Source organism: Sarcophilus harrisii, chromosome 6 (assembly GCF_902635505.1).
Source record: "Sarcophilus harrisii chromosome 6, mSarHar1.11, whole genome shotgun sequence".
Lineage (NCBI taxonomy): Eukaryota > Metazoa > Chordata > Mammalia > Dasyuromorphia > Dasyuridae > Sarcophilus > Sarcophilus harrisii.
The window spans coordinates 248,083,142-248,148,967 of record NC_045431.1 but is presented as its reverse complement, the minus strand read 5'-3'; the positions used below and the strand labels follow the sequence as shown (position 1 = coordinate 248,148,967).

Sequence of the window (65,826 nt, the reverse complement as noted above, 5' to 3'; positions counted from 1 at the left end):
TATGAAATTGGATGAAAAATAGAAATTGTATGGAGCAGGTCAGAGGCATAGATCTGACTTATTGCCTATGTAATTTTAGACAAATCCCTTAACTTTCCTAAATTTCAGTTTCCTCTTTTATAAAATGGGAATTTTATGATCTAAGTCATAGGAATATTGTGAGGAAAGTGTTTCATAAAATATGAAATACCATTATCATATTGATTATTACAAATATTGTTCTTATACTTTCATGAATCCTCAGCCTGATTTCATTGATTGAATCCCAAACTTCAACTTTATTCTTAAATCACTCTAAGTATTATATTTCTTCCTGAAGAAATATATATGCCTAATATAGAATATATTGGTAGATTATAAGAATGTGCTTTGAAGGCATATACCAAATTGTCTGATGCCCATCCTTTGGACAAGATGGAGAATTATATCACAGACAAAAGTAAAGTCAGGTTGTCTCAAAACGGGTTGAATTGTCAAATACAAGAAATGAGCTCAAGGCTAAATATAAACTTATATCTAGTCCTTTGATTCTTGCATTTGAAAATATTTTAATTCACATAATGTGTTTAGTTCTGTACATCTCAAATGAGTAGTATACTATCTTATTCATAAGAAATCCTTAAAAGTTTTTATTATATTAAATAGAATTGATGACAACTTATAGAACTATACAACATACTTATAAATTTATCTTGAAATTTGAATGTTTAATTATGAATTTAATTATTAACAAACAAATATTCAAACAAAGAAAAGAAACTCTAAAAGGAATGGTATATAAAAGAGAAAAGGAATTCTGAGTTTCTGGTGTATAGCTAGCTTTTCAAAATTTTATATCAAATTTAACAAAGTATTTAATATTAAATTTAACAAAATTTTTGCATTTATTCTGCTTCTTTGTTTTCTCTTGTGTACTTTTATAGTCATTAATTTTTCTATATCTCTCCCTTCCCAGTGATTCAACCACTGTTCAGCCTAATAGATATTTCTTTGTAACAGATAAGTATCGTCAAACAAAAGATATTGACACCTTAGTCCATATTTGAAAATGTCTCATTTACATCCTACGTAAAGAGTTAAAAGGCATATTTTGCCATCAGTTTTTCTGAAGCAATAATTGCTTTACTTCATTCATTAGAATTCTATAAATTTTCATAGTTTTCTTTCTCTAGTTCTTGTCTCTTTCCTCATTCTTTCTTCTATTACTCTGAACTGGTTTTTAACATAATTTTAGCTCATTATTTAATTCATCTAGGAATTTTTTTTTCCCCTTGTGTTCAGTCTGCTTATTTCTCTGATGCTTTGATTCATTCTAGATAATTTAAAATTCAATGTGCTCTGTGTTTAAGACTTGAGCTTCTCTATAGTCACAGTATCTCTTTAATTGGTTCTTTTTTGTTTGTTTGCTATGAGCAAATCTTCTAGTCTTCACTTTGGATTTTGTTAATAATGGGCTCTATTTTTGGGGGCAGGGGTAAATTGAGCTTTTTCTCCTTTTATGTCCTCATGTATTTGCAATTTAATATAGGTCCTATAAAGTTCTAAATGCTTCCAAAGTGATGTGATGTAGGGACACATTTAGTCATTTACTTCCTGGTCTGAGCTCTGTAAATTGCAACTACTGACTTCTGTATAGGACAAGAAATCAAAGAAAGATGGTTCACTTTGTGCTTTATCTCTTATTGGAGAATACACTTTGATTATCCAGGGAGACCATTTTCTCATGGGTATTTTGTCATTCTTAGCTTGTTGCTAGCAAAATGAGGTAAAGAATAAACTATGGACAAGGAGATAAAACAAATGGGATTATAAATCTGCTTCTACTATATCCGACCTATAGGATCTTAAAGAAGTCATCAAACATCTTTAAATCTCATTTTATTCATCTTTGAAGTAGGAATAATTATCTCTGATCCAATTATATTGAAAGAGCTGTAGTGAAGATTAAAGGTGATATTGCTCATGAAAGCCCAAGATAGGGTCAGAAAAGGATTACTGGATTTGGAGTTAGAGATTATGGGCTGGAGTCTTAGCTCACTGGGAAATCTTAAGCAACTTTTTACCATCTATGTGTTTTGTGTTTCATATCAGTAAAATGGAAAGAAGCATACATGCATGCTCAAGCTCTCGGGATTATTGTGATGATAGCTCTTTGTATTGTGAAGATGATGTTTTTTGTACATTACAGAATTCTATTATTATTCTTATGAATACTTCCACTATCATCTTTTAGTTTATATTCTGCTCCCAATTTAATTATGTCCCCAACTTCCAGCTTGATCCATCAGACTCACTCTTCTTAGTAGCTCTTGTTCCCAAGGACCTTCATTGCCCTTCAATTCTAATTAAACATACCTTAGGAGGATGCTATAGCAATCATTTATCAATTATTTAGCTAAGCATTTGACCATCTTTTTCTTGTTGTTCTTATAGATAAAATGCAGAGATGTAGTCTAGATAACAGGAGATAGTCAATTATATACAAAAGTGTGTGAATATCTAGATTCAAAAAAGAATCATTAATGGCTCAATTAGCCCAGAAAGTGATCTTTCCTGATCCTCTTTTGATTATTCTCTCTCCTATATTGCAAAATCATTTCATATTTGGTTGATGTGTTTTGTACTTATTTGCATGTATGTATGTTTACATGTATGTGTGTAATTTCATTCCAAAGAATGTTCTATTGGATAAAGTTGCTTTTATATCCCTAGAACCTATTATAGTGCCTTGCTTATTGTATCTGTTTAATTGACTCTTGTTGATTTCAATTGAATTATCAATGACTTGGCAAAGGCCAAGTGGCATCCTCATCAAATCAAATATAACGCAAAATTGTAATGAATAAATTACCTATTGGATGAGCAATTCAAGATTCTAAAATATTTCAGCCATCAAGAATGTTGGCGTCAATTTAATAAGATGAAATTTTAAAAAGAAACACAAAGATCAGCAAAGTTAGAAGATTGGAAGAAGTATCATTTCCTGTGATGACTAACAAGGTTTAAGAGACATACTTTTGGGGTAATTATGCATTTTATTCATAAATCCAGCAGATTGTTGAAAAAAGGATAATGATTTGCCTATATCTTTTAGACCAAAGACTCCTAATAATGGTAGGTTCATAATACTCTTTGAAAAGTAAGACTTTCTGAGAGATGGCAATTCTGAGAGATTTTAACAAAATGGGAAGTATGGGCTATCCTTAAAATTAAGGTCTTAGGATACATAGTTTACATCATTATTTTTGGTCAAAGTAACATCAATTTACATATTAACTCTATATAATAGGGAGAATCAATCTTTCTCTAGAACTATCTGAGCAAACACAATGAGAAGGAATATATTCATTAGTCTAAACTTAGAATTTCTTTTATCTGATTAAATCTTTGTCTGGTCTTTGTCTGGGTACAAGTTCCTGCATGTGTTGGTTTCTGCATGAGGACATAGAAAAGGGGGAAAATCTTGGTCCTATATAATAATCAGTTGTTAGACATAAGAAAGAAATATTTATTTCTCACATTCATAACTTCCATAACTATTTCAAAAAGGACCTAGAAAGAATGCTAAGACATGATTAGGAAATTCAAGGAAAAATCAAAGTGAGTCATTTGTGCAGCCCAAGTATATGTAAATAAGCAAGTTGAGGTTTCTGGGCATGAGGGTCAGATTGTAGCTAAGCAGATAACAATATAACTCAGCCTGTAACTGAGTAAGAAGGATAAGAGCTCAAACCAAAAATGAACATGCAGTTCTGTCTCTGAACCTAGAGAGCCTGAAAACCAATTAACAGGGAGATGGGACTAGCAGCTGTCTGCTGCCTCTCTAAATAGGATCAAATTTAAAATCATGTTGTTGTTATTGTCTAGTCATTTCTGTTATGTCTGACTCTTTGTTTCTTCAGTTAAAGTTTTCTTTGCATAGGTACTGGAATTGCTTGCCATTTCCTTTTCCAGTTGTATTAACCAGACACAAATGGTGATCTGCACTTTGGTAAGTTCAGACCGGAGGAATGATGATCAGTCTTCATCCTACATAAAACCTCTTTAAGTACACTGAAAGAGTATAGGACCTTGACTAAAGTACCTTTTAGATCCCTGAAGCAGAAAGAATTAAATATCCTAGAAAAGCATCAGGAAGAATCCAGAAAAGAGAATTTAAGGCTCAACATGTCTATGCATTCCTGCCAATAGTATGGAAATTCTGACCTTACCATAAAGTTTTTATGAGTTATATGGTTCTGAGTAGTGACCATTGATATTTTGTAATTGAGACAGATTTGTCTCGTCTCAGCCTGAGAGATTCTATTATCATGACTTGATCATACTTAGATCAGAAATTTAGAAGAATACATACAGTCTGTGAGCTAATGAAGAAAGAAGAAGATGCTGAAAATCCATGAATTAAGCATCAGTGGCAGATGTAGATTCGGTATCCTTAAAACTGGGCTGAAGAGATAAGGTAAGCAGAGGGATGAGAGATCAGAGAAAGAAAGGAAAGGTGAACTGTATAAGAGATGAGTTTGCAGGAAGGGTAGCAAGGTAACACAGTGGACACAGTTTGGGATCTGGAATCAGGAAGACCTCAGGTAAAATTCTCACCTCGGACAATTGTTCCCTGTGTGTATTTCTGGGTAAGTCACTCAATCTCTGTCTGTCTCCTCTGCAAAAATGGAGGTAATGAATACTACCTGGTCCTGGGAGACCAATTTGGACAAAATATTTATACTAAAATTGCTTCTTGTATTCACATTTTATACAAAATAAAACAAAAATTCATCTAGTCCAATACTTTTATAGGTCTGAGGGAAGTTCTAAGACAGGTAACATGTCCCCAAATTCCCTATCCTACAGTGTTCAATAACAGGCATTATTATGTACTTCTTCATATTTTTCTGTTTAGAAATCTAACTTTTCTTTATTTTGAATTTATTTTGTAACAAAACTCATCAGTCATGAATAATTGCATACTTCATCTATCCTGAAAAATTTCATAAACATACATATCTAATTAGTTATTATTTATTATCATATATTTTTCATTATTAATTTCATATTATGATTTCATCTCTGCATTATGACTTTAAAGCCTTTGATCTCTCTCAGGCCATTTCCCATGCATTAGACATTTACCATTTTCTTTCCAACTTGACTTTTTATTGAATAAATTCAAATCTATACTTTGTCTACAGTCTTCCTTTCTAGTATCCTTATCATATATATATTTTTTTACTACAAAACTACCCTCAGTCTTGGAATACTCCCACCGTTCTTTATTTTCTGTCCTGTGCATGTGCTACTGATACAAAATGGAAAAAAAATTGTACAATCATTCTAACAAATTTAAGTTACATAACCTCATCTGGGCCCTCACAGGTACCAGGTAACATGGTACCATTCTGATATCCTATTGAAATCCCTTTCTTCCATAGAAACCCTTGTAAGTTTCCAGGACTACCTTATGATTTATAGGCCTTCTTTTAGGTATTCCTACATTGGGTGTTATTAAAGAAGTCACTTTCCACTGAATCTGAACTATCCAAGTAATTCACTGGTTTTGCTGTCCAAGTATGAGGCTGTGTAGGAATTAAATCATTGATCCTTTTTCTCAGAATATATTGATGATTGATGGTGATGATGCTAATGGCAATAACAATCAACTACAATTTATATAGTGTTTTAAATTTTGCAGAATACTTTACATCTGTTATGGCCTTGATTTCTCACAACTCAGGGAGGGAAATGCTTGTGAAGGTTTTACAGATGCAGAAACTGAGGGTGATAGAATAAATAGATGATTCACTCAATGACCCAATTAATAATTAGCTGAGTAAGAATATGAACTGATTTCTTCCTGACTCGAATACCTGTGCTCTCTCCACTAAATTGCTTAGTTAAGAACCTCTATCCAAAGAGTACCTGAACTTACTTTCCTAGGAAGGCAGTGAGCATGAATTAAGTTGATCCTTTTCTTTCTCCAAAGACCATGCTACATCAAAAAATACTTTCTCTCTTTAGGACATTTAGTGGTCACATAAGAGCCCCAGAATATGGGCCATGGGTTTCTGCTGCAGATTCCCATAAGTGATTTGACTTCTGATATCTCAGTCACCAGGGAATTTGTTTGATTGGTGTCTAATTTGTGCTTAGATGAGGAAGAGAAAGGCAAAAAATGATCAGAAACTTGAACTCTTTTTTGAAGTTCCTAATAAGTTCATTTGGCTCACCATGTCGCTCTATTTAAAGGTGTCATTTTTGTTCTTGGAGTAACAAGTGCATTATACACATTGACATAGAATTCAAGGCTGTGTGGCTTGCTCTGGTGTAGTGAGAGAAAGATGGAGCAAGGGAGGGAGAGAAAGAGAGATGAGAGACACACAGAGAGACACAGAGACAGAGATAGGCAGAGAAAGATACAGAGGCAGAGACACAGAAACAGAAATAGAGGCAGAAACAGGCACATAGAAAGAGATGAGAGAGGGACAGAAGGAAACAAGATCGAGACAGAACCAGACAGACATATAGACAGAACAAGAGAGAGAGAAAGAGAGAGACAGAGAGAGATAGAGCGAGAGAGAAAGAGAGAGCAAGAGTAAGAACTAGAACAAGTGTGAGCACATAGCTCCACTTCAACACTATCAGGAAGGGTTTTTCCTCTTATGAGAATCTATATCCTGGGACTGTCTTCAATTTACATAATGATAGTCTCAGTCTAGGGCACTCCGGTTGTCACAGGATAGTGGAGATAGTGGATATGTTTGAGTATTTTTTAATTTAATAGTGTTTTTCTTCTAATTGCATGTAAAGATCGTTTGTTTTTGTTTTTTTTTTTAACATTCCCTTTTGAAAGATTTGGAGTTCTAATATTTTCCCCTTCTTTCCTTTATTCCCCTTTTCTCCAAGACAGGAATAGGTTACACACTCTCTCTCTCTCTCTCTCTCTCTCTCTCTCTCTCTCTCTCTCTCACACACACACACACACACACACAATCATATTAAACATGTTTCCATAGTTGTCATGTTGTGAAAGAAAAATCAAAATAAAAGGGGGAAAACCACAGGAAATGAAAAACAAAACAAAACAAAGAGACAAAAATGGTATGCTCTGACACACATTTAGTTTCTATAATTCTTTCTCCAGAAGTGGATGACATTTTTCATTCCAGTATGATGTAATTGTCTTAGATCACTGTGTTGCTGAGTAAGAGCTGTCCGTCATAGGTGATCATCACATAATATTGTATTACCATGTGCAATGATCTCCTGGTTCTGTTTACCTCCTTCAGCATCAGTTCTTTCCAGTCTTTTCTGAAATCAATCTGCTCATCATATCAAGCTTCTGCCTGGTCAGGGGCCTATAGCTGAGAAATCAGGAGCTCAGACCAGTGGGAATCAAGAACTTCAATCTCCCTGAACTTTGAGATCCTGAAAGCTAAGTAACAGAAAGAAGGATACAATAGCTACCTGTTGGACCTCCACATAGGCAAAATCTTAAAGTCATATCTTTGTTGTTGTTAAGTCATTTCTTTCATGTCTGACTCTGTGCTCCCATTTGAGGTTTTCTTAGCAGAGATACTGGAGTAAGTTGCTATTTCCTTTTCCAGTTCTATTAACTAGACACTAATTTAGTGATCGGACTTCATCCTACTTAAGACCTTAGTAAATCATTGAGGCAACTCTTAAATCACTGCAAAGAAAGAGCAGGAAGACTTCAGAAAACAAGAATTAAGGCTCAAAATGGCCAGCCATTCCTGCCAATAATGTGAAAACTGTGGCCTCAATTCAAAGGTTTTGTGCGTCATAGGGTTTTAAGTACTGATGATCTAGATAATGTAATTGAAATAGACATGAAACAGTCTGAGACTGAGTATATCATCATGATTTTGTGCCAGGAGCTGTACTTGCATCATTTCCAGAAATTAAAAAAATATATACACAGCCTGTGAGCTGGCGAATAAAGAAGAAGATACTAGAAATCCATGAACCAAGAAGCAGTGGTAGCTGTAGAGATGATGTCTTCAAAACCGAACTAAAAAGATAAGGGAGGCAAAGGGACAATGAGAGATCAGAGAACTATAGCAAAGAGGAGAAAGTTAGCAGGCAGGTTGCAACATTGCATAGTGGACGAAGTTCTGGATCTGGAATCAGGAAGACCTTAGCTAAAATTCCCATCTCAGACAATCACAGTTCAATTCAGACAATCCCTCTGCCTGCTTCACCTGCAAAATGGGGATTATGAATATTACCTATTATTAGCAGACTGCCAGATCCTGGAAGACCACTTTGAACCATGTATTTGAACCAAAACTGCTTCTTGTAATCATATCTCCTAGGTCTGAGGAAAGTTTCAAGATAGAATATATTTCCCCAAATTCCCTATTTTGTCTGTCCAAAAGGAAGCATTATGACATTCTCTCATATTTTTTCTTTTAAAAAAAAACTAACATTTTCTTTTTCTTGTATTTATTATATATAAAACTCAACAAGCAGTTATGAATATCATAGTCCATCCTAAATTTTTTCATATACTCACAAAATATGTTTGTACATATTCATATGAATTTATTTTATCATTTCTTATTATTGTCATTACTTATTAATTGCATATTATGATATTACATCTGCATTATGACCTGTAAGATCCTATTCTTTCATTTCATTCTCTCAGGTCATTTCCCCAGTCTTGGAACACTCCCACCATTCTTTACTTTTCTTCCATCCATGTGCTGGTGAACTAAAATGGGGGAAATCATACAACCACTCTGACGAGTCAAATAAGTTACACAACTTCATTTGTATCTTCACAGCTGGTTAAGCAATCCCATTTCACCTTCCATGTCACTCTACCATTCCATTCTAGACAAAGGCTCTTTGAAGGCTTTTTATCTTCCTTTAAACATCCCTTGGCTGCCCTCTCACTCTCTCACCTAAGAACCTTGCCTTATATTTTACAAAAAAAGATTGAGGTCATTCCTGTGAGTTTTCTTTTCTCCCAATCTCCTCAGTTCTTGTCACTGAGATGTCTCTGTAGTATTCTTCACCTTCACTACCATCCCATGACTAAGTGGTCTTACTCTTTCTCATAGGTCACCCCTTTACTTTTGCAAATTATCCTATTCCATCCCATTTCTTTTAACAATTTCCTTCCTTTTTAATCCTCACTCTTTCTTTTATTTGTAATATCCTCCTCTCAAGTGGCTCATTCCCACTACCTACAAATAGGCATGTATCTCCCCGATTCTAAAAAATACCACACTTAATTGTTGCATCCCTAGTATCAGCCTAGATCTCTTCTTTCCTTTTTAGCTTAATTTCTTTAAAACACCATTTATGGGGAAACTAAAGTGGAGCAGTGGATAGAATATCAGTCCTGAAGTCAAGAGAACTTGAGTTCAAATCTGGCCTCAAACAATACTTCCTAGCTGTGTGATCCTGGGCAAGTCACTTAACCCCTATTGCCTCAGCAAATAAAGACCATGGACAACAGGTGCCTTTACTTTCTCTCTCTTCTCATTCTCTTCTTAATTTCTTCTACTTTTGACTTCTGGCATTATTTCAGTGAAACTTCCCTCTCCAAAGTTAGCAGTAAAAAATGGGGGAAGGAGAAAGGAAAGAGCAGGAAAAAAGGGAAAAGGAAACAGAAAGGAGACAAGGAAAAGGGAAGAGGGGAGGAGGGGGAGCAACCAGTTTACTTTTATTGATCAAAGGAAGGGATAGAATCTGTAAGGACAGTTTGGCTTCATACTAAACTAGTCAATTACTGGAAGACAAAATGAGTCTTTGTAATTCAGTGAATAAGAAAATGTTATTTTATGTCATTATATCCCCAATTGCCTAGTACATAATGCACTCTAAATTAAAGTTTATTTGTAGATTTAGAGCTCCTAGATTGTAACAAAGCAAATCTATCACCTACTTCACCATTATCATAAAATCATTAATTTTGAGCTGAAAAAGGCTGAAATGTTCATCTAGTCCAAAACTTTCACTATGCAGATAAGGAAATTAAAGCCCATTAAGGTGATCTGACTTGTCTAAGTGAACATCAGAAGTAGGATTTAGACTGGGTGTTTTTATGTCTGCACTGTAATGTACTCATGGATAATATCTATCATGGTCCCTAAAAATCAATGGTAGAGACTTTGGTCTCATAGTTAATATTAGTGTCATTATATGAATCCATGTTTCTCCTCACTCTAAGTGTAATCTCTTTTCCTCTTATATCACACTGTATCTAGAAAAGGTAGAACTGAGCTTAAAGATATTTAAGATAATATCATGACTTGGAGGCTAAAGTCTAGAGAATGGTATTTCAGATTTTGTTTTCTCTTAAGCAAAATGCTAAGCCTTATGAAGTCTTTTCCCCCATAAAACTTTCCTGAAAGCCAAATGAATCTCTTTATTCCTCATGGTATAGACTAGAGGGTTCAACATGGGAATGACCATGGTGTAGAATATTGAAGTCATTTTGTCTGTGTCCATAGAATGGTTAGAATTGGGTTGTAAGTACATAAAGATGACTGTCCCATAAAATATGGATACCACAGAGAGGTGAGAAGCACAAGTAGAGAAGGCTTTCTGGCGGCCCTCAGTAGATTGGATCTTCAGGATGGCAACAAAGATAAATGAATAAGAAATGCAGATAAATAAAAGCCCAAAGGTAGCAGTGAATCCTCCTAAGACAAAGAGTATCACTTCATTGATGTATACATCAGAGCAGGAGAGAGCCAGGAGAGGAGGGATGTCACAGAAGAAGTGATGGACAACATTGGATCCACAGAAGGAGAGGCTAAAGGTCTGTCCAGTGACAATAGCGGAATTAAAAAATCCACTAATGTGTGCAATAATGGTCAGATATGTACATACACTCGATGTCATGATGGTGGTATAATGTAGGGGCCTACACACAGCTGTGTGTCGATCATAGGCCATAACAGCCAGGAGATAAATTTCAGTGGTGACAAAACTTGAAAAGAAGAACATTTGTGCAGCACATCCATTGTAGGAAATGACCTTTCCCCCTGTGAGAAAACCAGCCATAACCTTGGGTGTGACAGCTGAGGAATAACCAAAATCTACTAGAGAGAGATTACTGAGAAAAAAGTACATTGGAGTATGCAAGCAGGAGTCCCAGGAGATAATGACTACTATCCCCAAGTTCCCCACAAGAATGATCAGATAGATAATAGTAAATATTATCAGAAGGGGAACTTGAAGCTCTGGAGTATCTGTTATTCCTTTGAGAATGAACTCACTCACCTCTGTTCTGTTCTTCATGGATATTATTTGGGAAATGAATCATTTACCTATAATAAAAAAATTAAGTAAATATTTATATGTGTGTATATATATGTTTATGTATGCATGTAGGTAAAGTCGGGAGACATTTAGTGTTGTGTATGTACACACACACACACACACACATACACACACACACAGATATGTATATATACCCATGCTTAACTGTAACAGCCTGCTTCGGGAAGTTGGGGGTGATGAAAGTTGGAAAAAGAATTATGTAAAAATTGCATAGCAGTGAACAAAAGAATAATCTGCAAGGAAGCTACAAAAAGATGGACAGTAACGGTACAAAAAAATGGACAGTATATTGTTCGTAGAACTGCAAAATGATACAACCATTTTGAAGAGTAATAGAATTATGCCCAAGAAGTTTTCAAAATACCTTTACCCTTTGCATATAATTAGCAATTATTATTATATATATATACTTTACAGAATTGGAAATTTATTGTTACATATTTTGAATCCTCCCTGATGTTCTTCTTGGCACATGAAAATGTTTTGTATTGTTATTTTGTATTTTTTTTATTTTGTTTTTTCTTATCTTGCATTTAGTTTTAAATAATGAATATTTTCAAATGATTCCTAAGCACAATGCATTCTCTGAAGTATTAACTCTGGTGTTGTGTATTGAACATATTGGGGCACATATAAGACATTGTGAATGGGGAGCAAATTGCAAGGTCCATTTGATTAGATTAAAAAGTGTGTAAGGGGAATAATAAGAAATAAAAATGAAGAAAATAAGAAAGTCAACCAAGTGAAGAAAGAGATAAAAAATCATATGGAAAAAATTTAAAAAAAGGAACTCACAAGTTAAATAAGAGAGAATGAGGGAAAATTAGTAAGATAAAAGCAATCCAAGAGATTTATGAAAAGTTATCTAATTAGAAAAAAGAGACAAAAGCTTAAGGAAGAAAATAACTAGGGTTGGGCAAGTGAAATTGAATGATGTTATAAGACACCATAATAAAATTAGGAAAAGTAGAAGAGTTGTATTTCATTAGAAAAAATAATTGATTAGAAGAACAAATTGAAGACGAGAGGCAATTTAAGAACTGTCAAATTACTTGCAAGTTATGATAAAAACTTAATCTGGATACAATATTACAGGAAATTATTAAGGAAAATTTCCTTGAAGTTCTAGAACAAGAAAGTAAAGTAGAAATTGAAAGAATCCACTAATTATCAGCTGAAAGATGTCGGAGGAAGAAAACTTATAGGAATGTCAGAGCCACATTTCAAAATTCCCAAGTTAAAAAGAAAATATTTCAATTAAGAAGAAAAAAAAGCAATTTAAATACTATAGAAAAACAATCAGGATTTCATAAGATCTAGCAGCTTTCATACTAAAAGACTGGAGGTTCTGGAATATTATATTTTGAAGAGCAAAGGAGAAGAATAACTTGTCCACCAAAGATGCATATAATCTAGAATGAAAAAAGAACGTAAACTGATAGACTTTCAGGTATTTGTAACAAAAGACCAAAACTTAGTGGAAAATTCAATATAAATATTTCAGAATAAAGGAAATTATTAAATACTACTTATAATAAGTTTAAACTGCTTCTGGTATGAGAATGTTATCAGTATGCTTAAAACTTATCATTATTAAAGTAGTTTGAAAGAAAGGTTGTGGCTAAGATATGTATGATATGGTGATTTTAAAAAACAACTTGGGTAGGAAAAGTCAAAAAGAACCAATTATCTCATAAAAACAAAATTTTAGAGAAAGAACTAATATCGCAGAATGAGATGGAAGCTGAGGGCTGGTAATATTGGAACCTTTCCTTTCATTTGGTTTGAAGAAGAAACAAGATGTGCATCTGAAGAAGTTTAAAAGTTTCCTCAATTTCTAGAGAAATGAGAAAAGTGGGGATAAAGTGGAAGAAGGACTTTTAAAAGGGTGCATAGGATAAAACTAGAAGTGTGGGGGAGAAATTAAGGGAGGGGCTTTTAGAGGAGTGTGTACAATAAGAAATAAGAGGGTAAAGAGAAGAGAGAAGGTAATAGAGATGGGGTAAAAAGAGATTGAAAAGGAATATAGTAAGTAGAAATAAGAGAAGAAAATTCACAAATAGTAATTAGAATTCTGTCAAATCTGTATGAATACAAGTCATTTCCCAATTGAGAAATGGTTAAAGGATAGAAAGAGGCAATATTCAATGAAAGAATCAAAACAATTTATAAGCAATTAAAAATGTTCTAAATCATTATTAATGAGAGAAATGCAAATGAAAATAATCTTCAGATAACATTTTACACCAATAAGATTAACTAAAAAGATTGAAAAGGAAAGTGAAAATTTTTGGAGAAGATGTGGGAAAATTGGGATGCTAATTTATTGTTTTTAGAATTGCAAAATGATACAACCATTTTGAAGAGCAATGGAATTATGTCCAAGTAGTTTTCAAAATACCTGTACTCTTTGCATATAATTAGCAAGCATAGTATTTAGTAATAGTCATAACAGCAAGAGCTATGGATGAACATTATTTTGTGTATTTTAAATACCCAAATTAACTATAAAGAACACACAAAGAAATATACTGTCTTCATTCAGAGGATGAACTGATCAATAGAAATATATGTATAGAATAATTTTATCCTTTCCTCTGGTCTTATCCTCAACCCTTTCTGAGGTGGTAAGCAATCTGATATAGGTTATTCCTGTACAATCATGTAAAACCTTCTCATATTTGTCATTTTGTAAAAGAGCGTTAGAATAAAAGGAAAATGAAAGCAAGTGAAAAATATCATGCTTTAGTCTGTATTCAGTAAATATCAGTTCTTTCTTTGGAGATGGAGAGTATGTTTCATCATTGATCCTTTGATTGTCTTAGATCATTGTATTGCTGAGAAGGGCTAAGTCATTCTTTGTTTCTCATTGAATATTATTGCTATTATTTTGTGCAATGTTCTTCTAGTTCTGTTCACTTCATTATGCCTCAGTTCATGTAATTTTTTTCAGGTTTTTCTAGAAATTTCAGAAAAACCAGATTTCTAGAAATCTGAAATTTTCTGAAATTCTACTTCTCATTTCTTAAAGTACAATAATAATATTCTATTATGATCGTATATGGCATCTTTTTTAGTCATTCCCCAATTGATTGGGGTATCCCTTTGATTTCCAATTTTTAGTCACCACAGAAAGAGCAGATATAAATATTTTTATGTAATTAGGTTCCTTTCCCTTTTGGGGAATGTAGAGGTAGTAGCAGTGGTAATCACTGGATCAGAGGGTATACACAATTCTATAGCTTTGGGGACTTTAGAACTCATGTTTCTGTGGCTATTTTATGGATTCTTGTCCATATAATATATCACATTCATTTTGTTCAGAGTGAAATAAAGTCTTTTTTATCTTGTATATTTCCTTTGTTTTCATAGGAGAAGAGGAAATAAACATTTAGGAAAATCTAAACATAAGCTGTCATAAGTTTAATTTGAAGAGGTTCCTGGATTAAATCTAGCTCGGAGCAATGAGCAAAAGACAAAAAAAATGACATTTTGTGTCAGCATTGATCATAATCTCTCTAAAATTGCAGGCTTCTTGGGGAAAAGGATGGGGAGTTTGGAGTATTTTTATTATATTACTTTCTTCTTTCAAAATTTGAACTTTTAATTTCATTAGCATAGGGAATTTGTAGTGAGGAAATCTCTACCAAATGACATCAGATGCTGCCTTAAAATTTAGTCTCACGAGAGTTGCTTAGAGGCGATATAATAGCTATAAAATGGCTTGACCAAGGACATCAGGCATTACCTAAATTGAGGTTTACAATCCCTGAAGTTTCCTAGTCACTATACCACATGCCTCTGAATTGTATATATTTTTTTCTTATAGGAATATATATATTTTGATTTCTGAAACCTCTTAAGATATCTTGGGGTTTACAGACTGGATTTCATTTTTAAGGACCATGCCTCAAACCCAGATCACTCTAGCTCTTATTGATTGATTGGTCATTAGATCCCAGGTCAAGCCCCATTGTCCCAGAGTGAGTGTAAGTAATAATTGTTTTTGCTTTGGCAAGGAACCTGAAGGGTCTTTCTATTACAGATTGATTTTTTTCACTAGGCAAAAACAGCCATTTCTTGCATCATTTCTTAAATACTTAATCACAGCCTTAATTACTGAGTAGGCATTATCTCAGACAAAATAAGACCTGTTAAAGAACTCAGCTTAAAAACTGTCTCTCATTGCATCCAGGACCATCTCCAGAAATCCTGGTCTATAACTTGCTCTGGATCCAGATAATTCTGGAGGACAGGATAAGGATGGTGACTTTGCATTGCCTTCTCTCACATAAATCCAATCTGACTCCCGACTCTGTCATGGCTTCACCTCCCTGATGTCATTAGTTCTTTCACAGCAATGATAATTTTTCTTATTTCCTTATCTAGCTACATTTTCTATTCTTAAAGTTAGACATCAATTCCTTAAGAACACATTTGACTTCTATCCTTAGGATATGTCAATGAATGAAATATAGAAGGCGTTTAATAAGTTAAATTACATTGAATTGTTGAAAATTCAAATAACACAAATCTTTGGATCTCACTTTGCCTAAGAGGATAATAACTTTAATATTAAATAAGACAAAGGGTGTTTATACAGTCTAAAATTTTAAGGGTTATAAAAGTAGGAGTTATTATTTCCCATATAGACTTTGACACCCATATATGATAATGATGAGAGAGTCCTCTATAGAATATATAAACAGAGTTTTTAAGGCAATTAGGCTTAAAGGACAGAGCTAAGGACTTAAAAGTTTGAAAAAGATTTGGAATAGAATTCTACTTCAGATACTTATAATCTATGTGAGCCTAAATAATTCATTAAATTTTCCCATTCTCAGTTTTTCTTTATGGAAAATGTAGATAATGACAGTTGTAGCACTTACCTTTCAGGGTCATTATGAGTTTCAAATGAAATCATTGCTTTAAAGCATTTTGAAAACCATAAAACAAAATATAAATAAAAGATGTTACTATTGAGCTTCAAACCATACCTTTTCTTAATTTTAAATCTGTTTCAAATTTCAACATCATAATTTGTACACAGTGTGCCCTTATTATTATTCATTGATTTGTTGTTAAATGTTCATTATCATCAGTCTCTTCTCGGATTGCCTCTTTACTTAAAGCAGGACAACAAATGGGAAAAACAGGGGCAGAGTTTATAAGAATGATTGTCCTTTATAAGGACAATAATCTTGATTTTATGGTTGATACTTAGAGTATGAAATAATTGGCTATGATTTCACAGGTAAAAATTTTTTAGAAACAAGATCTGAAACTAAGGTTCCAGAGCCCAGATCTAAAACCCTAAAACATAATGCCCTACAGTCCCAACAGATGAGGATTGTATTTTTCAGAATCTGAATGGCTCATGGAGAAAGGTTGATGGGCCTTTGTAGGGGAAAGATGGCCAGGCACCTTTACAGGGGTCAGGTCGTTGAAATTTTCGACTGAGAAAGAAAATGAATATGATGAAGAAAGTCTCCTCTGATGCTAAGTGTTCAAAGGTCTTTAGTTCTGGAGAGCTCATCCTTGGCCATTGCTGCTTCATGGAAGGCAGTAGATTTAATGATCTTTCCTTGTGTTGAATGACAAAATGAACAACGGAAACCAAATGAATGAGTGACTCAGACTCCTTTCCTAGGTTGGTCTCACAGCATTGTGCTCTAAAAGAGATATATGTTGTATAACTATGACTCAAGATGTGGATTAGGGAGGGATTTTCTACAGATTTGGGAGTCTGTGCCCCCTTGGAGAAAATTGGCTCTATAACCAACTAATAAACAAACCATTAAATTCTTCCCTGACCAGGGGGAGCAAACTGATTGTCCATGGAGATTATTTCCCTATAACTGTCTTTGGTTTTCTTTGTTCATTGTTAGGGATGTAGAGCAGAAAGAGTCTTTGTTATTGGGCATCACGGCCTTGAGCTCCTAGCAATGGGACCTTGAGCAAGGCACTTAACTACTATTTGTTTGAACTTGCTCATCTTCAAATAAGGCTAACAGTCCTTCCCTGTGTAGCTCATAGAATTGTGAGGTTCAGATATCATACTGAATTATGATGTACTGCAGGACAAAAAGTATTAAGAGTTAAGAGTTCAGAGAGCCAATTAGAATCCTAGAGCTGCCTCTTATTTATTAACTTTGTCACATTGTTTTCTCGACCTCAGTTGTCCAATCTGTAAAATTGTAACTGTAAATCTTTACCCTTGCAAAGTCTCCTTAGGGACTATGTTCTGAAGGATATATGCATATAAAGTTCTAGTAGAATAATGCATCAAAGAAATACTATAGATTTAGTTTAATGAGTTCTAAGCTAAGTAGTTTACAGTCTTTCTCATGGTATTCTGGGGACAAGATACAGAGAGGCAGGTTAGACATGAGCGCACTTAGAATAAATCAGAACTGGATGAATGGCTATAACTAGAGAATAGTCAATGGCTCGATTTAACTCAAAAACTACACTCTATTAGAGAACCTCAAGAATTGGTCTTGGCCTATATATATATATATATATATATATATATATATAATATATGTGTGTGTGTGTGTTTATACACACACACACATACGCAAACAGTTTAAAGATATTTTCATACTAATGTTGTGAAAGAAAAATCAAAATAAAAGAGGGAAAATCACAAGAAATAAAAAAAAAGAGATGAACACATTATGCTCTGATACATGTCTCTATAATTCTTTCTCAAGTGGATGGCATTTTCCATTCCAGTATGATGTCATTGTCTTGGATCACTGTATTGCTAGTAAGAGCTAAGTCTATCATAGTTGACCATCACACAATATTATATTACCATGTGCAATGCTCTCCTGGTTCTGTTTACCTCACTCAGCATCAGTTCACATATGTCTTTCCAGTCTTTTCTGAAATCAGTTTGCTCATCATTTCAGTCTTAGGCCTGGTCAGGGACCCATAGCAGAGAAATCAGGATAGGGAGCTGAGACCAATGGGAACTATGAACTTCAATCTCTCTGAACTTTGAGAGCCTGAAAACTAAAGTAACAGAAAGAAGGGGCCAATAGCTATATGTTGGACCTTCAAATAGGGGAATTATTAAAGTCACATTGTTGTTATTAACTGTGTGACTCTGGGCAAGTCACTTAACCCCAATTGCCTCAGCAAATAAAGGCCATGGACAACAGGTACCTTTACTCTCTCTCTTCTCGCATTCTCTTCTTAATTTCTTCTACTCTGACTTCTGGCATCATTTCAGTGAAATTTCCCTCTTCAAAAGTTAGCAGTTAAAATGGGGGAGAGAGAAAGGAAAAAACAGTTAAAAAAAAGAAAAGGAGAGAGGGGGAAGAAGGAAAAGGGAAGAGGGATGGAGAGGAGAGGAGAAAGGGGAGCAGCCAGTTTACTTTTATTGACCAAAGGAAGGGGTAGAAACCAAGAAGAATTTGGCTCCATAAAGCTCAACTATTCAATTATTGGAAGATAAAATGAGTCTTTGTAATTCAGTGAGTAAGAAAATTTCATTTTATGTCATTATATCCCCAATTACCTAGTAAACACAGACTCTAAATTAATGTTTATTTGTAGATTTAGAGCTCCTAAAATGTAATAAAGCAAATCTATCACCTACTTCACCATAATCATAAAATCACCAATTTTGAACTGAAAAAGACTGCAATGTTCATCTAGTCCAATAATTTCACTATGCAAATAAGTGAATTAAAGCCCATTAAGATAATTTGACTTGTCTAACTGAACTTCAGAATAGGATTTGGACTGGATGTTTTCACTTCTGCACTGCAATATACTCATGGATATCTATTACAGGTCTCTACAAATCAGTGGTAGAGACGTTGGTCTCATAGCTGGTAAGTGTCAGTGTTGTCAATTGAATCCATGTTTCTCCTCATTCTAAGTATAAACCCTTTTCCTCTTATATCACACTGTATCTAGAAAAGGAAGAACTGAGCTTAAGAATATTTAAGATAATATCATGACTTGGGGACTAAAGTCTAAAGAATGATATTTCAGATTTTGTTTTCTCTTAAGCAAAATGCTAAGCCTTATGAAGTCTTTTCCCCCATAAAACTTTCCTGAAAGCCACATGAATCTCTTTATTCCTCATGGTATAGACTAGAGGATTCAACATGGGAATGACCATGGTGTAGAATATCGAAGTCACTTTGTCTGTGTCCATAGAATGGTTAGAGTTGGGTTGTAAGTACATAAAGATGACTGTCCCATAAAATATGGATACCACAGAGAGGTGACAAGTAGAGAAGGCTTTCTGGCAGCCCTTGATAGATTGGATCTTCAGGATGGCAACAAAGATGCATAGTTGGGACATACAGATAAAAAAGTCCAAAAGAGTACCAGCAAATCCTCCTAAGAGAATGAGTATCACTTCATTGATATATACATCAGAGCAGGAGAGAGCCAAGAAAGGAGGAATGTCACAGAAGAAGTGATGGACCACATTGGAAATACAGAAGGACAGACTAAAGGTCTGTCCAGTTACAATAGCAGAGTTAAAAAAAATCCACAGACATGTGCAATAATGGTCAGACAAGTACATATATTCGATGTCATGGTGGTGGCATAATGTGTGTTGATAATTGGCCATAACAGCCAGGAGATAATTTTCTATAGTGACAAAGCTTGAAAAGAAGAACATTTGTGCAACACATCCATTGTAGGAGATGACCTTTCCCCCTGTGAGAAAATCAGCAATGACCTTGGGTGTGACAACTGAAGAATAACCTAAATCTACCAGAGAAAGTTTACTGAGAAAATAGTATATTGGAGTATGTAAGTGGGAGTCCCAGGAGATAATGGCTACTATCTCCAAGGTCCCCACGAGGATAATGAGGTAAATGATGGTGAACATTATGAGGAGGGGAACTTGAAGCTCTGGAATAGCTGTTATTTCTGTGTGAATAAACTCATTCACCTCTTTTCTGTTCTTTATTGATATCATTTGGGATATGCTTCATTCACCTGAAATAAAAAGAAATTATTATGGACTTTTCAATAGGCAACAAACTGCAAATAGATAACTAAAAGTCAAACAATTGGTAAAAGATACAAAATCATAAAGAATAAAATAGAGGAATTAAAAAATCAAATAAAAGAGAATAAGGAAAGATTGAAAAGGAAGCACAATTTAAAAATTGTGAAAAAGTTTACAAAATGAAGAATAAATTAAGAATGTTAAGGAAGAAACAAGTCAGTCATGAAAAAATATTCAAAATCATTATTATTTAGAGAAATACAAATTAAAATAATCATGAGATCTTTTTATACATATAACATTTGCTAAAATGATTAAAGGAAAGAGCAACAAGTATTGGAGGGTTATGGGAACAAAGGGACACATTCATTGTTGGTAGAATTGTAAAGTAATCCAAACATTTTGGAGAGTAATCTTGAATTATGCTCTTTGAAGCTGCAAGACCACCATTAAGTCTATTTTCCAAGATGATTAAGGAAAAGAAAAAGAACACATATGTTCTAGAACATCTATAGCAGTTCTCTTTATGGTAGCAAAGAACTGGAAAGTATGCAAACATTGATCAGTTGGGGAATAGTTAAACAAGTGGAGTGTATGATTGTGAAAGAATACTACTACGGTATAAGAAATGAGGAGCTTGATAATGTTAGGAAAACATGCATAAACTTGAATGAAATAATGAAGAGTTTAATGAAAAGACCAAGAGATCATTGTATACAGTAACAATAATATTATTTTAAGAACAACCCAGAGTGTCCAAGTAATTTTGACTATTATAAACCAAATTAACTCCAAAGGATGGAAGGAAAACCTTCTCTAGATCCAAAGAAAATTGATAAATAGATGTTTAATATGATTTTACATATATATATATGTGTCCATGCCTACTGGAAGCCATCTCTAGGATGGGAGTGTAGGGTAGAGAAAAAAACAAAAAGATGGGGAATAAAGTAACAATATAATTTTATTATATATTTAAAAGGAAAAGCAAGTTATTCATAATAGATTTGTACTTTCATGTACAATCATCTTTTTTTCTATTCTACTATGTTATGAGAATTCTTTTATTCCTTAATTTCAGAATATAATAAATAAAATGAAAAAATGATGGCTAAGAAGCTAGATCAGAGACAAACTTTAGATGACCCTAAGTGCCACAATGAGGGATCTTATTATATCCCAAAGGCAACAGGGAGTATTTGGGGGTCATTGAATAAAGGAGTGATATAAGATCTTACTCCCTTTCATTGTCTTTGAATTTCACAGTCAAAAAAGACTTGCCAATACTTACCACATAAGCACACAGATGTGTGTGTATTATTACTATATCCTAATAAATATTCATATAAAATATTTCCATATTAGTCATTTTATACAAGAACCCTCAAGTAAAAAAAAAGTGAAAAATATCATACTTCAGTTTGTATTCAATCAGCACAATTCTTCCTCTGGAGTTGTATGATATACTTTGTCATCAGTCCTTTGGGATTGTCTTGGATCATTGAGATCATAGATGAGAAAAGCTAAGTCATTCTTTGTTCCTCTTTGAATAATATTGCTGTCACTGTGAACAATGTTCCCTTAGTTCTATTCATTTCACAATGCATCAGTTCATATAAGTCTTTTTAGTTTTTTCTGAAATCATCCTATTTGTCATTTCTCATATAGCAGAATCATTTTCTATTACAACCATATACTGTATCTCATCTATTTGATGAGCATCCCAATTGATGAGCATCCCTTTGATTTTCAATTCTTAGCCATAACAAAAAGAGGTATCATAAATAATTTTGTACTAATAGATCCTTCCCCCCTTTTGGATATCCTTGGGATCTATACCTAGCAGTGGTATTGTTGGATCAAAGGATATACACAGTTTTAAAACCCTTTGACTATAGGAACTCATCTTTCTGTGGTCATTTTCTGGGTTCCTGTCTATGTCATTCATATCTTATTTATTTTGTTCAGAGTGAAATAAAAGCTATTTTATTTTGCCCATATAGTGCCCATATATTTCCTGTGTCTACAGGAATTGAGGAAATAAACAGTTGGGGAAATCTAGGTTTCAGCTATCACAAGCTTTATTTCGAAAAGTTTCCTGGATTTGATCTAGCTTATGGCAATGATCAAAGGAAAGAATAAGCTGCTTTGTGTCAGCATCCATTCTAAATGGATTTCTAAAACCAGAGGCTTGTTGAGGGAAGGGATGGGGAATCCAGAGTTTTTTTACTATATACCTTTTTTCTTTCAAGATTAGATCTTTGATTTCATCAGAATTGGGAATTCCAATCTAGGAAATAATCTCATTCAAGGTATTAAAATATAAAAGAGGCTGAATCCTTAGGAGTCATTTCTATATTTACAATGAAACTAAACATGTACTCACATACCTTACCTCCTAAATCTTCAAAGCCAGAGTGAAGAAAGATTGTTTTCAATGTGAATTTGACACTACTAATCTGTCAAGACACTTTTGAATAGAGACTGTCATTTTCTATCTTAGCTGTCCTTTCTAGATTTGTGTCATATGCAGATCTGATAAACATGTAATCTATGCCTTTATTCCAGCCATTGAATAAAAAAGTGCTAACATTAAATAACACAAGACCAATTGTGATTCCCTCATGATTTTATTCTGGAGACCACATATACCACTCATTTAATGTGTTTCCCAGTTACATGTAAAACAATTAAAAAATCATTTATTTTTAAAGCTTTAATTTCTAGATTCTCTCTCTTCTTCCTTCCAGTCATGTCCCCTCCCATTGAGAAGGCATATTTGAAGGTAACCACATATACCATTAAGATGGAAAAAGCAACTACTCTTTGAGTCCATCCATCCAATCATTTTTGAATATCTCTGTATTGTTGTCTAATATTTATCTTTCCATCTCCACAATAATGAAATACTTTATGAAAATGTTTACTAAAATCAAGGTATATTTTATCCACAGCAGTTTCTTCATGTGTTTAGAAATCATGTGGAAAAAAAGAAAGCTGTATGGATTCATTGATGCTTATTTTTTAATGTAGCCATGCTGCACTATCACCGTTACTATTTAATATTGTATTAGAAACGCTAGCTTTGGCAATAAGAGCTGAGAAAGAGATTAAAGGAATAAGAATAGGCAATGAGGAAACCAAATTATCACTCTTTGCCGATGACATGATGGTACACTTAGAGAACCCCAGAGATTCTACTAAAAAGTTATTAGAAATAATCCACAACTTTAGCAAAGTTGCTGGTTATAAAATAAACCCACATAAGTCATCAGCATTCTTATATATCACTAACAAAATCCAACAGTCAGAGTTACAAAGAGAAATTCCATTTAAAGTAACTACTGATAATATAAAATATTTAGGAATCTATCTGCCAAAGGAAAATCAGAAACTTTATGAGCAAAATTACAGAACACTTTTCACACTAATTAAGTCTGATCTAACCAATTGGAAAAACATTAAATGCTCTTGGATAGGGCGAGCAAATATAATAAAGATGACAATATTACCTAAACTAATCTATTTATTTAGCGCTATACCAATCAGACTCCCAAAAAATTATTTTAATGACCTAGAAAAAATTACAACAAAATTCATATGGAAAAACAAAAGGTCAAGAATTTCAAGGGAATTAATGAAAAAAAAAAATCAAATGAAGGTGGCTTAGCTGTACCAGATCTAAAATTATATTATAGAGCAGCAGTTACCAAAACTATTTGGTATTGGCTAAATAAATAGATTAGTTGATCAGTGGAATAGATTAGGTTCAAGGGATAAAACAGTCAACAAATATAGCAACCTACTCTTTGACAAACCCAAAGACCCCATCGTTTAGGACAAGAACTTACTGTTTGATAAAAATTGCTGGGAAAATTGGAAACTAATATGGCAGAAACTAGGCATTGATCCACACTTAACACCGTACACCAAGATAAGGTCAAAATGGGTTCATGACCTAGGCATAAAGAATGAAATTATTAATAAATTAGAGGAACACAGGATAGTTTACCTCTCAGACCTGTGGAAGGGAAGGTCTTTATGACCAAAGAAGAACTAGAGATCATTACTGATCACAAAATAGAAAATTTCGATTATACCAAACTGAAAAGTTTTTGTACAAACAAAACTAATGCAGACAAGATTAGAAGGAAGCAATAAACTGGGAAAATATTTTTACAGTCAAAGGTTCTGATAAAGGCCTTATTTCCAAAATATATAGAGAATTAACTCTAATTTATAAAAATCAAGCCATTCTCCAATTGAAAAATGGTCAAGGATATGAACAGACAATTCTCAGATGAAGAAATTGAAACTATTTCTAGTCATATGAAAAGATGCTCCAAGTCATTATTAATCAGAGAAATGCAAATTAAGACAACTCTAAGATACCACTCACACACCTGTCAGATTGGCTAAGATGACAGGAAAAAAATAATGATGATTGTTGAGGGAGATGCAGGAAAACCAGGACATTGATGCATTGTTGGTGGAGTTGTGAACAAATCCAACCATTTGGAGAAGTAGTTTGGAACTATGCTCAAAAAGTTATCAAACTGTGCATACCCTTTGATCCAGCAGTGTTACTACTGGATTGTATCCCAAAGAGATTATAAGGAAGGAAAGGACCTGTATGTGCACGAATGTTTGTGGCAGCCCTTTTTGTAGTAGCTAGAAACTGGAAACTGAATGGATGTCCATCAGTTGGAGAATGGCTGAATAAATTGTGGTATATGAATATTATGGAATATTACTGTTCTATAAGAAATGACCAACAGGATGATTTCAGAAAGGCCTAGAGAGACTTACACGAACTGATGCTGAGTGAAATGAGCAGGACCAGGAGATCATTATATACTTCAACAACATACATATATGATGACCAGTTCTGATGGACCTGGCCATCCTCAGCAACGAGATCAACCAAATCATTTCCAATGGAGCAGGAATGAACTGAACCAGCTACGCCCAGAGAAAGAACTCTGGGAGATGACTAAAAACCATTACATTGAATTCCCAATCCCTATATTTATGCCCACCTGCATTTTTGATTTCCTTCACAAGCTGATTGTACAATATTTCAGAGTCTGATTCTTTTTGTACAGCAAAATAACATTTTGGTCATGTATACTTATTGTGTATCTAATTTATATTTTAATGTACTTAACATCTACTGGTCATCCTGCCATCTGGGGGAGGGGGGGGGGTAAGAGGTGAAAAATTGGAACAAGAGGTTTGGCAATTGTTAATGCTGTAAAGTTACCCATGCATATATCCTGTAAATAAAAGGCTATTAAATAAAAAAAATGTATCCATGCTGATTCTTTTTTTTTATAGTATTTTATTTTTTCCAAATACATTCAAAGAGAGTTTTCAATATTCACCTTTGCAAAACCTTGTGTTACAAATGTTTGTCCCTCTCTTCCTCTCTCTCCATTATCCAAGAGAGCAAGCAATCTGATATAGGTTAAACATATGCAAATCTTTTAAACATATTTTCATATTTGTCATGTTGCTCCAAATATCAGATCGAAAGGAAAAAAAAATGAGATTTTTGATTTATCAAAATCATTGTTCCATTATTCCAGTCATTTTCAACTCTTTATAATATAATTTGGGAATAGTTTGCCATTTCCTCCCCCAGCTCACTTTAAAAAAAGGGGGGGAATTGAGGTAAATAGATTTAAGTGACTTGATCCAAAAAGAAAAATCCTAAACTTTTCCTTTGATGTGGTATATTCTCCTGGAGGGATGAAATAAAGGCCACCATCTTTAAATGACCACTGTGAGAAAGTATATAATATTAACATTATTCTCTGCATAATTGTAAAATGATATAATTTCATTCAAGTTATTAAAATATAAAAGAGGCTGAATCCTTAGGAGTCATTTCTATATTTACAATGAAACTAAATATGTACTCACATACCTTACCTCCCAAATTTCCAAAACCAGAATGAAGAAAGATGGATAAGAATTATAAAAAATAATGTTAGTTATAAGGCCGTATGAATAGTCAATAGTTGTATTAAAATACTACTAATGACTTTGGTATAATTTATTTCTGACCTGAGTCTATCTAGTTCCTAGCCAGAAGTTAATACCATAAAAGCTACACAAATTTTAAGATGAGTTAAATAGGAAGTCACAAGTGTCATAAGCAATAGCATGATTAGTGAAATCAAATTGTCATTCATACTATATTAAAGGGAACAAAGAACCATTTATTAAGTATAATTTTAAATTTAAAAGTATTCCTGTTATGAATACAAATGAAGAAATATGTGATGAAAGAGATTAAATGTCTTTTTGAGGGACACAAAACAGAAAATTGTCACAGTAAATATTCACTTCTGTGATATGTTCTGATTCAACTTCAATACTGCACAATGTGTCTTCTGGAAAATATAGAATCAACATCTCTTCACTTCAAAAATTAATCTGAGTTAACTTAGATATAGGAGATTTATACTGAGACTTTTTATGAATTAGCATTGATGAAGTATACTTTGAAATTCTAAAAACAGCTTCAAACTTTTTCATATATCTAGTGGATATTTTTTCCCAGCAGCTTTTCTAAAAGCATTCTTGACTTCCTTGTTCCTCAAGCTATAGACCAAAGGATTTAGCATGGGAATGATTATAGTGTAGAATACTGATGCCATTTTATCTGTGTCCATTGAATGGCTTGAGCTGGGCTGAAAGTACATGAAGATGATTGTCCCATAAAAAATGGACACAGTTGTGAGATGGGAAGCACAGGTAGAGAAGGCCTTATGCCGACCTTCAGAAGAGTGAATCCTTAGGATGGCAATGAAAATGAACACATAGGATGTCACTATTATCAAGAGGGTGAAAGAGACATTAAATCCTGCTAAAATAAAGACCACCATCTCAGTGATATGGATATCAGAGCAGGAGAGAACCAAGAGTGGAGGAATGTCACAGAAAAAGTGATGGATCACATTGGAACCACAAAAGGAGAGGTGAAAGGTACATCCTATGTTAATGGATGACTGAAGGAAGCTACAGATATAAACCCCAATCGCTAAGCGAATACAAACACTCAGTGTCATGGTGGTGCTATAATGTAGGGGCTTACATACTGCTGCATGGCGATCATATGCCATCACAGCTAGAAGAAAACAATCCACACTTGCAAAGGCCATGAAAAAGAACATTTGTACGGCACATCCATTATAAGAGATGACTTTGTCCCCTGTGAGGAATCCAGCTATTACCTTGGGAGTAATAGCAGAAGAATATCCAAAATCCACCAAAGATAGGTTACTGAGGAAAAAGTACATTGGGTTATGGAGATGGGTGTCCCAGGAGATCAGCACTACCATGCCAAGGTTCCCCAACAGAGTGATCAAATAAATAATAGTGAAAATTATGAAGAGAGGGATCTGAAGTTCTGGGGCATCTGTTAACCCCACAAGAATGAATTCATGCACTTCTGAGTGATTTTCCATAGATGCCATTTCAGGATAGGGTCGCTCACCTGTGACAAGAGAGAAACCAGCAGAAGTAACTCAGCATAGTTAAATCTGAAGCATTAATTTTGATCAAAGTGTGAATAGAAGCACAAGAGAGCAGCTAAATCTAGATGGTCATAGTAGTTTCTGCTGCAACTCCCCATAAACTCCTCACTAATGTTTCCAACTTTTTTTCAATCTACCACAGTCTCAATAATTTCAAAGGTATAATAGTAAGCCTCATTGTCAGGAAGTGTACCTTTGCTCTGATGAAAATCATCATGGGAAGCAAAACTTTTCTTTTGAATTTGGTCCATTTGGATTGAAGGAGAAAGAAGAGAAAAAAATTAAGTCAGAAATAAGGAGAGAAAAATTTAGTGACAAAAGGGAAGAGCAGTTATGATGGTTGGAGTCCAATGGGTATTTTTAGAACAGGTCCAAATGCTGATAGGATATCTGTGCAGTGAAGTTAAATGATTACTTTTCCACTTACCACTTAAATAATTATAAATAATTCCACTCACCACTTAAAAAATAAATGCAAGTCAATCTTTTCAAAAAGAATATTCAGGAATCACTTGAGGATAAATATCTTTTTTCTAAACTGAATTTTCTTAACACTGTCTTTTCTCCACTTCCAATGCTTTAACATAACCAGAATATAAACAGATGGTTCCATACATGGGTTTGAAGGAAATTTTGTCCTCTTGTCTATTTCTTGATTTGCCAAAGAAATTTTCCATCGAAGGACAACTTTGTACTGTCTTTTGCTTGCTTTTGGACAAGATCTAGTTATAAATGCCAGATTTTACTTTAAGTCTTTCTTGATTAAAAGAACCAAATTAATCCACATCTCACTCTTTTGAAAACTTTTGAAATCTAGTTTCATCATTGGGACTTTGGTGGAGAGCAAGACTTAAGTAAGGTACTTCATGTTAGCTAAGACAACTTTCACTGTGAAATAATCAAACTATTACTAAAGACAGAATTTGAAAGCATTGAGGAACCATGAGTATGATTCATATCTGATTGATAATTGTCACTACAACATCCCCCAATGAGGGCAGGAAAAATCATAAAAAGAAGTGAGGTCGATTAAATTAAAGATGAATAGGTCAACACCTCTGAAGGTATTTTGTAAAATAATTAACAGACAAGATGGCATAGATATCCTAATGTAGGAGGATGTATTTGTTCTTAAGGGTGAGATTTTGTGGGATGATAAATGCATGACTGCAATACAGAGCTTGAATAATATATGTTATTTAAAATATATTATTCTACTAATTCTATAGAAACAAGTTGGAGTATTATGTGTGTGTATATATATATATATATACTATATATGAATGCATACACACAAATATGCATCTGCCTATAGATAAATACATATAGATACATGTGCATGTGTTTATATATGTGTCTATATATATATATATATTTCTATCTACATATCTGTAGAAATTCTGGAAGAAGAAAGGAAATGTGTCATGGAAAATATTTTGATAAAGATCAATGGAATCAGAAACAGGAAGAGCATTGTCATCAGAGTTGACCAGGGATGGTCAAGAAGAGAAAATGAGTGAGGAATTTGGAAAACACCACAAGCCTGGACAAAGGAAAGTCCATTTTAACATCTCATTCTAGATTAGATCTAGGAGTTTCACTTCACATTATAACAAATAGTTTAAAGTGACTATTGCTAGCTTGGTGCTAAGATAGTTCTATCAATCCCATAAATGCTACTTTGGCATTCACCTGATCTGATAACTGAGCCAATTAAATGTAGACATATCCTTAAAATGTGGTCTCCTTTATTGCATTTAACATTAGGTGGTTTTGAGTACCCATATATAAAATCCTTATGAGCAAATAGAAGACAAACATATTTTCCTTTTTCATAATATCAGTTGCTAATATTTCTATTTGCACTTAAAGTTTTGCAAAATACTTTACACACTTCATCCCATTTTGTACTCATGACAATTCTGGAGGTAGGTGCTATTCTTATTCCTACTTTACAGATGAGAAAACCAAAACACTTGGTGCATACAATTGTTAAATGTTTGAAACTAGATTTAAATTTGGATCTTCTTGATTCTAAATCTAAATCTCTATGCACTGGGTAACTTCATTAATAATGTTAGAAAAATTATAGGCCTAATAGTCCAGAAGATTTGGGGCAAAATTTTACCTCAGACATTTTGCAAGTTGTATAGCCCTCAGAAAAATCCCTTAATTTTTCTTAGTCTATTTGGTAACTTATAAAATGAGGATATAAGTAATAATTGCATCTTTCTTATAGAATCATAAGATTAAAATGAGTCATCAGATGCAAACCATTATTAAGGGTAAATTGAAATTATTGGAAGAAGGACCAATGTCTTATATAAACTTTTATCACCCTCAAAGTTTAACAGAATGCTTTGTGAATGGTGTATCCTTATGTAAGTATTGTAAATAATTTTTTTTAAGATTTCACTAACATTAAGCAATGCTGACATACTTTGCTGCTGTTTAGTCATTTTTCTCTAACTTGTTTCTATTAATCCTGTTTCATCTGAATAATGTATAATCTTCAAGGTCTGTATTTCAGTGATGTATTTATCATCCCACAAATGTGTCTAACCATTCATGACTTCATTTGGGGTTTTCTTAGCAAAGATAGTTTGTCATTTCCTTCTCCAATTCACTTAAAAATGGGGAAACTAAGGTAGTGTTAAGTGACCTGCCCTGAAGTCACACAGTTGGTAAGTATCTGAGACTAGATTTGAAATTAGGAAGATAAATGTTCCTTACTCCAGGTTCAGCACACTAACCACTGTGCCACTTAGCTGACTGATATACTTTCTCAAAATGCTCTTTTACTTAGTCCAAGACAATCATCTTGAGAAGTTGTGATAGCAACTGACATTTTAATAACATTTTAAAATTTGAAAATACCTATTTTGGGGGCAACTAGATGTTGCAGTGGATAGAGTTCTAGCCCTGAAGACAGGAGGACCTGAGACACTTATCACTAGCTGTGTGGCTCTGGCCAAGTCACTTAACCCAAATTGCCTCACAAAAAAGGAAAAAAAATACATTTCTTTAATTAGTTATTACAGATATTATGATCACAATTTTATAAATGAGGTTGAACACACAGTTTGTATCAGAGAGAAAACATGGAGGTCCAGTTGTTCCTAGAATCATTCAACAATGCTTTATCCTTCAAATACATCAAGGAAATGTGTGTTGAGGTTCTTAGAACTTACCAATCTAGAGAAATAAAGATAGAGCTCAGGATGGTAGTCAAAGACAAGCAGCTTCACATTAGCTCTTCCTAATCCTAGGAAGGAATTTATTCTGTTGAAAAAACTACTCCTTCACCCCTAATACTGTGTTCAATGGTCCCTATTTCAAGAGAAATTATTTTTAGTCATTGCTTCTTTGTTTTGAAGTGGAGTTAGTGAATTTTTCTTCTGCATATTCTCAAGATTAGTAATGATTGAATGATTGAGAGGACTTCTGCCTCCAGGTTGTTCCTATAGAAATTAACTCAAATAGTGCATCATTTAGAGGTGAGTGGCTGAAGATGGGAATCAAGGAGAGGTTTTATAAAGATCTAGGCATAAAATTACTCTTAGGAGATCATGCCACCTTGGAGAAACCTGGCAGTTCTTCATTCAGCTCATGAACAAAACAAGCCATTAATTCTGCTGTACCCATGGGGATTAAGTCTTGATCATCTAAAGAGACCATGTTCTCACAGGTACTTTCTTAGTGTCATTTTAAATTCATTGTAAGTTAGTTATCTTAGTTTATTCAAGGAAGAAGCCCTAGAGGAAGGTATTTAAAGGTATTACTTCAGATTATACAATTTTCATGGGTATGAGAAAGGAATTGATTGTTAGTCAAAGAATGAATAAGTGATAGTTAAAAAAAATTAAAAAACCTTTTGCATGAACAAAATTAACATAGCTAAAATAAGAAGAAAAACAGCTGATTAGTGAAAAACAGTTACATCAATTATCTCTGGAACGGGTGGTGGCTGTAGTAGTAGTTATTGTAGGAGTAGTGACATTGACAACTAACGTTTACATGGCACAAATATTTTACATGTATTCTCTGACTTGATTTTGAATTGCTGAAAGTATCTACCACTAGGAACCTGATAGTAACTCAAGATGTTACCAATAATAATAAAATGTTAATTTCTATTGATTGCTATTTGATGACCTAAGATTAAGGAATGAAATACAAAACAGAATAGGCATTTAGGAACTTGAGGTCCAGTCTCAATTTCACGCACACAAACACATATTCTTGCTGCCATGTGCTTGAGCTAAAGCAACTATGGTTCTGAAGCCAGGGGAAAATGAGAAGAGGAATCCCTTCTCATCTTGTTGTAAGCTCAAGGGAGAAACGACAATAAATCTGTCTCAACATAGAATAGCTCAAAAGATATGGGAGGCCCAATCTTTCTACAATTCTATAGCCTAGTGAAGTTTGGGAGGTTCTCCTACAAGAACTCACCCTCAATGATATTCCTTGACTAATCCTCTCTGATACATTCTCATACTCAGATACATTTCCCATGGGGAAACATGAAACCAATTAGGTTTTGCGGTATTATCTCCTGAGTAGCTAGATGGTGTAGTGGATAGAAAACTGGGCTTGGAATTAGGAAGATTCATCTTCCTGAGTTCAATTCCAACCTCAGACATTTACTAGCTCTGTGACCCTGGACAAATTGCTTAACTCTGTTTCCTCATCTGTACAATGAGCTGGAGAAGAAACTGGTTAAGTACTCAAGTATCCTTGCCAAAAAAATCCCTAATGAGTTCATGAAGTTAGAAGAACAACTGAATGATAATAAATATCACTTCAGCCAAGTAAAGAAGTTATCCCAGAATACGAGACTAATCTATAAGCCTATCTCTAAAAAGCCAGTAGATAGATTCATTTGAATTTTTAAAATAAGGCTAATTCAATGAGGACTAAATGTATGATGGCATTAGGTAATACATTAAGTGAAAAATATCTGGGAGTTTTAGTAGACTTCCAACTCAATATGAATCAATGATGTGATATGGTAACTAAAATTATAACACTAATATGTAGAAATTTTTCATTGCTTTAATGGTTGAAAATTGATTCACAAAACATTATTTTGTCTGATCCACAAAGGATGTAACATTAAATAAAGAGCCACACTACCTAGAATGAAGGTGAAAGTCAAATTGTTCTCTGTACTCCTCAAATAATGTCTGTAGTGTAGTATTTGATTATGGTACAACATTTTGAAAGAAAATAAATTGAAGCATATATAGAGAAGAACAGCAAAGATGGTGAAGAGACTGCCGACCATACTATCTGAAGATCATTGGAAGCAAATAAAGATATTGAACCTCAAAGACCCAGAGGCCATCAAGCCAAATTGAAACTCGACTCTCCTATGTTATGTAGAAATTGTCATGCAACTTTTACTTGGAGATTTCCACTGAGAAGAAAATATTCCTTCTGGACACTTTTATTTACTTGATTTTGTCACACTAAATCTAAACATGACTCTGCAGCTTCCATCTATAGCTTTTATTGCAGTCTTTCAGGACCAAGAATCACAAAACTAATTTCTATTTCATAGGTGCAAGATGGCTCCCCTTTATTCATCGATTCTTTTAAAAATCTGATTCAGTCAATATTTGTTAAGCCCTCATTACATGCTAGGCATTATTTTAAAGTCTGAGCATACAATTTGTAATAAGAATGATAGTTTGTAACCTCAAGGAGCTCGTATTCTAATGGGGAAAGACACTATGCAAAAGAAATAGGATCTGGGTTTTACACTAGGAAAAGTATTAATCGAATTGATTACATCAATAAATAAAATAATACAAATATAATTATTTCAATAGACAGAAAACATTTTTGAGAAAGTAAAATACTTGTTTCTAATAAAAACACTTGAAAGCATAGGTATAAATGAATTTTTTATTAAATCAGTAAATAGTATTTACCTAAGACCAACAGCAAGCAATATTTTTAATGGGGATGAGGTAGAATGAGCTAAAAGTCTGCCCAGTAAGATCAGGTATGAAACAAGAATATCCACTGTCACTAATATTATTCAGTATTGTGTTGGAAATCCTAGCTCTAATAAAAGAAAAAGAAATAGAATCAGAATTGGAAATGTCGTAATAAAATGATCTCTTTTCACAGGTGTTATAATGATATGCTTAGAAAATTCCAAAGATTCGATTAAAAAGTTGGTTGAAATCACTAATGATTTTAGCAAAGTAGCAGGAAACATAAATCATCAGCATCGCTATAAATCATCAACAAAACACTGAAAGAAGATATAGTAAGAGATGATCATTTAAAATAATTCTAGAAACCATGAAATGCCTGAAATTATTCCTGATCAAACAAATCCAAGAACTATATATTTAACAGAATTATATAAAAAGCAACCTTTTATACAAATTAGATCAGATTTAGCTAATTGGAAAGATATTAATTGTTCATGAATGCAGGGCCAACATAATAAAATGACAATTTCACGTAATCTAATTTGTATATTGCCATCCCAAATTAAATTCCCAAAAATATTTTACTGAGTTAGAAAAAATAATAACAAAATTCATTTAGAAGAACACAGGGTCAAGAATATTGAAAGAACTAATGAAATAAACTGTAAGTGAAAGATATTAGCAGTACCAGATTTTAAACTTCATTATAAGGCAGTAATAATCAAAACTGGTACTGTCTAAGAAATAGAAAGATAGATTACAGGAACGGTGTGGACATATAATGTACAACAAGTAAATGACTATAGTAAACTAACTTTTGACAAGTGTGAAGACAAGTTTGGAGGACAAGAATTTATTATTTGCCTACAATTATTGGGAAGGCTGGAAAAGTGGCAAAAAATTGGACATAGACCAAAAAAGGAAATTACATGATAACTTTATTATATATTTAAAAGGAATAGCAAGTTATACATAACAGAGTTACAGTTTTATATGTAATCATTTCTCCTCTCTCCCAATCTACTATGTTATGGAAATCCATGTTTTATTTCTTAAGTTCAGAATAAAATTTAAAAATATACAAATTAATTAAATTGAAATGAAAATTTTAAAAGGAGGTAGGAAAGTAGGATGAGAAAAATCATGAAGTGACCAGCATGGGAGCATCTTGTTAAGTGGAGTTAAAAATCGACTGAAGTAGCAGATTTCAAGTGGAATGATAAAAGCCCAGTTTCTACCCTATATCAAGGGGAAGTTTAGTACTCTATCCTCTATCCCTTCAATCCAAAAGAAGAAAAATACTGAGACAGGTGGTGTCAGTTAAGGCTTAAGTTAGCAGCACGGTGATAAATTTGGAGGTGACAATCTGAGAGAGACACCTTTTTACCATGAATTTGAAATCTGACAGCAGCAGGTACAAAGTGAACACTTTTTCTCCTCCACTACAAACATATCCAGTTTCTTTAGCTGATTCTTATATGAACATTTTATGAGTTCACTTCTTCTGTACATGATCTAGATGTCAATTGCCTTCAGAACTCCCCCCAAAAATACTCCACATGTGGTTTAAGGCAGATCAGAATCATTGTCACTTTCATAATGCATATTATCTGTCCCTTAATATAGGCTAGAATTATGATGGGGTGTTGGTTATCATAATGAAATATTTATTCTCATTAAGTTTGCAGTTTAGTCAAATTCCTAAATCTCACAGAAAGCATAACTTTCACCCTGACATTAGTGCCAGCTGATTTTCAATTACAATGCATTTTAACAATATTAAAAAAACCTGAGAAATATCACCAATTGACTCCCAGTTTCTAGAAAGGTCTATTTCTGTCCACTGAAGGCCAGGGAAGAAGGTTTTGCTATTTATTTGTTTTAACATTTGAGTCTGTTGTCAACCATGGTGCCAAATCATTTACTCTGTGTATGATAGAAAGAAGGGCACAGGAAAACAAAGCATTTTTATAATTCAAGGGCTTAAGTATTACTCATTTTTTCTTTTTTTTTTTTCAATTTCTTTATTTTTAATATACATTGCTTTATCATGTTGAGAGAGGAAAATTAGAGCAAAAAAAAAAACAGAGAAAAAACAAACAAACAAAAACAACAGAAAAAAGAAGTTAACATAGCATGTGTTGATTTACATTCAATCTCTATAGTTCTTTTTCTGGATGCAGATGGCATTTTCTGTCCAAAATCTTTGGATTGCTTTGGATCACTAAAACAACCACTGAGAAGAACCAAATCTTTCATAGTTGATCATTGCACATTTTTGATGTTATTGTGTACAATGTATTCCTGGTTCTTTTTGTTTCATTCAGCACCAATTCATGTAAGTCTTTCCAGGTCTTTCTAAAATAAGCTTGTTCATCATTTTTACATAACAATAATATTCCATTATATTCATATACCACAGCTTATTCAACCATTTCCCAGTTGATGTACATCTGCTCATTTTCCATTTCTTTCCTACTACAAAAAGAGCTGCTACAAACATTTTTGTACAAGTAGGTCCTTCCCCCTTCTTTATGATTTCCTTGGGATACAAATCCAGTAGTGGCACTTCTGGGTCAGAGGGTATGCACAGTTTCATAGTCCTTTGGATATAGTTCCAAATTCTTCTTCAGAACAGTTGGATTATTTCACAACTCCAATAACAATGCATTAGTGTCCCAGTTTTCCCACATCTGTTCCATCATTTATCTTTATTTTTTCCTGTCATCTTAGCCAATGAGAGAGATGTGAGGTGGTAACTCAAAGTTGTTTGAATTTGCATTTTTCTAATCAATAATGATTTAGAATATTTTTTCATATGACTATAGATAGCTTTAATTTTGTCATCTGAAAATTGTCTATTCATATCCTTTGACCAATTATCAATTGGGGAATGACTTATAAAGAACTGTGTCAAATGTATAAGAATACATGTTTTAGAAATGAAATATTTATCAGAAATGCTAGTTGTAAAGATTTTTCTGCAGTTTTGTACTTCTCTTTTAATCTTGTTTCTGTTGATTTTGTTTGTGCAAAAGCTTTTAAATTAAATGTAATAAAAGTTGTGATTTTACCTTTCATAATGTGCTCTAGTTCTTTGGTCATAAATTCTTCCCTTCTCCAAAAATCTGACAGGTAAATTGCTCCTTGCTCTCCTAGTTTGTTTATGGTATCATCCTTTATGCCCAAATAATATACTCATTTTGACCTTATTTTGGTATGGGGTGAGAGATGTAGGTCTATGCCAAATTTCTGACATAACTTTCCCAGTTTTTCCATCAAATTTTGTCAAATAGTGAAATCATATTGCAGAAGCTGGAATTTGGGTATTTATTAAATAGTAGATTACTATAGGCCTTGATTACTGTGTTATTTGTATTTAACCTATTCCATTGATTCACCATGCTGTTTCTTAGCTACTACCAAATGGTTTTGATGACTGCTGTTTTTTAATAGTTTTAGGTTTGGTAGTGCTAAGCCAACCTAACTATGTAACTATGTTCACGTAGTTCGTGAGTTTGTCTTAGCAGATAGACACCCAAATATTTTATTTTGTCTATAGTTATTTGAAATGGAATTTCTCTTTCTGATGGGCTTTGTTAGTAATACATAGAAACATATGGGAAAGCTGATGATTGTGTGGGTTTATTTTACATCCTGTTAATTTGCTAAAACTGTTAATTGTTTCAAGTAGGTTTTTGGATGATTTTCTAGGATTCTCTAGGTATATCATTTTTCTTTTCTTATTGCTAAAGCCAAAATTTCTAGTTCAGTATTGAAAAATAGTGATAATAATGGGCATCCTTGCTTCACCTCTGATTTTATTGGGAATGTGTCTAGCTTCTCTCATTATAAATAATGCTTGCTCTTGCTTTTAGATAGATACCTTTTATTATTTTAAGGAAAACTTCTTTTATCCCTATGCTCTTTATTATTATTTAATAGGAATGGGTGTTGTATTTTGTCAAAGGCTTTTTGTGCAACTATTGAGATTATCATATAATTTCTGTTGGTTTTGTTATGGATATGCTTGATTCTGGTGATAGTTTTCCTGATATTGAACCAGCCCTGCATTTCTAGTATAAATTCCATTTGGTCATATAGATTATCCTGCTGATAAATTGCTGTAATCTTTGCTAATATTTTACTTAAAGTTTTTGCATCAATATTTATCAGGGAGATTGGTCTATAATTTTCTTTGTTTTGGCTCTTCCTGGTTTAAGTATCATTACCATAGCTAAATCATAGAAGGGATTTGATAGGATTTTCTTTACCTGTTTTTCCAAATAGTTTACATTTTTCTGTAAATGTTTGGAATTAATTGTTCTTTGCATATTTGAAAGAATTCATTTATGAATCCATCTGGCCTGGAAGATTTTTTAGGGAATTCATTAATAACTTATTCAATTCTTTTTCTAAAATGGGACTATTCAAGTAATTTATTTTCTCTTCTGTTAATCTGGGCAATGTATACTTTTGTAAATATTCATCTACTTTGGTTAGATTGTTGGATTTTCTGCCATACAGTTGTGCAAAATAGCTTCCAATTATTACTTAATTTCTTTTTCATTGGTGGCAAGTTCATCCTATTCATTTTTGATGTTGGTGACTTTTTTTCTTTTTCTAACCAAATTAACCAAAAGTTTATTTTTTTCATAAAATGAACTCTTAGTTTTATTAATTCCTTTAATAGCTTTCTTAGTGTCAATTTTATTAATATATCCTTTGAGTTTCAGAATTTCTCATTTGGGATTTTTAATTTTTTTCCCCTAGCTTTTTTATTTGCATGCCCAATTCATTGATCTCCTCTTTCTCTATTTTATTCATGTATCTATTTAGACATATAAAATTTCCCTTAAGAACTGCTTTGGGCCCATTCCATAGATTTGGGTTTGTTGTCTCATTATTGTCATCCTCTTGGATGAAATTATGAAATCTTTCAGTGATTTATTGTTTGATTCACTCATTTTTTTAAAAGAAATATTGCTCATTCTTGAGGCCCAAATGCAAAGACCCACAGATTTTTATACCTATATTCCTGCATTTGAACTCCAGCTCCAAAAGATATGAGTTATGGGACCAATTTATCTAAATTTCAGTTTTCTCAATTTCTTACTTCTTATGAACTGAACAAAATCCAATTCATCATTTATTATGTGTCTATTCTGCCCTAGTCAATGTTCTAGGCTCTGTAAATACAAAGAATAAAAGTAGAAGAGGTCTCCTCCAGACGTTAGTTTCCTGGGATTATAAGAGAACATATACACAGATAAGCATGATGTAAAATACAGGGCAGCACAATAGATTCATGTAAACAATTTAAGGGCAATATGAGGAAAGAGAAAAATTGAGGGAATGAAGGATGAGTCTTTGTGGAAGTGTGAAATGGAATCTCAATCCTAAGGAAAAAGAAGACTTCAACTTTAGGTGATAAGGAGGATTAAATGTATTTTAAGGACAGGGAATATTTTGTAGGAAGTGTCAGATTCAGCAGAGGATAGGACATGGCCAGGCATTAGACGCTTTTGTCTGGAATATCCTAAAATAGGGTTATTTAAAAATAGATATAATTATATAGAAAGCTAAGAGAAAGACTACATTGAAAGGAGCAAGACATCATTAACTTTCCAGTGTTCTGCACCGAGCCTAGCCCTCGTGAATTATAGTGAACAGGGGAACATGACATGAAAGATTAATAGCACTTACCAGTTTCACCAATTTGAGGAAGCAGATATCTAGGAATACATTTCTAAGCCAATTAGGTATTGTAAAACTTATTGAATGAGTTTCTGATCACTAATCAAATGAGTGTTCAACTGAGAAGTTCATAGGAATATGCAAAGGAGTGGGAAGTTCAAAGATGAGATGATCTTTATATCTTTATATTTCATTATTTTCTGTGACAGTCCAAGAAATGAATATGTTCTTATTCATCTTATTGAAGTGGTACAGAGAGACTTATTAAGTATAGCAAAAACAATGAATGGAGGATCAAATATTTGGCAGTATTGAAAATAAAGCTGCTAAAATGAGGTCCTGGAAAGTCTGAAAACTGTCTATAATTCTTATAGGCAGGAAATGGGCTCATTCTTTATAATATTCTTACTTGTTATTGTATTAGGTGACCCTGAGGATAACTGGATAGGTTAAGACTAGGTGGAATGAGATACATGTTGTCCAGTAGGGAGAAGTAGAGATGTGATGCCCAAGAATGAAGATCTAAAACTTTTCCTGAAAGCATTCTTGACTTCCTTGTTCCTCAAGCTGTAGACCAGTGGGTTCAACATTGGAATAATCATGGTATAGAACACAGAAGCCAATTTGTCTATGTCCATGGAGTGACTAGAGCTTGGTTGCAGGTACATGAAAGTGATTGTCCCATAGAATATGGACACTGCTATGAGATGGGAAGCACAGGTAGAGAAGGCTTTCTTCCGGCCCTCAGCAGAACGGATTCTCAGAATGGCAGCAAGGACAAAGAGATAAGATGTGAAGATGACCATTAGGGCAAAAGAGATATTGAATCCCCCTAATATAAAGAGCACCCACTCATTAATGTGGATATCAGAGCAGGAAAGAGCCAGGAGAGGGGGAATATCACAAAAAAAGTGGTGAACTATATTGGAACTACAGAAGGAGAGGCTAAAAGTATCTCCTACACTCACAGAGGAAGTCAGAAAGCCACAGATGTAAGAACCAACAGCTAGACGTGTGCACACTCCTGATGTCATTGTCATGGTATAATATAGAGGCTTACACACAGCCACATGACGATCATAGGCCATGGAAGCTAGGAAGAAACTTTCAACAGTAGTGAATGTTGCAAAAAAGAACAATTGTGTAGCACATCCGTTGTAGGAGATGACCTTGTCCCCCGTGAGGAGCCCCGCCATCACCTTGGGAGTGACAGCTGAGGAGTAGCCAAAATCCACCAGAGAGAGGTTACTGAGAAAGAAGTACATGGGGCTGTGGAGACGGGAGTCCCAAAAGATCAGAGCTACCATTCCCAGATTCCCTACCAATGTGATGATGTAGATTAGGGTGAATATTATAAAAAGGGGAATCTGAAGCTCTGGGGTATCTGTTAGTCCTAGAAAAATGAATTCATTAATCTCTGAGCCATTCTCCATAGATACTACTTGGAAGTTAGGCTCTTTACCTGTAACAAGAAAGAAAATAAAAGGAGAATGAACTCGGATATCAAAATGACTCTGAGTCAGAAAATATCACCCCAAATGTAGATCTCTATTGTGAATGGTGGAGATACATGTGTGAGAGAACAAAAGGACCTAAATGATTTTCATGGAAAAATTGAACTATTAATGACTGAGTTTGGATGTCTGTCAGTTCAATTACTGCGAAAGTCACCTAATTGTGTTATAATCTAGCAAAATGCTCTATGTCTTTTCCAACATAATATTATGAGAAACTTCATCAAATAAATTCTAGGTAGATTATCAGCAGTATTCCCCTGAACAATAACAGCCAGCATTTATATAGCACTTTAAGATATCCAGGGCACTTTACATGTTTTCCCCATGTTTTCTTGTGTGTAGATTGTTTATATATTTTTGTTTGCTTCTTGTTTTGCTATTAGATGTTGAGCTCTTTGAAAATAGGCCCTGTCTTTTGCCTCTTTTTGAATCCTCGGCACTTAGCAAATTGCCTAGAACATAGTAGGAACTTTATGAATTGTTTGTGGAGTAATTCTGCAGATAACAATGGTAGGAGATAGGCATATTATTATCTTGATCTTGCAGATGAAGATACCAAGTGTGGCAAGAAATTGCCATTCCCAGAGTCACACAGTCAGTAAAAGTCTAAAGCAGGATCTGAATGCAGGTTTACCTGAATCCAAGGCCATTGCTCTACTAGTATATTACTGAGTTACCTAGTTATCATGTATGATCATGGAAGAAAAAATATGCTCTGGGTAAAGTAAAATAAAGTAAAATCATGGCTGGAAGATAGAGGCAGTATTTTGTGGTACATAGGGCAATGAAATTAGAATCAGAAAGAATTGGGTTTGAAGTCTACCAAAGCTATTTTGTGGCCAATTCTTTTATTTTTGGGGGTGATGGTGGAAAAAATTGGCATTAAATGACTGTCCAGGGTCACACAGCTAATGGCAAGTGTTTGAGGCTATATTTGATCTCAGGGCTTCCTGACTCCATAACCAGTCCTCTATTTAACTGTATCACCCAGTTGCCCTTTTCCTAAGCAATTCTAATCCCTTCTTTGAGCCCATGTAACCTTGTCTGTTAAATGAGAATGCACAAATACCTATAAAGTATTCGTCCTGTAATTATCTTTAGATGCAAATGAGTTATTGGATGTATAACACTTTGCAAGCTGTGAAAATTCATATAACTGAGTTGTTGCAAAGAACCACATATATTCTAATTATTGCATCTTCCTCAGTATTTTACAGCATTATCACTGCAAAGTATGTACTTCGAGTTTGCTGATTTATTAATATTTTATTAGCATTAGGGTTTTGCCTTGATCCCCTTCAAAATAATGTCTCAAGCTTAATCTTTTGAATTACTGTGAGGGAATCATCTTTAAAAGCTGCAAGCACAATAGAGAATATTAATTTGTGTATATAAATAGAATATTAATTTATTTGCATTTTAGCACTTCAAGGTTTGCAAAGCAATTTTCTACACATTAACTTTTTTTTCATAATTATAATTTTTTATTGACAGAGCCCATGCCTGGGTAATTTTTTACAACATTATTCCTTGCACTCACTTCTGTTCTGACTTTTCCCCTCCCTCCCCTAGATGGCAAGCAGTTCTATACACGTTAAATCATATTAACTCTTATAAGTCTCAAAACAACCCTCTAACTTGAATATCCTTGTGTTAGACTCATTGATGGCAGAAATTGAGACGCAGAGATTTCAGTATCTTGAAATGATCTTAAAGAGAACAAATATCAAGGACAGAATTTAAATCATTTTGACTACAAATCTAGAAAGTTATTCTGTTCCAAGTCTCCTTCCAAAAAATGATCAAGTCTTGAATTAAATGTCCCAGAACTTACCTGGCATGTATAGAAAGATGGATTTGACTCTAGAAAGGAGAGATGGTCAAAAATTTCACATATGGATCTTGGAGTTTTAGTCCCAATCCCAGAAAGCAGGCAAACCTACTAGAAAAAAAATGTTTTCCTAGTCCTTGGTCTTCAAATATTCCTAGGTCTGAAGGAGTCACATCTGATCTATTTGAATGATAGTGGAGTTTGATTTTGCCTCTAGCTCAGTGGTAAATAATGATAGAAATTAATAGAGAACAAATGAATGATTTAGAGACTTAGGTGATACTGACCCACAAAGTGGTAGAGCAATGTTCTTTAATTATGAATCATCAGTGTTATAGATGAAGACAAGGATCAGAAAGTCACTTTATGCAGATTTGAAAGCCCTTCAGCTTTTAGGAGATGGTTCCCCCTCAGAGACACTTGCCAGCTCTATCACCAATTTGTGAAAAAAAAAAAAAAAAAGGCAAGTCATTAAATTCTGCTCTGATCATGGAGGACACACTTTGATTGTCCAGGGAGACCATTTTCTCATGGGTGTTTTGTCATTCTTAGCTTGTTGCTGGCAAAGTGAGGTAAAGAATAAACTATGGACAATGGGTTACTAAAACTGGGATTATTATTCTGCTTCTACGACATCCCACATATATGAATCTGCAAAAGTCATGACCCATCTTCAAGTCTTAGTATATCCATCACTAAAATGGGAATAATTACCTCTGTTCTGATTACATTGAAGAGGTTGTGGTGTAGATCAAATGTGATATTACTCATGAAAGCCAACATAGGGTAGGGAAAAAAAGCCTTGGATTTGGAGTTAGAGGATGTGGGCTGGAGTTTTAGCTCACTGTGAAACTTTAGGCAAGTTTCTTACCATCTCTGAATTTTGTGTTCCTCAACAGTAAAATAGGGGACATCTAGGTGGTACAATGGATAGAGCATCAGTCCCGAAGTCCAGTGGACCTGAGTTCAAATTTGATCTCAGACCCTAAACCCTTATTAGCTGTGTGACCCTGGGCAAGTCACTTGACCCCAATTGCCTCAGGGGAGAAAAAACAGTAAAATGGAAACAAGCATATATGCATGTTTTAGCTTTTAGGATTATTGTGAAGATAGGACTTTGTATTGTGAGGAAAATGCTTTTTCTCAATTACAGAATGTTATATTATTCTCATGGATATCACCACAATCATGTTTCAGTCAACACTTTGCTCCTGATTTAACTATGGCCCCAACCTCTGCCCAGATCCATCAGATTCACACTCTTTTGGAGCTCTGGTCCTCAAGGACACATGTCCTTAAGTTCTTTAAAAATTATTTATCTTTAATACACATTGTTTTATGTCATGTTGAGATAGAAAAAATCGGAGCAAAAGGGAAAAATCATGGAGAGATTAGAAAATAAACAGAAAAAAAGAAGTGAATATAGCATGTGTTTATTTATATTCAGTCTCCATAGTTCTTTTTCTAGATGCAGATGGTATTTTCTGTCCAAAATCTATTGAGATTGTAAAAAAAAAATTGCATCACTGAACCACTGAGAAGAACCAAGTCTTGGATAGTTGATCATCACAAATTCTTGCTGTTATTGTGTACAATATATTACTGGTTCTGACTGTTTAGCTCAGCGTCAGTTTGTATAAATCCAGGGTTTTCTAAAATCATTTTTTAAACTCAACATTCTAGCTTGCTGAAAAATTTTTGGATCTTGAATTGATCATCCAATGTGTGAGTTATCCATCCAAATTTTAAATTAAAGTCACGCAACAGTAATATTCCATTATATTTATATACCACAATTTTTTCAGCCATTCTCCAATTGATGGGCATCTACTTTTTTCCAATTCTTTTCTACCACAAAAAGAGCTGTTATGTTTTTATACTTGTAGGTCCTTTTCCTTCCTTTATGATTTCCTTGGGCTTCAGACCCAGTAGTGGCACTTCTGGGTCAAAGAGTATGCACAGTTTTATAGCCCTTTGGACATAGTTCCTAACTCTTCTCCAGAATAGTTAGATCATTTCACAACTCCATCAACAATGTATTAGTGTCCCAGTATTCCCACATTCTGTCCAACATTTATCATTATCTTAGCCAATGAGAGAGATGTGAGTTGGTACCTTGCATTTATCTAATACATCGTGATCTAGAACATTTTTTCGTAAATGTTTGGTAGAATTCACTTGTGAATCCATTTGGCCCTGGAGATTTTTTCTTAGGGAGCTAATTAACAGTTTATTCAATATCTTTTTCTAAAATGGGACTATTCAAGTAACTTATTTTCTCTTCTGTTAATCTGGGCAATTTATACTTTTATAAATATTCATCTATTTTGGTTAGATTGCTGTATTTGGTGCCACACAATTGAGCAAAATAGCTTCTAAATATTGCTTTAATTTCTTTTTCATTGGTGGTAATTTCACACTTTTCATTTTTTATGCTGGTGATTTTCCCCCCTTTTTCTAAACCAAATTAATCAAAGATTTATCTATTTTGCTATTTTTTAAACCAACTTTGCTTTATTACTTCGATAGTTTTCTTAATTTCAGTTTTACTAATCTCTCCTTTGAGTTTCAGCATTTCTAATTTGGGGTTTTTAATTTGTTCTTTTTCTAGCTTTTTTAATTGCATGCTCAATTCATTGATCCCCTTTTTCTATATTTTACTCATGTATCTATTTAGAGATACAAAACTTCCCCTGAGGACTGATCTGCCTCCATCTCATAAGTTTTATTATGTTGTATCATTATTGTCATTCTCTTGTGTTGCTGGCTTCTGGGATCTAATTCTGACCAGAAGAATATATTATGTCATATGAGAGGATGCTAATGATACAAGGAGATCACAGGCAACAGTTTGTCAGTGAATACCTCCAGTTTATTCCCCTGCGCTATGCAGAATATATATGTTTTTAAGGCACAACAAGGTTATTATCTGTTAATGAAAAGCACTCATTCCTTTCCAAGCAACACCTGCTTTTTGTACCTCTGTTTTATGATCTCCAGACATTTATCTCTGATTGCCAAGGTCATGTTGATTCTAACATGACTACTAGCTCAACTTAAAAATAAGATATCTTTAGAGACTGATTTGCAATTACTCCCTTAACACAACTTAACACAACTCCCTTTCACAAATGGAGAAGGCTCTCTTCTGGCCCTCAACAGAATGGAGTTTCAGAATAGCAGCCAGGGCAAAGAGATTAGAGGTGAAGATGACTATGAGGGCAAAGGAGATATTGAATCCTCCCAATATAGAGAGCACCCATTCATTAATATGAATATCAGAGCAGGAAAGAGCCCAGGGGATGGGGAATATCCCAAAAAAGTGAGCAACTATATTGGAACTACAGAAGGAGAGACTAACGCAAAAGTTTTTGTGCATCAAAGGATTTTCTATACTGATGATCCAGAGAGTATAGTTGAGACAGACATGTCTATTCTTAGCCTGAGAGAGATTGTATTATCATGATTTTTTTTGCTAGGAGTTAGACATGAATGATGGCCAGCAATTTAGGAGAATGCTCACAGTCTGTGAGACAATGAAGAAGGAAGATGCTCAAAATCCATGAACTAAGCAGCAGTGGAAGTTATAACGATGATGTCTTCAGAACTGAGCTGGAGAGATGTCATAAATGGAGGCAGGGGGAAAATGAGAGATCAGCTAAAGAAGGGAAAGCCAAACTGTAGCATAGAGGAAGGAGGTGACAGGAAGGGTGCAACATAATACAGTGGACACAGTTTTGCATCTGGAGTCAGGAAGACTTCAGTTAAAATTCCCACCTGAGACAATTATTCCCTGTGTGTGCCTGGGTAAGTCACTCTGCCTGTTTCATCTGCAAAATGGGATTATAAATACAACCCATTATTAGTAGACTATTAAGATCTAGAAGATTTCTTGGAACAAAGCATTTGTACCAAAATTGCTTCTTGTAATCATGTCTTCTTGGCGTGAGGGAAATTCAAAGACAGATAATATCTCCAAATTCCCTGTCTTTTGGGTCCAATAAAAGGCACTACTATCTATTCTTTCATATTTTTCTTTTTCATGTACATTGTTTTCTTCATCTTGTGTTTTTTACACAATTTCAACTGGTCCCTCATAGGTTCTAAGCAATCCTACTATACCTTCCTTATTAATTCACCATCCTACTATTCACAATGGCTCTTCCAAATATTTTCATCTTCCTCCAAACTTTTCTTGGCTACCCTCTCCTCCCTCTCTAAGCTAAAAGTCTTGCCTTACATTTTACAGGAAAAAGTTGAGGTCATTCATGTGAGCTTTTCTTTCTCCCCTCTTCCTCATATCCTATTATGATACCTTCACTACCATCTCATGATAAAGTGGCCTTAGGATTTATCAAGGCTAATCTCTTTACATTTTTATGCAATCCTATTCCATTCTATCTATTTTGCTAGATTTACCCTTCTTTCATCCCCACTTTTACACTTATTTACAATATCTTCCCATCAACAAGATCATCCTTTCTATCTACAAACCTGGTTATATCTCCCCAATCCTAAAAATAAAACAAAACAAAAACAAACTTGATCATTTCATCTCCACTGCCAGCCTATATAATTTTCTTTCCCCTTCTTTAAAATTCCTTTAAAAAGACTTCTACTATAAGTTCCTTTACTTCTTTCCTTTCACTTATTAACCTTCTAATCTGACTTCTGAAATCATTCTATTGAAACTATTCTTTCCAAAGTTGCCAGTGAAAGAGGGGAGGGTGAAAAGGGGGAGAAGAGAAAAAGTTAAAGGAGAGAGGAAGGGGGAGAGAAGGAAAGAGGAAGAAATAGAGGAAGAGGCAACACCCAGTTTATTTTATTGAACAAAAGAGGAGTTAGAACCTGTGAGGAGAGTTTGGTTTCTTAAGCCTCAACCAGTCAATCACTGGGAGACAATATGAACCTTTGTAATTCAGTGAATAAGAGAATTTCATTTAATATCATTATATCCTCACTGCCTTAGATAATGTACTCTAAATTAATGTTTATTTATAGTTTCATTGTTCCTACACAGTAATCCTGCAAGGAGCCATGACTGATAAGTGTTCTTGTCAGCATTTGAATCTCTGCTTCTCCTCAGTCTGTGTATAATCCTTTTCCTAATACATTACACTGTATCTAGAAAAGTTGATGTCAGTTTAAGATAAAATCGTGATTTAGAGGCTAGAGTCTTTCTCTAGAAAGAAGTTTTAGATTTTGTCTTCTCTTAAGCAAAATGCTAAGCCTAATGAAATCTTTATCTTCCCCAAAGCTTTTCTGAAAGCAACATGGACCTCTTTGTTCCTTATGGTATAGACTAGAGGATTCAACATGGGAATGATCATGGTGTAGAATACAGAAGTCACTTTGTCTGTGTCCATAGAATGGCTAGAACTGGGTTGTAAGTACATAAAGATTATTGTCCCATAAAATATGGACACCACAGAGAGATGAGAAGCACAAGTAGAGAAGGCTTTCTGGCGGCCCTCAGTAGATTGGATCTTCAGGATGGCAATAAAGATGAATAGGTAAGAAATAAAAATAAAGAAGAGTCCAAAAGAGATCGTGAATCCTCCTAAGATAAAGATTACCACTTCATTGATATGTATATCAGAGCAGGAGAGAGCCAGGAGAACAGGAATATCACAGAAAAAGTGATGAACCACATTGGAACTACAGAAGGAAAGGCTAAAGGTCTGTACTGTAATAATAGCAGAGTTCAAAATTCCACCAATATATGCAATTATGGTCAGACAAGTGCATATACTTGATGTCATGATGGTAGAATAATGTAGGGGCTTACACACTGCTGTGTGTCTGTCATAGGCCATAACAGTCAGGAGATAAATTTCAGTAGTGCAAAAGCTTGAAAAGAAGAACATTTGTGCAGCACATCCATTGTAGGAGATGACCTTGCCCCCTGTGAGAAAACCAGCCATAACCTTGGGCGTGACAGCTGAGGAATAACCAAAATCTACCAGAGCAAGATTACTGAGAAAAAAGTACATTGGAGTGTGCAAGTGGGAGTCCCAGGAGATAAGGACTACTATCCCTAAATTCCCCACAAGGGTGATGAGATAGATGATGGTGAACATTAGGAAGAAAGGAACTTGAAGCTCTGGAGTATCTATTATTCCTGTGAGAATGAACTCACTCATCTCTGTTCTGTTCTTTATGGATGTCATTTGGGACATGGCTCATTCACCTGCAATAAAAAAGAAACTATTAAAAATATCTAAGCACATTGAATTTCTCCCAGGCATAAATTCTTGTTTATGGATATATTGGAACATATAAGATAATGTGAATGGGTAACAAAATGCAAAATCTACTTGATTGGATTAGAAAATGTGTAAAGTGGAATAATAAAAAAAAAATGAAAAGTCAACCAAATTGGAAAAATATATAAAAACCATAAGGAAGAAAATAAAAAGGAATTCAAGAGATAAGAGAATGAGGAACATTTTGAAAAAATCAATCCAATAAAATTATGAAATGAAAGTTAACCAATAAGAAAAGGAAAAACAAAATCTTAAGGAAGAAAATAAATCCTTGAAAATGAGAATTGGAAAATTCAAATTGAATGATGTTATAAGGCAACAAGATATAATAAAACTAGAAAAAGTAGAAGAGAATCTGAAACATTTAAATTTTAAAAACTGATCTGATAACATATTGAGGAGAGGCAATATAAGAATTGTCAGAGTACCCGAATGTTATGTTTAAAAAAATCTGGGCATAATATTGCAAGAAATTATTAAGGAAAATTGCCCTGAAAAAATCCTGAATAAGGTCCTAGACTTATAGAAATATCATAGCCAAGTTTCCAAATATCTTGATTAAAGAGAAAATAACATGAGTAACAACAACCACAATAACCACAACCACAATTGCCACCAACCAACCACCACCACCACCACCACCACAACAACAAATAACAATAACACTTAAGTATTACAGAAAAAACCCAGGTTTTTAGAAGTTTCAAGTGGTTTCTGCACAAGAAGACAAAGTCTTGGAACATTATATTCTGGGTTTGTATCCAAGAAGAATTTACCCAGCAAAGTTTGTGAATGAAAACAAAACCAAAAAAAAAACCTAGATATGTCATGACAAAAACATTCAGGTATTTCTAACAAATAAAAATCAGAATTCAATAGAAAATTCTATATTAAAAATTCAGAACAAAAGAAATCATTAAAAATAGTTATAAAACATTGATAAAAATTAAAGTATTTATGATACATGAAAATGTTAGCAATATATATGTATATATATTTAAAGTTTTATCATCACTGAGGTAGTTTGAAAGAAATATTGAACGTGAGCTGTATATGATAGGGTGATTTTTAAAAACAATAAAATTAGGCAGGAAAAGGCAAAAAGTATCAATTATCTCATAAAAAATGTAAATGAAGATCTAATGAAGAGGAAAGAGGTAGGTATGTAGGGCTGCTAATGTTGCAACTTTACCCTTATCTGGGTGAAAAAGAAAACAGCATACATCAGAAAGTTTAGAAGTTTTCTTAATTTTTAGAGAAGTGAGAAGACTGGGGTGTTTATTAGGAAGGTTTATTTTTAATATATGAAATAAAACAAGCATTTTCATAACATTAATAAAAACATGATTGCACATGAAGTTACAAATCTATTACAACTTGTCATTTCTTTTAAACATATAATAGTCATCATGCAAATTTATTTTTTCCTTTTTTTCTTCCTTCCACCCTAGAGATGAGTACCATTGAACACAAATAAGTATATAATTTGGGTATTTATAACAATCGAAATGATGTATCCTTCAAAGTTGTTCTTAAAACAATATTACTGTTTCTTTATGCAATGTTCTCTTGGTTCTGTTCATTTTGCTCTTCATTTTTTCTTGCAAGTTTATCCAAGGTTTTCTAAGATCATTGAGCTCATCATTTCTTATAGCACAATAATGTTCCATCAAAATCATATACCACAACTTGCTTAGCCAGGAGAGGGACTTTTAAAGGATGTCTAGAAAAAGATTAGGAGGATAAGGGGAGGAGATAAGAGAGAATATTTTAGAAGGGTGGCTAAAATAAGGAACAAGAAAATACAGAGAAAAGATAAGGTAATAAGCATGGAGTAAAAAGAGGGGCTGAGAAGGAAAATAGTGAGTAAAAAATAAGATGGAGTGAAATTCACAAATAGGAACTAAAACTTTGTCAAATCCATAAGAATGCGCATCATTTCCCAACTGGTCAGAGGATATAGTTTTCCAATGAAAAATTCAAAACAATATGTAGTCATATAAAAATTTCTAAATAATTATTGATCAGAGAAACACAGATTAAAACAATCATTGTACACTTACCAGATTGACTAAAATGATAAAAGGGGAAAGTGACAAATATTGGAGAGAATGTGGAAAAAATTGGGATGCTGTTGGTGAAACAATGAACTGATCTAACCATTCTGATGAAAAATCTGGTTTTATGCCCAGAGTTATTAAAATAATTATGCCCTTTGAGCAGGTTAATATAACATAATTCATAGAAATAGCAATATTGTTTTCACAAAGACTTTGAGTAAATAAGTTATTTTGTCTATTTTACATACCAAATATACTATAAAGAGTTGAAAAAAGTGTGCACTGTCCATCTGCATCCAGGCAAAGAAGTGATAAACAGAAATTTGATGGAATAACATGATATATACATATATATATATTATATATATGTGTATATGCACACACACCTACTTGTACACTCTGGTAAACATTTTTGGGGTGAGGAGGAAGAAAAAAAGCAAAAACTTTACACAATAATTTTAAATATTTTAAAATAATTTAAAAAGAGTAGCGGATTATGTACGGTACATTTGCACTTTAATGTACAGGCATCTTTTTATAGTGTTAGGTTATTGATTGTTTTATTGCATAAATTAAAATAAAATTAAATAAGGAAATAAAAATAAAATGTACAGGAAAGTGGTTTAGCAGTACCAGATCTTAAACTATATTATAAGGTTGTAATGATCAAAATTATCTGTTGATGTCATCTGAAGATGACAAGTGTAATATTTTGAGGATAAAAATTCATTATTTAGTAAAAATTATTGAGAAAACTGGCAACCATATGGCAGAAACTGGACATAAACCCAAATCTTATACCATTTATCATGATAAGATCAAAATGAATACTTGGCTTAAACATAAAGAGAGGAATTGCAAGAAAATTTAAAGAACAAAGAATATATCACATCTCAGATTATTGAGAATTGAACAATTCATGAATAAAGAAGAGAAAGAGGAAAATGGTAGTTATAAAATATTTTCAATTATATTACATTTAGAAGTTTTTGTGTAAATAAAACAAATATAGAGATCAGGAGGAAAGCAGAAAATTATAGACAGATTCTCAGATAAAGATCTTATATCAAATCTGTAAAGACCATTTTTCAAATCTATAAGAATTTGAGTCACTCTCCAATTGATCAGTGGTCAAAGGATATGAATAATCAGTTTTCCAATGAAAAAAATCAAGACAATTTATAGACATATGAAAAAATGCTCATATCATCGGCTAGACAAATGCATTTAAAATAATTTTTTGGTATTATTTTACACCTATCACATTAGCTAAAATGATTGAAGGGGGAAACAGAAGATGTTGGAGGGTCTATGAAAAATTGGGACAGTAATTCGCTGCTAGGGAAACTGTGAAATGATTCAACCATTTTGGAGGGCAATCTGGCATTATGCCCAATTATTAATAAAACTGTCTATACTCTTTGACTCAGTAAGACCACTAGTAGATCTATTCCAAAGATGATTAAGAAAAAAGGAAAAGAACCTATGTGTTCTAAAATATATATAGCAGTTCTTTTTGTGATTTCAAAGAATTAGAAATTGTGGGGATGCCCATCAGTTGTGGAATGGCTGAACAAGTTGTGGTATATAATTGAGATGAAATACCATTATGTTATAAGAAATAAAGATCTTGATGATGTTAGGAAAACATGGGTAAAATTGCATAAAATAATGCAGAGCAAAATGAACAGAACCAAGAGAACATTATATGTAATAACAACAATATTGTTTTAAGAATAATCTTGAATGACTAAGTCATTTGGCTATCATAAAAACTCAAATTAACTATAAAGGACCTATGAAATAAGGCATCATCCACATATACAGATAAAGAATTGATAAATAGAACCATATATAGAAAGGTTTTACATATACACATATTTGTATGTAATGAAAGGGAGGGGACAAGAGAAGAAAACAGGAAAAAGGGAGGGGGAGAAAAGTTACAAGATATGTTTATTATATATTTAAAAGCAATATTAAGGTATGCACAATACATTTCCCATACAGTAATTTCTCCCCCCCCCATCTACTACATGAAATAAATTTGTGTATCATTTCCTAGGTTCAGAATATAATAAAATTAAAAAAACAAAAACAAAACCAGGAAGCCATGTTAGAGACAGATTTGAGTATCCTTAAATGCCATAATGAAGAATTTACTTTATATCCTAGATACAACATTTTCTGGTCTTAAAGTTAGACATCGATTCTTTGAGGGAACATTGGTCTTGAATCCTTAACAAATGTACCAGTGAATGGAATACACTAGGCACTTGATGAATTAAATTGAATGGAATTGTTGAATTTCAGGCAACCCAATTAAATCTGTGGGTCTCACCTTCCCTGTGTATAAGAAAATAATCACATTCATAGTAAATAAAAATTGTTTATAAAGAAGACAGTCTAAAATTTAAAGGGTTAGAAAAGTCATCTTATTTCCCTGTAGTCTTTTATACTTATATATGATAAAGATAAAACACTTTTCTACAATGTAGTGATGTAGATAGTCTTAGTGGATAGAACTAAGGACTTAAATTTAGAGAACACTTAAAATATATTCCTCCCTATTTATTTGAATTGTTGAGGCTCACATAGGTAAAGATACTTATTACTTATATGAGCCTTAACAATTCAAATACATTATCTTGTTCTCAGTTTTCTGACCTAGAAAATGGAGATAATGACAATTGTAGCACTTACCATTCCGGGTTATACCAAGTTTCAAATGAGACCATTGCTTTAAAGCATTTTGAAAACCTTGAAGAAAATTTAAATAAAAGACTTTAGTACTGAGACATGAACCCATTTCTTTTCCTGATTTTAAATCTGCCCCAAACTTTAACATCATGATCTGTACAAATATTCATTGATTTGTTGATAAATGTTTATTATCATCAAAAAACTCCTTGATTGCCCCTTTGCTTAAAGCAAGATAAGGTGGCAAAAGCAGAAGCATGATTCATAATGATTGTTCTTTATAAGGCTTTTAACATGTACAAATGTTGTATTGCATCTTATTTGAACCTCACAATAAGCTTATAAGGATATTACATGTGTTGTCAACTTGATTTTACAGTTTATACTAACAGAATAATGAAATAATTTGCCTGTGGTTTCACAAGTAACAATTTTTAGAACTAAGATCTTAATCTAATCTTCCAGATTCTAGATCTAAAACCCTAAAGCATAATGCCATATCATCACCCAGATGAGTCTTGGAATCTTAAATTGGACCTTTCAGGGCATGACTGACTCATGGAGAAATGTTGTGAGTCATTGTAGGGAAAAGATGGTCAGAAATCTTCCCAGAGGGTCCAGGGCTTGAAATCTAAGATTAAGAAAGAAAATGAATATGATGAAGAAAGTCTCCAGGTACTAAAGTACCTGGTAATAAGTATTTAAAGGTTAGTAATTTTGTAGAGCTCATCCGTGGTCATTGTTGCTTCATGGAAAGCAGTAGATTTGGTGATCATTCTGCCTATTGAATATCAGCATTAACAATGGAAATTAAATGAGTAAATGACTCAGACTCCTTTAGGTTAATCTCACAGCATTGTGTGTTGAATAAGACATTTTGGATGTGTGACTGAAAATGGAGATTAGGGAGGGGTTTAATACAGATCCAGGAAATGTTCCCTTGGAGATAATTGGCTTTTCAGCCAAATAATATAAAAAAACAAACCATTAAATTCTTCTCTGATCATGGGGAGCAAACACTGATTGTCCATGGGGAGCATTTTCTTCTAATTATCTTTGTCTTTCTTAGTACTTTGTTAGGGATGTAAAACACAAAGAGCCTTGGTTATTAGGAATTCTGACTTTAAGCTCCTAGCAAAGTGACCTCAAGCAAGACACTTAACTGGTATTTATTTGACCTTATTCATTTGTCAGATAAAGTTAATACTCTTTGTCTTCACAGCTCATACAATTTTTGTGAGTTTCAGATATACTGAATTATGAAAGGGACAATATATTGCAGGCCAAAAAGTATTAAAAGCTAGAGTTCAGAGAATCAGTTGGATGGATCTCCTTACCCTCAAGGAGATCATAAGCTAATAAGAAAGACAACAAATATACACAAATAAACTATATTAAGCACAAATAGGAAATGATTACTAGATCCCTCTATTAGGGGTCATTAGGCATCAGAATTATGAGGAACCACTTTCTGTGGAAGGTGGGGATTTTACTTGGAACTTACAGGAGATCAGGGAAGCTAGTAGGCCGAAATGAAAAGGGAGAGTATTTCAGTTATGCAAGATAACCAGAGAAAATATCCAGAATCAAGAGTTGGAGTTGCTCATTGAATTGTCAGGAGGTCAGTGTCACTAAATTGAACAATATGTGGAAGACAGTAAGGTCTAATTTATTAACTTAGTCATATGGCTCTCTGTACATCAGTTTCCTGATCTGTAAAATTGTGATAATTACAATTGTTCATCCTAACCCTGACAAAGTCTACTTAGAGGCTGTGTTCTTGAAGGATACATGCATATACATTTCTGTTAGACTTATGAATCGAAGTTATACTACAGATTTAGTTTAATGAATTCTAATCAAAATAGTTGACAAAGTCTCACATGGTCTTCTAGGGACAACATGCAAAATAGGTTAGATATAAGCATACTTTGGATAAATCAGAATTGGCTGAATGGTCAAACCCAAAGACTAGTCAATGGCTCGGTTCAACACAGGAATTAGACTTGAGGGTAGAACTTCAAGAATCTTTCTTTGGTACTATATTAGTCAACATTTTAAAATCATTATTATAAATAGTATCCCTGTTTCTAGATTCCTCTTAAAACTAATATAAATGGGTTTCAGTTTTATATACATTCATTCATGGCGCCAAGTTAATATTGAGAAATCCTTTATGTCATCCTACACAAATCAAAATGTAAACCCTTTCTAGGAACCTCTTAAAATGCAGAAACAACTAACCATCCAAAGAACTGATCTGTTAGAACAAGATGGAACTTGAGATTGTCATCCTGATACGCTATTGAAATCCCTTGGATTAGTTAGGTGGCTCAGTGAATTGAGCACAAACCCTGAAGTCAGGAGAACCCAAGTTCAAATCTGACCTTAGACACTTAACATTTCTTAGCTGTGTGATCTTGGGCAAATCACTTAACCCCAATTGCCTCAGCAGAAAAAAAAGAAAAAAAAATCCCTTTCTTCCACAAGGTTTTACACAAACTCTCCTAGGTTCTCAGGACCACTTTATAATTTATATTTCTTCAATGTCTTCCTACATTGGGTACAGCTGAATCAGCAATACTCTTCTCATTGCATCTGCCAATTGATAATATTCTGAGAAAGAATCTGAACTGAAGTCTTTATGACTCCAAGACCTAAATTGCTTTGTTCACTATAGCATCCCTATCCAAGGAATGCCTGGTTTTGCTCTCCTAATATGACAGTAAGCATAAACTAGGTTGATGATCTTCCTCTTTATCCAAAGACCATGCTGCATCAGGAAGTTTAGGACATTTTGTGGCCAAATGAGAGCATCAAAATATGGACTGTGGACTCCTGTAGCACAACTGTGTAAGTGTTTTCATTACTGCCTTCTCAGGAAATCAAGCATCAAATAAGTGTCTGACTAGTGCTCTGATAAAGGAGAGGCAAAAATGGACAGAAACTTGAATTTCATTTTGGGGTTTCTAGTAAATGCATTTGGCTTTCCAAATTTGTCTTTTTTGTTCCTGAAGTGACCAGAGAGAAGTGACATAGATTTCAGGTTTGGGCTGCTATGTTCTTGTGTGGAGAGAGAAAAGAAGAGGGAGAGAAAATGAGACAGACACATACACAGACACAGAGAAACACACACAGAGAAAGAAAGACAGACAGACACAGAGACAGACAGACACAGAGACAGACAGACACAGAGACAGACAGACACACACACAAGAGACAGACAGACACACACACATAGAGACAGACAGACACACACACATAGAGACAGACAGACACACACACATAGAGACAGACAGACACACACACATAGAGACAGACAGACACACACACATAGAGACAGACAGACACACACACATAGAGGCACAGAAGCACAGAGAGTCAGAGACACACAGAGAAACATAAATATAGAGAGTGACAGAAGACAGAAAATGGGAGACAGAAAGAAGAGAGAAAAACAAAGAGAGACATAGAAAGATAGAGAGAGATAGAGAAAGGCACAGAGATAGAGAGAGGGACAAAGACAGAGAGAGGGACAAAGACAGAGAGACAGACAGCTCAGATCCTTTTCAACACTATCAGGAAGGGTTGTTCATTCTGATTATTATCAGAATTATATTATCAATTCCCATGAAGGCAAACACATCTGTATTCTTTGAGAACTCAGGTTCTCAAAGGACAATGGATGTGTTAGGTGATCTTATTAGTGGTTTTACCATTACTCTTGTTTCTGACACAAAAACTAATTGCTACCAAAGGGCTACTTCTGAAATCCTTTCCAGGTGAGAATTATGATTCTATCAGGCTAACCTACTAAAATAAGAGAAATAAAATAAATACAGCAGACTTGATTTCCAAGGGTTTTACATATAGCATCTTATTTAATTTTCACAAAACAGAGTAGTTAATCCAAAAATTATTTTGTCCATTTTACAGAGAAGTAAACTGTGTCAGAGAAAAGTTCAGAGACTTGCCCAGACTGTGTGATTACACAGTCAGAAAGAGTGAGGGTCAATATTGAGAAATAGGTGTCTCCTCCTTCCAAGTCCGGGACTCCTTCTATGACATAATTAGAAATATACACCTGCATATATAAGAAAATTTAATAGAATAGCAGCTTGGCTCCAAGAGAAGAAAAATGCAACTTATAAATTTTCTAATTGAGATTTTTGTCCTCCCACAACTTTGTGAAAAGCACCCTTGACTTCTTTGTTCCTCAAACTATAAACCAGAGGGTTCAACATGGGGATGACCATGGTGTAGAAAATAGATGCCATTTTGTCTGAGTCCATGGAATGGCTTGAGCTGGGTTGAAAGTACATGAAGATGATTGTCCCATAAAATATACAGACTGCTGTAAGATGGGAAGCACAAGTGGAGAAGGCTTTCTGGCGGCCTTCAGCAGAACGGATGCTCAGGATGGCAATGAAGATGAACAGGTAGGAAGTCAAGATAACCAGAAATGGAAAAAATACAGTGAATATTCCTAAAATAAATATGACCATCTCTATATTATGAATATCAGAACAGGTTATGACTAGGAGAGGGGGAACATCACAGAAAAAATGATGGATCACATTGGATCTACAGAAAGAAAGGCTAAATGTATCTCCTGTAACTATGGAAGAATTTAAAAAGCCACAGATGTAAGCACCACTGGCCAAATGTGCACATACAGTCGATGTCATGGTAGTGGTGTAATGTAAGGGCTTACACACAGCTGCGTGGCGATCATAGGCCATGGAAGCCAAGAGAAAACTTTCAACTGTGGCAAAGGTCACAAAGAAGAAAATCTGTGCTGCACATCCATAATAGGAGATGATCTTGTCCCCTGTGAGGAGCCCAGCCATCACTTTGGGAGTAACAGCTGAGGAGTAGCCAAAATCCACCAGAGAGAGATTACTGAGGAAGAAGTACATGGGGGTGTGGAGACGAGAATCCCAGGAGATCAGAGCTACCATTCCCAGATTCCCTACAAGGGTGATGAGGTAGATGAAGGTGAACATAATGAAGAAGGGAACTTGAAGCTCTGGGGCATCTGTTAATCCTGTAAGAATGAACTCATTCACTCTAGACTTGTTCTCCATAGATGTCATTTGAGAGTGTTGTTACGCACCTGAAATAAAAGAGTAATCATTAGAAAAATATACTCTATATGATTAATGTGTCTAACATATAAAACATATCAGAGACCTATCTTATAAGAGGGCTAGAAATAAGCAATTAAGGACCAAGAGCATTTAGGTAGTTGTTATACTGGTTATTTTAAGTCCCCAAAATACACTCATTACATTTTCTCATAAAGAGTGAGCCCATCACATATTCTCATTTTAAAAATATTATAAATTCAGCAATCCTCGAAAGAGATTATTGTTGGGTGAAGCTTTGTAAACAAGGTGCCATTTAAAATAGAAGGAAGGGACTCAAGTGTAATACAGTTCTAGAAAAATTTGAACCTTTTTGAATGAAATGGGATGGGCAACAAGTCTATTTTTTTAAAAAAAGATAGACTATATGCTCATATGAGGAAATCTGACAGAGTATGGAAATATAGTGTAAAGTTTTTAGACTCACAGTGTAATCATATGCTATTATAAATACTAATTAATTAGAAGAGGAAATAGATCACAAATTTGGCATGAAGGAATGGTTTATTAGTGATAGGGGATTTCAATTATCTCGGCATCTCTCAGAATTTTCTCTCATTATCTCTCTATCTCTCTTTTAGTCTCAGTCTTTGTCTCCCTCTCCCCATCTCTCTGTGTATTTTTGATCTTTTTCTCATTCTCTCATTCTCATTCTCTTTTGTCTGTTTCTCCCTTTTCTATCTGCATGTTTCTCTGCCTTTGTCACTCTGTTTCAGTCTTTTATCTTTTATCATATATCTACCTATATATTTCTTTGCTCTCATTAAAGAGCAGGTATTGATTTCCTTTCATCAGTGATATTTTTCTACATCAAAAGTGAAGGGAACTCTAAGAGAAATTCTATTCTTCATTTAATTCTCATGAAAGATGAGGATCAAAATATGAGAATGTTATAGGACTTGGAAGAAAGTAGAAGATTTAGCTTTTTTTTTTTCAAGTAATTTTCAGTTCTATGTTTGGGGAGGGTTAATTATAGGCATTAGAGAAGAAGGATGAAGCAGGATACTAGGGATTAATTTTACAGGGAATTCAAATCTGAAGGGATAGAAAGGGATAGAAAGATCTTAATAAAATTTTGAAGATAAAGAAGAAAAATTGTCAAGTAGATAGTCAGATATGAAAAAATTGCAGTAAGGAGAAAAGGAGAGGTAACCAAGAATAAATGCAAAAGCAGAACTTATCTTGTGATAATAGAGTTGGCAGAGTGCCTAACTCAGCCTTAGCTGAGAGATGCACAGAAAACTTAACCACAAAAAGTATTTCTATTTTTAATACAAAAAGTGACAAATTATGTCATCAAAATATAAACATATAAGGAATTGGAGTGATTCTGAAGGCTAATGAGTTTAGAACAATGAATGATAAGCAAAGACAGATGCCCAATTTGTATTTTGTTTCTCTTTTCAATGACAAGAATATATGACCTTTGAATTTAGCAGAACAAAACGGCTATAGTTGTTAAGGAATTGATACTTAAGATAATAGTAATGAGCACTGATATTAGTGAAGGGGAGAACTATTTATGTAACATTATATGCTGGGGACTTTGTATATTATTTTCTTTTATTCTCCTGACAACGCTGTAAGGTAGGGGCTGTTATTATTCCCATTTTAAAGTTTAAGAAACTAAGACAAATTGGTTATTTGACTTGCCCAGGGTATTTGCATTTGAATTCAGAAGTTCCTGACTTCAATCCCAGTGTCTATCCACTGTACTAGAGCTGCTTTTTCAAAGTTTGCAAAGTTGTTTAAATATATTGGATCATTTGAACCCCACAACATCCTTATGACTACATAACAAACAAGACAATTTGACCTTATACTGCATGAGAAGACACAGTTTCTAGACAAACAGAAGGTGGTCTTCTTTATTCTACATATAGAACAACATATATAGTTGTTGGTTCCATGCCTTAAGAAGCACATTGATACCTTGGAGATATTCCAGATATTCCAGAGAAGTTTGGTCAGAATGGAGAAGGGCATTGAAAATTTGCCCTTTTGTCATTGGTTGAAGGAACTGAGGGTGTTTGTTATAGAGAAAATGAAATATGGGAATCAGGGCAGAGGTTGGAATTTAAATTATCTTTAAATATGTGCAGGACTGAAATATGAAAGACAGATTTGGTTTGTTTTATTTGTACCAAAATGGAAAAATTAGGAGCAAAGTGTAGAAATTAAGAAGAAACAAATTTAGGTTTAACGCAAAAAAAAATTCCAAAAATAATGTCCAGATGCAGAAGACACTGCTTTGACATCTACTGGGTTTCTCCATCACTCAAAGTCCTTAGAGAAGAGCTAGGAGACAAATTGTTTTACTCACACCATATATATTCACACACACACATATACCCACCATTTTTTACGTATATGTGTATATATAGTATAGTATGCATGTACATGTGTAGGCTTGGGCATGTGTTTGTGACTAGGGAGAGAAATGCTGACTTGGTTTCTCATTTTGTGGGGAAATTTGGCTCTTAGCTTTTCTATCCCTGTGACCATGGACAAGCCATCACACTTCAATCTCACTTCTCTCATATGTCCCAAAATAAAATTCATGGCATCAACCTCATAAGGCTGATGTGAAGATAGAAAGAGATAATTCTATTAAGTACTTTGCCAACCTGAAAACTCCATATAAATATTGGTTACTATAAGGAAAATGTAGTTTCTAACACTACTATTACTACCAGTGCTATCAGAAATCCCCTGAAGTCTTTTACTCCTGGGATACTGCAACCCTCAATTTGCTCATTAATAAAAAAAAAAAAAAAAAAAAGATATTAGACTAGATGACCCCTGAGATCCTTTCCAGTTTTGAATTGATGATCCTATGATACTTTGTTAATTTCAAAGATTTTCATTACTCTTCATAATACTGCATTAAAAGATTTTTCTAGTTTAGTTAATTTTGGACTTATAACTAAAGACAAAATAAATAATTAAAATTTATCTCATAAAGTATTAGAGAAATAGAGAAAAATCTAATTTTGCAACTAATACAACCAAGGTTTTTCTTTATAATAATAATATAATAATTCTTTATAATATAATATATTGATTGTAAATATATAATAATAATTTATTAAGTAGATTTAAATTTAAACTAATATTTATAGTACTGATGGTCTCATATAGACTAGTCTTGAGCTATTTAAAAATTTAATACATTGAATGAACTATATGTAGACATAGTTTATGACAGTCCTTTTCAGTGATGTCCTCAAGACTTGGTCCTCTAGAAGTCCCTTATCTAGGAAAATCCCTTCTTGGTCACTAGGGCAGATAAAGTGATTGGTTTTATAGTGAGAACTATCTAGATGTTGGTGGGTAGCATTATATGGAAAGAGCATTTGATTGGGACTCTGAAGGTTCAGGTTCTGATGTTACTTGTATTTGCACTGATTTCTTCTTTGATTTCACAAAAGTTAATACTGGAGGGTCTCTTCTACTCATTTAGAAAATGACAATATTATTTCTTGAATAATATTCAATAATATTTTTCAATCTCCTTCAATAAGGAGATCACACAGGGATTGTAAGGAAAATGTTTGCTGAGAATCAAATGCTATAGACACCAAACTTACCATCCTTTGCAGAGGTTATTGGGCTTGTATTTGATTGTGGATGAACAGGTGCTAGGAAAAACAGACACAGATAAAGGAAAATTTCCAGTATGGCAGTGTGGTGTAGTGGAGAGAACTTTGATCTTTGCTTCAAGAAAATATGGATTTAAATCCCACTTCAGACAGTTGTTATTGTATATCTCTGGACACATCACTAAAGTCACTTGGCTTCAAGTTAGCCGTAAAAAGGCAATAAAACTATTTATTTATTTATGAGATTTATTTATCTCACACAGTTTGAAGGAGATTAAAATGAAAAAAAAATGAAATAAAAGACTGCAAGTTTTAATTGCTTTCAGAGAAAGGATTAGATCTTACCTAAACTTTGTTATCCATTCCATCCTTCAAGAATTGCATGCAGGGACCTGCACATTTTATCAGCATTATTTATTCATGTTCATTAGCACTATATGGATACCAGTCCTTCAAATGCCTCCTTTAGTTAATTGAAGGATAACGACCTTGAAAAGCTTGCAAGTAGGAGATAGGAACTCTTGTTTACAGAGTACTAGGATGTTTGAACACAATTTACATACATAAACTCATTTGAGTCCCAACACAACCCTATGAGATAAGTACCAGTGTAATTATGGACAATTTCTGATAAGATAATGGAAAAAGTCAAACAACTTACCCATGGTGAAATAGTGAATTAATGTCTGTGGCAGAAAAGGTTTTTATTAAGGTCTTGCTGCTTCCAGGTTCCATAATGTTTCCTCTGTATCATGCTCCTGTGTACATGAGCACTACGGTCTTGGATTATACATCCTAGAACCTAGCTGGCTTGATTATAGAGAAAGATGGTTAGAACTGCAAAGAGGAGAATCAACCAAGAATTTTACATTCCCAGTTTGGTTTGAAGTCCAAAGCCTAGAAAGCATATGATCCTATTGGAGAAACTTTGCTAGTCACTGAGGAAAAGAGTTCAGATGTTGCTAGTGGCAGAGAAGTCAATTCTGGCTTCATAGACGGCACCCTATTATCCATTCAGCTCAGCTCCAGGAAACAAAAAAGGAATAGATGAATGAGTCAGTGCCTTAGGGAATCTGACCCCCAAACTGGTTCCACATCTTTGAGCCTTATACTGTAATGTTTCAATGTCAGTAGCTAGAGTTAGGGAAGAACCTGGAACTTTATACAAATTTGGGACTCCTGCAGCTCTGGGGAGATGGCTCCCTTGGAGATTTCTGGCAGCTTTGCTTCCAAATCATGAACAAAACAAGCCATTAAATTCTGCTCTGACCATGGGAAAAGAACCATTTTCTCATGCGTACTTTGCCATTCTTAGCTTCTTAACAAAGCAAGGAAGCTATGAACTTGGACAAAGTCAGTGACAAACATTGTTCTCTAGTTTTGCTTCTACCACCTCCTAGCTATGGAACATCGGCCAAATATCTATATATCTGCACTTGTCAGTATTTTCATCCTTAAAATGGGTATAATAATCTCAGACCTGAAAATAATCAAAAGGCTTTGGTGAAGATCAAATGTGATATTTAACATGAAAAGAGCTGTGAAGTAGTAAAAAGATCTCCATAAAGTGGGATAGTACAAACATCCCAAACGTAGTGTTTAAAAATTTGTTAGGAAGTTGTTGGTGCTTGTGAAACTTCAGACAAGATACTTATCTTGGATAAAGTTGCATGCTCTAATTCCCAGGATTATTGTGAGAATAGTAATTTGTAAATTATAGAGAGTATTTTGTAAATAATATTGCTTTAAAAAAGGAATACTTAGAGCTTCCAATTAATGTGTCTTCTACAAATCCATCTTATCCTGTCTCATTCTGCTTTACATCTCTGGTCCTTGAGAATCCATGCCCTAAATATTCTAGTTAATTATTGACTCAGAGGAATACTTTAATAGTCATTTGTCATAGTTTAACCATTTGACAAACTCATTCCTACTATTTATCAATATAAGATGCAAAGAAAAACATTAAACACAGTGGTAGGGTTAGAAGTTATTGAATGCTTTGACCCAAAAAAGGTTCAATAATGCTTCATTATCAACTTGTCAGTTCCTATCCTAATACTCCACATTGAAAAAATATTTTTGTATCTATTCTTTATATATTTTATGTTAATTTTCATGAGCATATGTAGATTTATCCAATAAAATTGTGTTCTTAATAGACAAATCCTATTCATTTGTTTTAGTATCCCCAGAGCTTGCACCAAGCCTGGTGAGTTTGATGTGATATTTTCATAGACACCCAAATTGTTGTGTACATGATTATGACCGTTTCAAATTGATGCAGACCAAGATTAACATGCCTCAAACATATATATGCTTGTGGTCACAGATGAAAAAGAGATCTGTAACATAACTGAATAATTATTTAGTACTTATGACACCAAAACATTTGGTGAGCTCTAACTTTTTGGATTATCGTTGTGAGCCCAAGAGAGTTTGTGAATCCCTAAATGGGAAACAGTGTAATAAATCATTTTACATCTAATCTTTGGAACTCTTTTTGCTCCTAGTCCAGTATTTCACAAAATAGGTGCTCTTAGATATTTGTTTAATTTCTTGAAAAAAAAAACCAGTGAATAGAAGCTCCATTCTAACCTAAATATCCCATGTCTTGGTAGTAGTGATAACTACAGAATATACATTTTTCAAAATATTTAGATTGTCCCCTTAGAATAATCCCTGTGCTTTTTCTATAAGGAAATTCATGGGAATTGGGTGACCTAGTGTATATTCTGTACTGACACTATAAAAATACTAATGAACAAATGAATGAAGAACATTTATCACATGAAAAATATGGTGCCAAGTTCTGGGAATAATATTAAAAATATAACAGCCCCTGCTCTTAGGGTTACATTCTAATCAAGGACATGATATACAGAGGTCATTTTAGATGTAAATATCATGTAAAGGATGTTTTCTTTAGAAAGCATTTTACCATGTGGAAGCACATCTTCTCCACAGGAGTTATACTCCAGATAATAGCTGCAAAATATTATTATTATTTCTTAAATTATTTTTGGTACAGCAGTAGCAATAGGAACAGTTTCAAAACAGAAAATGGCAAAGATGGATTTGGACTGGAGTAGAAACATTGTGTAGATACATACATAGACTACCTTATGTACACCAGGGGAGCTAAGCAACTCTGTTCTGACATCCCAGGAACATGCATCCTCATCTACATCCATGTTAATTTTTTCTCT

At 33.9% G+C, this 65,826-nt stretch overlaps 5 protein-coding genes and 1 pseudogene across 5 annotated transcripts; all 6 read right to left on the bottom strand.

Moving 5' to 3' along the window:
• Positions 1-10,338: 10,338 nt before the first annotated feature.
• Positions 10,339-11,277, bottom strand: LOC100915452 (olfactory receptor 5B12-like). Its single transcript, XM_003774498.3, has one exon. The coding sequence runs from the start codon at positions 11,272-11,274 to the stop codon at positions 10,339-10,341; it is 936 nt and encodes a 311-aa protein (XP_003774546.1). The 5' UTR covers positions 11,275-11,277.
• An 8,074-nt stretch (positions 11,278-19,351) lies between these two features.
• Positions 19,352-20,272, bottom strand: LOC100915715 (annotated as a pseudogene).
• A 6,572-nt stretch (positions 20,273-26,844) lies between these two features.
• LOC100915975 (olfactory receptor 5B12-like) lies at positions 26,845-27,789 on the bottom strand. Its single transcript, XM_012553078.2, has one exon. It carries the CDS (start codon positions 27,787-27,789, stop codon positions 26,845-26,847), a length of 945 nt encoding a protein of 314 aa, XP_012408532.1.
• A 12,160-nt stretch (positions 27,790-39,949) lies between these two features.
• LOC100914760 (olfactory receptor 5B2-like) lies at positions 39,950-40,930 on the bottom strand. Its single transcript, XM_012552723.3, has one exon. The coding sequence runs from the start codon at positions 40,925-40,927 to the stop codon at positions 39,950-39,952; it is 978 nt and encodes a 325-aa protein (XP_012408177.1). The 5' UTR covers positions 40,928-40,930.
• A 7,107-nt stretch (positions 40,931-48,037) lies between these two features.
• LOC100915022 (olfactory receptor 5B12-like) lies at positions 48,038-49,012 on the bottom strand. Its single transcript, XM_003773975.1, has one exon. The coding sequence runs from the start codon at positions 49,010-49,012 to the stop codon at positions 48,038-48,040; it is 975 nt and encodes a 324-aa protein (XP_003774023.1).
• A 9,001-nt stretch (positions 49,013-58,013) lies between these two features.
• LOC100915279 (olfactory receptor 5B12-like) lies at positions 58,014-58,964 on the bottom strand. The gene has a single exon (XM_031943677.1). The coding sequence runs from the start codon at positions 58,962-58,964 to the stop codon at positions 58,014-58,016; it is 951 nt and encodes a 316-aa protein (XP_031799537.1).
• Positions 58,965-65,826: the final 6,862 nt, after the last annotated feature.

Coding starts and splice junctions, on each gene's coding strand:
- LOC100915975 (XM_012553078.2), bottom strand. CDS start 27,789: ATGGCATCTATGGAAAATCACTCAGAAGTGCATGAATTCATTCTTGTG.
- LOC100914760 (XM_012552723.3), bottom strand. CDS start 40,927: ATGGAGAATGGCTCAGAGATTAATGAATTCATTTTTCTAGGACTAACA.
- LOC100915452 (XM_003774498.3), bottom strand. CDS start 11,274: ATGAAGAACAGAACAGAGGTGAGTGAGTTCATTCTCAAAGGAATAACA.
- LOC100915279 (XM_031943677.1), bottom strand. CDS start 58,964: ATGACATCTATGGAGAACAAGTCTAGAGTGAATGAGTTCATTCTTACA.
- LOC100915022 (XM_003773975.1), bottom strand. CDS start 49,012: ATGACATCCATAAAGAACAGAACAGAGATGAGTGAGTTCATTCTCACA.